This window comes from Pinus tabuliformis, chromosome 9 (assembly GCF_031772625.1).
Source record: "Pinus tabuliformis cultivar Carrire ecotype Pingquan chromosome 9, CPIR1, whole genome shotgun sequence".
Lineage (NCBI taxonomy): Eukaryota > Viridiplantae > Streptophyta > Pinopsida > Pinales > Pinaceae > Pinus > Pinus tabuliformis.
This window is the reverse complement of record NC_142307.1, coordinates 1046498128-1046570216: the sequence shown is the minus strand read 5'-3', so window position 1 is coordinate 1046570216 and position 72089 is coordinate 1046498128. Positions and strand designations below refer to the sequence as shown.

Here is a 72089-nt window from a genome sequence, read left to right as displayed (position 1 = left end):
CGGCCTACCCAAATTGTTATGGAACAAGAGGAAGAAGAATTGTCTGTTACACAGGAATCAGCAGGAAATGGAGAAGGAGACATAGAACCACCCCGGCCTAATCAAATTATCACAAAACAGAAAATTCTTGTTTATGCCTATACACAAATTGAATCTCCCTCTGTCAGCGATGCATGCATAGAGACCGCTAGTTTTCAGGAATTAAAGGGAATATGGTGGAGAGAATATGAGTTGTCACAAGGGAAAGCATTCCAACAGCAAAAGGGAATCTGGTTCAATTATGCATATAAGAATTGGGAAGCACTTGAGCAGTCTAGAGCTCAGTACAAAGAAATTAAGGAACTAAAAGCTAGACTGTCCCATATTTTTGATTTGGTTCAAAGAATACTTGCTACAAGAAAACCTTCTTTCAACTGTGCAGCATTTTTGAGCGAACGACTAACATTCTTACAGATAAAGGTAGTTAGAGATGGTAGACCTCATCAGGTGATTACATCAGAACAATTTATTGAAACCTTTGCAGAAGCACCCAAGAATGATCAGAATTTGTTGTGTGAGCTTTATCTCCACAACGAAGCTATGTCTGAAGACAGAAAAATGAATATACTTCCTCTTGTTGGCGACATACAACTCAGAGATTTCATTTCCTTTCTAGCCAACCAACTCACTTGGAAAAACGCTTTCATCTCAGCACAACACAATGAACAGAACTGCCTCCTTTAGATTAGGGTTGAACCCCAAAATGCAGTGACTTTCATTGCACAGCACCAAAGAATGTTAAGTGAACCTGGAATGACTGATCACATTAGGCAACTACAAGCAGTGGTCTTGCGAGATTGCCAACACTATGTGAAAACAAAGGCACCTTTGGCTATTAAAGCCAACAACCTATTCTAGGAAAACTGTCCCAAGGAAAGACAGGAGTATCATCCCTACAATCCCCCTAATCTACAGGCAGCAATTTCAAGGGTACCTTACTATGTTAGATGTATGGAACAATGTGCTGAAAAATGGATTGGCTACAGATTTAAATTTCCCCTCTTATGGTTATCTAGTCCGCAATACAAGGGTCAGCTTAGATCATCCAAAAAGGAAGAGGTGGCAGCATGGAGGCAACTAGAGAGTGTCTGCGGGTTCATAGATAGGTTTGATAACACTTTCCATAGCTACTGTATTAGTAATTTACACTCTTCATCCCAGTACTCCGACTCAGATTCAGAGTAAGCATTGCATGAGGACATGCAACCCTTTCAGTTGGGGGGGATGTTAGGACTCCAAATTGACCACTTTTGACCTTGTATTTTTGCTATAATATTACCCTCTTCAGTCCATAAGTTGAAAGCCTTGATTATATAATGACCTAATCATTCCAAGGTATGAAGTAAATCTCCCCATTACTATATGTTTAATCATTCATTACATATTCATGTTATCTTTATAATTAATATTTGGAGAAGTTAACCAAGTTGCTAAGTAACTGTTGAACTGTCTAAAGTCTGCAGAAATTATAGTTCGTAGTTGCTGCAACACCAGAAACAGCAACTATGTAGTTACTGCAACACCAGAAATAGCAACTACGCAGTTGCCGCAACACCATCAACAGCAACTATCTAAAGCAGGGAAAATGTTATTTTGCAACAACTGGAACACCGGAAATGACAAGCGGAAACAGCAACTATCAGAAGATCGGCAGAGTTCCATGCTGACACAGCACGATCAACAACTGTCTAGAAAGGGTAAAACACAGTTACAGTTGCTGAAACACCAGGAACAACATGAGTTTACTAAATCAGCAACAATGGTGAAGCGACAAAGGATAGTACGAGGATCCCAAGAAGACGGTTGAGGTTTGTTTACCAGCTGTGTAACAGTGAGAGATCCAAGAAAGAATACACCGTCACAGTGTTGTAACGGCATCCTGTAACAAGGATGGATTTCTTATTTTTGACAAAAAGGTTGAACTGAATGAACTATGACAGTCTATTGTAATAGATGTCTCCTCTATAAAGAGGAGACATCTACATTAGAAGAGGGGGGAAAGAAAACAAGTTGTAAGGGAAATTTTGAAAAACAAAAGCAAGTCTGAATCTTCATTGTAACTGGACATTTTGGCAGATGAATAAAAGGTTGTTCTGAGCATCTAATTTGGCAGCTGTGTTCTAGGGAATCTTGTGAGAGGGACAGGGCCCACCTTCTTCAAAAGATTCACCCATTTATTTTCTGTTTTTGTGTGAGTGTGTTTGAATTATGTAGCATTATCTCTGATAATTTCCTTTTGTTGATACTCTGTTTGGATTTTGTAGAATTACCTCTGATAATTTCCTTTTGCTGATACGTTGTTTTGTTAGTTGCTTGATATTGTAAAAGAGTACTTCACCGGTGATTAGGAATTGCAGTGTGTATTAGCAATTTGGTTACAGGGGCAGGTACTGAACATCCTTACCCTGAGGATAGGGTCCTGATCCTCTGCTAACAGAGCAGCCATTATTTTTCTTTGCAGATTTGTATTCTTAGTTAACTGCTTCCATTTCATCTCTGCAATATATTTTAACTGCTATAACATAGAGTAAGGAGTTTGACAGAAAATAGAATTGTGTATACTACAGCTTTTAATGCTTTTAGAATTAAGTACATACAGTACGAGGTCACCTTTGAAATAAAAGGACTTTCCTAGGTTGACAAATTAATGTGGTACTCGACTGTTTAATCAATAAACAATTCAAGTAGCCAACATATTGTTCGAAGTGAACCTTGATGAAAACACAATGCTTGTGCACTCACCTACTCTAGTAAGTTGTTTTTGGGTTAAACCTTGCCAGTTCATTCAAGTAGAGTAAGGTGAGGGGGAAAACCTTAACAAGCACGTCAGAGGTATAATAAACTACTTCTCTATAGGAACAACCTCTTCTGATCTCAATAAGTTAGGATCCCTCTTCCGCCTTTGAAATGAATAAGTGTTATGCACAGTTACAAAGATGAAAATGAAAAAAATGAAAAAGTGAAAAAAGTTTGAAAAAAATGAAAATGAATAAGGTGAAAGAAGAGAAAGGCTTCTTGTCCAGATAGGTGATGCAAGTAACTCTCCTGGGGTATTGACCAGGCTCACTGGCAGCGAAGCCATTCTTTTGTTCCTATGTGACTCTGTCAGGATACTGTCTAGACTTGCTGGCAGCGGAGCAACAACAAGGATGAAACCAAGACTCTGACGACCATACTACTTGTGCATCAATATACCCATCAACCTCAATTGAAACAACTGTTTTTACTTGCTTGGAATGCGTGTCAATCGACCAAGAGTTTGGCAGATGTTACATCTTACAATAAAGCTAGTGTGAAACCAAGAGGAGCTAAGAACTTAGCAATACTTCTGGAGTTGTTAGACTTTCTTTTCACGAACAAGGTCCATTCAGAGAGTTGGAGCTCTACCAATGTGTCAGCAAGTGTTGTAGCAACTACAACCATCCTCTGAAATTTTTCCTTAGCTTTGTTTTGGAGCCTCCCTTCCAACTTTCACAACAGCTTGTCTTTCTTCATCAGGTTCACAAGTTTTAGTGTTTGTCTTGCCCAAAGGCAGCTTGTCGATCACAGCTTGATGCATTCCACTCACAGGATGTTCACTCAGACTTGGTCCAGCTGTAGGCTAAGCAGCTTCCCCATGAAAATTGTGCATTTCTAGAGGGAAACCAGTCTTCCCTCCAAAAATTGCGCAATCCTCTCTGGAAGTCTACTGGGCTCCAAGATTGCGAAATTCTTCCAGTGAACACTCCTAGCAAAAATTGTACAATTTTCCCCGGCAGGGCTGCTCGGCCCAAAATTTGTGAAAATCTGGGTAGTAGTCAGCTGCTCTACCCAAAAATTGTGCAAATCTCTTGGGTAGCTAGCCCAGCTCCCAACTAAAAAATGCGCATTTTCTCCCAGCATTTGAGTAGTTTGTTGCATGTGCAGCTGAGTTGACCCATTCCCTCTGGGATGGAGCAAAACTAGCTTGCATGCATGGGCTTCTTCTCCCAAGGTAGCATGCAAAGAAATCCCTTGTTTCAGGGATATTTTTCTAGTAGTTGGAGGTTACATGCAAGGATCATTTCAGAAACCTCCCACCAAGTGTTGCTTTTCCTAGATTTGTGGCATGCGTGTCACAACCTCGATGTTATCAAAACTCATCACCTGGACACTGCAGAGCTCATTCCTCACATAACCCTTACAGCTTTGACATCCCACATCACATCTAGGAGTTGTTGGCACATTCATCTCAGCTATTTTGGGTAAGCTCACTTCCCATGCCTTGTGTTGCATTTCTATTGCTTTTTGTGTTTTTGCTTGTGTAAGTATTGTTTTCTTGATTTTAATGAGCGCTTTATATCATTTACATGTATATTATCTGGTCCTAGCACTGTTTTAGTTTTCGTTTCTATCTCACTATTGTCACATGCATGAAACTGTTTTTCACAAATGGTCACCAGTTCGCCGACTCGCCTCACCCACATGCATGTTGTTCCATTTTTAGAATTGGCCATTCGTTGTTTGCATGAATGATCATTCACTTATGCTTACACTTAGTATCACCATGCATTCGCACTGACATTCACTTTCAGTTTCCCATCCACGAGTCTGGGCAACCTTGGCCCAGACTCTGCCTCATCAAGAACCTCACCAAGACAAAATTGCACAATCCTGAGAGGAAAGGCTCTGTCTTCCTCTCAGGAAATGTACATTTCTTCCCAGTGACTGTCCACTAGGACTATTTTGTGCATTCCTGAGGGACAGTGATTGCTGGCCCAGAAAATTGCACAATGCAGTCACTGAGCCTACAACCATTGCTAGCTAAGATTGTGCATTGCGCAATTCCAGCATCTAGACCACACTATGCATTGTGAAGTTCCAGTAGTCAGTTAGTCTCCCAGCAGCCTAGACTGTGCCTTGCACAATCTTGCCAGTTAGTCTCCCAACCTCCCAGTGGAAATTGCCCAACCTTCATTATCAATCACACAGGTTTGTTGCAAGTCAGTTCTCAAGTTCATTTTGGTTTTCAACTGACAGATTGCTTGCCATTAGCGTTTCCATGTCTCCATGTATTGCAAGTTTTCATCTGCCTCTAAGCAGTGTAGGTGCAATGGTTTCCAAGAGGGAAGAGTTGAAGAAACTGCTGAGAGCACACCTGGAGAGGTAGTTGATCAAATGTCTATGAGCTTGTCTACTCATGAATACATCAAGTTGTTCGTAGACAAAAACATCAAGATATCACAGTAAGAAGCATCATGAACAGTAGCTGAAGGCAGCATACCGAAAGCAACGAATGCAACGAACACAATGAATTCAGCGAATGCAATGAATGCAAGAGGAAGGTTGTTTACAACACAAAGGCAGAACTATAAGAGACCTACCCTAGGGTCTGCTAGCAGATCTACTTTCTTCTAAAATTAAATGCGATCAGAGGCGATAACTTACTTACTTACATGGCTTTTAAACAAATACAATTTTATCATTTCATTCTAATCAGCATAAATTAAGGTGAATATTTCATTCTGATAGAATTTTCAAGAGTATTCTATGGAGGAATACTTGTACTGATGGCTGATGGACATACCTTTCTCCTGCTGCTCCTGCTGAATGCTCCTCTTGACAAACCCAGCTGGATTTACCTCCCAGCCAACTAGGAAATAATCCCTAGCCCAGGAAACCTCCACAGGTTCCCTAGCCCTCCGAGCCCAAGTCCAACTAGATGTAGTGTGTGTGTGTGTCCAGGATGAATGATCCAGACCAAGATAACAATACTTCCCTCCTCTCAACAACCCAAGAAACCTCCACAGGTTCCTAAGGTCTCCAAAAACACAACAAGTCCAAACAATCACAACCAACCCCACAATCATAAGCAAAACCCCACCCCCCTTTTCTCATTTCCCCCTTCCCTTTTTATACCCTCCTTCCCTTCTCCATCTCAACCACCTCTCATTAATGTCATTAAATTCTCATCCATCCTTACAATTGACTTCTCTTCTCCTAAGTAAAGTTGGGAGTACATTTGGAAATGTGACATGAATATAAAATTGGGAATTTAATGGGAAAGGACCATGTCTTCTCCCAAGTAAATTTGGAAAGTACATTTGGGAATGTGAGATGATATATATATATATATATATATATATATATATTGATAATTAAATGGAGAGGACTATGTCTTCTCCCACGTAAATGTAAGCGTACATTGGGGAATGTGAGATGTAATTACATGGAGAGGACCATGTCTTCTCACTAGTAAATGTGAGGGTACATTGGGGAATGTGAGGTGAATACATATATTATTTGAAATAATGGAAGGAGACCATATCCTACCTAATATTCAATTTGAGAAGTTATGTGGGGAATTTGAATAATGGAAATCATGAATTTTATATTAGACCAATATTTCTCAATATTTTCAGATAATTTAAGTATTAACAAAATTTGCAGGATAAAATTTAAGTGGGGCATTACATACACCCCTCCTTCAGAAAACTTCATCCCAAAGTTAGAATGAAAATATGCAAGGAGTTTGAAAGCATAGCAAACCAGAGAGAGTTATAGCAATAAAATCTAATAAGTCAGACAATGACATTACTTCCCATCAAGAGTCTCCAACTAATCTATATCCTCCTATCCATCCTAGCCTACGTCGATTCCCACCCTATCCATTCTCTGCTGCTTTATCAGTGGCAACAACCATACTAACCACTGATAAAACCGACATGGTGGAAGCGTCGAATACATCGACCTTACTTCCCCAATAGGCAATTGGAAATATTCATCACATGTCTAGGGGAGCGTGTCCACCACTGCCCTCCCACGATTCCAGGTTTCAGAGGATACATGGTGGGAAATTCCTCCATCCCTCCTGCAAAACTAGGGTCAATACCCTAATACGAACCACACTACAAAGCGGGTTGGACTTCTCATCGAATATTCCAGTCAGGTTTTCCTTTCCACCTGTCGTTTGCATTTTACTCATGTCATAAGAGTGCATATCAAGTAGATACCAAATGCAATAGAACAATGTGCATTATACCTTCCCCATGAGATGTTTCGACCTTCCCTCAATGGAAGAGTAACTCTCAACTATCTTATAGTTCTTCCCCCCTACGGGTTAGCTCTCATTCATGCATTTATATAACAACAAGACATATAATCATCACATTACTAAGTCTAGTATCCATGTGTCAATTTGTAGTTCGCACTAGAAACAATCATAATTTCACTACATCATTCATTAGATAAATCGTATCCACTTAAGCCATACATGAAACAACAATAGCTCTGATAAGTCATGTACTAGATAAATCATCACCAAGTAAGTCATACATCAAATGTCTCCATCATCAAAATCAAACCTAAGTAGTTTCACATGTTCAACCAAATGCATCAATATTACACAGTGTTCATAAATAAATAATATGGAACTACAACATAAAACCTTAACATAGATCGTTGTCTACATCAAAATGGGCATCATAAACGCTCATTGACATCCTTGTGGAACTCCTCGAATCAATTAGAGTTGAAACAGATTCAACTATCTGTCACGGAAAATAGCATTTGAACCTAGATATGCTATAAGGTGGTACCAAAACCAAAATAATGGCAAGCAACGAATTAGTGCACTATTAATTCCACTAGAAGGTGCTAGTATAAGTTTCATGCATATAGTTTCTTTAAAACCTTAGTGAATATAAAAGTCCGACTCTTCCAATTTAATGGTTTTTTTATCTTCCAAACCCATTAGTTAATCTTGAAAATAAAAGACTCAAAACTGTTTCCAGCATGATTTTCATATTTTATTTTTTGTAAATTGAGAGAAATGTCCCCTAAATGTCAAAGGTTCAAATTTATTATATATTTAGTCATTGTTTACTAGTACTAAAACAATTTCATGATATATAATGCAGCTCACAATATGACCAGACAAATGAGAAATAATTAAACGAATGGAATAATTTCCCTTACCCTGATGCTATTAGTATTTCTCTTCTAAATGGCACCTCATCTCTAAAGATGCCTACTCCTTTCACAAGTGGCTAGTGACCACAAAAGTTGCGAAGAAAGTTGAGGGTCCTTTCATCCAAAACTAGAGACACATTATTTTTCATGGCATTTTTATTCAACACTAGAATAAGGGTAAGAGTGTATTCTAATATTTTCACTGGTCTTTTATTGACTAAATAAGCTTCCATTTTAAAATCCCAAACTCTCTATGAATTGATCTTCTCATTTAATTTAAGATCATTAAAAACAACTATCACAGTAAGCCTTACACAAGTCCATGGTATTCAATCTATATTTTTACTAGAAACTTCCACCATCCGTAGAACAATCATTAATGTGACATATAGGATATTTCAACATATCCAAATCTAAATTCCCCTGCTTCATAGTCGTTTACTTCTCAGACTCAAGATTTGTTGTTATGACTTCCTCCATGAAGAATGACAAATATACTATCTGAAAGATAATCCTACTATCCGAATGGAAAATCTACTATATCTTAAATAAGAATAATGATAATCTTCTATCAGCATAATTAAAAGCCACCCTCGTATGTAAAATAGAACTGACTACTTTTTTTTTTATAGATTGGGACACATTTGCAACGAGGAGGAATGGTATGGGACTGGTATATATAAGCTTCCTATAAACTGCTATGATAAAATTTTGTTCTTATCCTATGCCCATAGACGAATGGAACTTGGAGAACAGTTCAAGTAGGTATACCAGAACACAGAGAAGGCACACTTATTTGTCCGGGAGGATCTGATTTGTGAAGATTGATGCAAACCAACACAAGGATGTTGCCACATGTGCTCTCTAGATTGGTCTTCGTCGTCATGGAAGCAAGAAGAGGGCACTTTTCATCAGTGCCTTCAATCCGAATGTCAAAATCCTTGTGTATTGAAGAAACTTACTTTAGCCACTCTCTTGTAGCTTACGCCCAGTGGAAAGGCACATGTTAGGGGCTACTCCTGTAGATCTTTTTCAAGAGATATATGTAACAGTAGAAGAAGAGAATTTTCCTTTGGCACTTTCGGGTAGCTACCAAGAACATTATAAGCAAGAGGTCATTACCTACAGTGAGCCACTTTTCCCACAACTTCTTCATTTTTTTCGCCTTTATACTTTGAAGTCAATGTTGCATTTTCTATCTCATGCATCATCAGGACTTTGCATGACAACATGCAATGTATATATGGTGATGGAGAAGTGGCACCTTTGTCTGATCTATTCTTTGCACATCAAAGGTTCATACAAGCTTGAGTGGAGGTGTGTATACACTCCCAATGCTAGTTAAAGTTGTTTGATGTTTGCAGCAGGTGCATTAGAGAAAGTGATTGACATACATTTGGGTTGTAAACTTAAGTCTTATCTAGTGAAACTTTCAGTTGCATTGCACAGGTGGAGGGCACAGCACCGAATAAATTTATACCTTATCCATTAAACGAAGCATGCATAAGGGAAGTTTAAGTTCTATTTTAAATATTTTTCCAAGTATATTGGTTCTGCTGTAATGTCTCTGTTCTAGTAGCATAAAACCCTCCAGACTGTGAGTTTAAACCTGTAAAGACACTCAACATACAACAATATACTGGGGACAGTTATAGTTAGCGAGGTTAAGAAGCACACAAATTTCAGCTATAGCTATTTTCTCGTCGTAAGAAAGCTACTAATTACAAACATGTTCCTACTACCTGGAATACTCAAAAAAAACTCTTTCTCCTTCAAGAACTCGTAAAATAAATAAAGATGCGTAATATGATGTAGTCCATAATTGGATAAGATTCTCCAATTGCACTATCTGTCCTATGCTACAGATATTCAATAATTTTCTTTTGAAAAACAAGGCTTGCTATAATCATCGATCATTTCCTACAAATCTATCAACTGCGCATGGAGGAAAAGACAAGAAACATATCCTAGTAGCTAAACGAAAGCTCAAGACATATCTTATCTACCTCGATAGCTAAGAGAAAGTATTTTTGGCATAAATTGGTGGGCAAGCAATCTCTAAAATATCTCATAGTTGTTGGGCTTGGGAATGCATCATCCTCCCCAATGCTTTAAAATATGAACCTTGAGACTTTGACTAAATTCACGCACTTACATAATCTCTGTATCCTTTATTCCAACTTGAAAAGGATGAATGTTTGTAACATTGAAAACTTCAAAAGATAGGCATTGTCATTGATTCGACTAAAAACTGGGCAAAGCCTAATCTTTTTAGGTTTTAGCTTGTTATAATTCTTCTGAGGGTACCTTTCCTTTCCAAATTGCACTATAGCTCATTCTTATTTCATGAAACACATTCTCTTTCCTGCTTGTTGTTATCCTCTCAGACAAATCAAGTAGATCTACCTACCCCCTTGGGATTATCTCCATAAATAACTTGGAAAAGAGATGTACCTGTAGATTTGTTAGCACTGGAGTTGTATGCAAATTGAGCTTGTACCAATTTGATCCCATTGCCTCAGCTTTTCAGAAGCTATATTTTGTAACATATTAACCAAGCTTCTATTTACTACCTCTGTTTGACTCTGATACACTGATTTGAACTGTAACTTGCTATCCAATTTCTTCCACAAGGTCCTCCAAAAGTGACTAAGGAATTTAGTATCTTGGTCACAATCTCTTTGAATTTTATTTTTATTTTTTTACCATCACTAGTTTTCTTGTGTAGAAGGAAATGAGCCATTTTAGAAAACTGATCCACAATTACAAAGATAGAGTCATTATCTCTCTGAGTTTGTGGCAGCCCCAAGACAATCTCAATTGAAATATCTGTTTATGGTCTCTCGGGCACAGGTATGGGTGTATATAACCTGATATTTTTCTTCCCTCCTTTAGCAAACGAACAAATTTGACAAGTAGTAACAAATTTACTGGCATTTTAGCTTATTTTTGGCCAAAAAAAAAAAAAATCACTTAATAAAGTATAGGTTGGTATTATCCATTCCAAGTGTACAACTTAACCTCTGGTGTGCAATTTTTGAAATTAGCTCTTACCTTCTAGATCCATTGGGAATGCACAACTGATATCTTTAAATAGGAACTCATCAGCCAATACATAGTCTTCAAATAAGTTATTTCTTGAGGCACTGAGATCCTTATAAACCTTGCTGAAATGTGGATTAGCAGTATATTGACCCTTCATTTCTTCAAACCAACTATCTCTCTCATGGTGACTAAGCTATGATGCCTCTGACTTGATGCATTGGCCACGACATTGTTGTTCCACTTTGATGCTTCACAAAAAATGTATAGGACTGCAAAAAGGAGACCTGTTTGGATTGGAGCTTTGGTTACCTTCCTTTTTAGCCGTTCAAAACTTCTTTTAACTGCTTTGGCCCATGAATACTTTCCTTTTTATACAATATGTTATAGTGCACTAATGCCATTGAAATTTCTAATGAACTTCTTGTAGAGGTTCACAAATTTATGGCAGCTCTTCACTTATGTTATTTTTGGGAGAAGGCCACACAAGAACATCCTTTACCTTTTCCAGATTTATATTCAATCTACTTGTTGAAATTACGTTTTACCCATTTTTTTCCTCTTTCAGATTACAACATAATGTCTTTCAACTTCAAATATGTTTGTTTATTTTAAGCTGAACAAGGCACTTTCTCTTTCGAATCATTCATGGAATGAATCCATAACTGTCATGGGTTGTCACAGGGGAAGGTGAACCACTCACCCTGTACATAGTGCGCCTATAGGGGAAGGTGAACCACTCACCCTACGGTCAGTCATAGCATCAAGAAGTACCCCAGGCCCCCAGGAGCTTCCAAAGCTCAATGTTCAACCGAGACCCTCTTAATAAAGTTTATCCATGTCTTTCAACCTCTTTCTGAAGGAAAAATTGACCTTAAAAATCAGTTTCTTCTTATGTAGGATAGACATCGTAAGTAATTCATCATAACTCCCTCTGAGTATTGGGAAAGTAACTTCACCCAAAGCATAACCATCGAGCTATCTCTAATATGCAGCCTCTATTAAAGTCATCATACTCAGCTGACATGACTTGCTTTCATTGAAAATCATCAGACAGGCAAAGTCATCAGGGATTTTATAGCTCCCTTTGAAGTCTTGTTTTAGATGGTTATTTATACTTCAATCAAGAGTTTCTCATATGAGAGAAACCAGCTTCTAGAAGGCTTCAGGTCCAAGAAAAATTCTTAAGCCTTTCTTCACCTAGGAAGAAGAGATCTTCTTATGGGATTACAATTGCAAGATGACAACCATCAACGTATCAATTTACCCAATGTATCTATACTTAAGGTAACCAAGATGCCAGAATCAGAGTCTTTTGTTCATCATGCTCAAGAGGTCATGCACTTTCTTCAAGGCACCTATGCTGATAGGGATCAATACAAAGAACTGTTTCAAAGTGCCATCCACTTCTTCTCCTAGCTGATCTTTGAGTATGAAAGCTTCAAGTGAGTTGTGCCCCTTTTCATAAAGGTGCTGATAGATTATGATAGCTTCTTCATAATAGATGATTCCCCTTATTCTTTTATTAAAATAGTTTATCCAAAGTTACATCTATCTTTGTTCACAACTTCGTTTGTGAACAAGACTGTAACACTTTCATCAACATATTATCATGGCAATTGAACTTGTAACGATATCATAAATGATGTTGGACTAAAAAAGGAACATAAATGATGCTGAGTTGAATTTGCTAAGATATCATTCATAGGGAAATGCCATACATATAATGACTGATGTTGCATAGGACTAAACATCTTTACAGGGTTCTATCCTTGATAGTTGAAGGACTTTATTCTTTCAGGAAGACCATTCCTTCTTGAGAGTTATAGAATTGAAGCATTTCAACAGGAGGATTGATTCTAGAATCAGATGCTTTCACTTCTTTATGCCTGTAGCTGCTATAAGACAGAAAATCTCCATAAGATGGCTCATCTGATATTGGGCAGATTATGTCAATGGACAGAAACATATATCATCACCATTTTTCCTAGTACAATGTACAGATGTAATAAACCTTTTTGAGCTACTGTCTGAGACTGAAGGACAAGGTGATGAGATCTAACTAATGATCCATTGTCCTAATTATGCTAGAAACATCAGGAGAACTGTGCCTCTTTCTTCATTTGAACGACAAGGATTTTGAAGAGGAGCTGGAAGTTCAATAGAAGGATAGGTAACTTCGATTATAATGACTTTCCAAAATACCATAACAGCTTCTAGACTGCAAGGATGTCATACACATACCAATACATTGTTTGTATGTATGATGCTGATATAAGTCTAAATCCAAACATGATGCTATCCCTACTTCATGCAAAAGTCAAACCTCATGTGACCTGAAGTTCTGATGTAACTAGAAATGTTTGAGGATGACCTCCTTTGATGCTTGATCTGTCATGGTGAAGATGATGTGATTCTTACATTGCTTCATATCTTTTTATATTTTTTTGCTAATGAGTTTTGTCATGTCATTTATCAGAAGCAGAATTCAAAATAAGTACATTGCAGAAGACATGAATGCATTTCTTAATGACTCAACAAGCCAAACATGCAGATATATTTTATCTCTTTTGAAAGTCATAGATCACTGTAGATCGGCATAAAAGTTTGGTATGAAATGTCTCACATTGTTATTAATGCTTGTTTGTAGGCCTCTGAGTATGCCTTCAAATCAAACTCAGAAGTGTACCAGACAGGAGTCTCAGTGAAGGCTGATCTTGTCTTTAAAAGACAAGAGGTTCCAAGTCGAAAGCAAAGGGAAGCTTCTTGCTCAGCCATAAATTAATTAGACAAACTGCACAAAAGCCAGAAATAAAAGTATAGGCGAATTTATCCTATCCCATCCTTTAACTACACATATCTATCTATGGGAAACTTCTCATCGTCAAATATCTCTGTCTTCATCAGAGATTTCAGCCAAAATCCTTCCCTCCATCAATTTCCTTCTTTTTCTACTGGGCTTCTTCTATTCGGGTCGAGTTTCCCATGAATCTCTTCAGGTCCTTGAAATTGGAATTCCTTCTATGCACTTTTGGAAACATTTGATGTGGAAAATACAACATATCTTGAGTAGGGGATTTTGGACTTAAATTGACGAATAAGCAGGAGTAAAGGGATTTGAATCGACATTATCATAGTAGCAGTTTGAATAGGCTCCTATGATTTCCCACAACATATTAATATTTATCTAATAACAATTCGAGATTGAAGTCGAAAACTCTAATGTGTTCAGTTTTACACTTAAACTCGTACGGTCTCTATTTCTCTTATCAAACTTGTAGGTATATATATGTATATATACAGCCTTAGAACAGTGATACTTTGCCACAAGTTCTCATCTTTTATGGCACTATACAAGACTGCAAAATATACCTTAAACAAGTTGAATGTAATTTGATGATGCTCTCGCAAGAGATCTAATGAACTTTTAATTAACTCGGTTTAGGATTTATGAGAACATGACTGGAGTAGGAATCTTAGCTTCTTTTCTTGGAGGCTTTAAGCTTCAAGTCAAGCCTTCTGAAATATGCTTATGCCATGAACTTGAGGGAGTCTCAACTTCTTTTGTAGCTTCATTGAGTCTCCCAACTAGGCCTATAAGTTCTTTTAATCAATCCAAACTCTTTAACAGAAGAGCTACTCCATATTAATGCTATGTGAAACCATAAAATCGATCATCCACTAATGTATATGATGCTTCGGATCTCATAGGTGGTCCAGAATTTGAACCTCTTAAATGCTTGAAAATTTTCTTAAATGATGAGACCCTTCGTTAAATTTGTCAATGCCCTGGAGTTTGGTCACCCATAAATGTGCACAAAATTCTGAGGTTCGGATTGAGGTAGCTTAGAGGATTTGATTCTCTTCAAGGGTAAACACAGACCTCATCTATTGTGCCTAGAACTGCGCTCTCCTTATCTAGATATTCGGTCATATTTTGGCTCTAGAACTAGCCCCTTGGTTTTATAAAACAAGGTTTTATATGATCTTCAAACTTCTTTACTCTTGATCCACAAAACTGCAACCTAATCATTGTTTGTAAAAGTCCCTAGGACTACAAGATTCTTTATCTAGGAGCTTGGTCCAGATTTCTTGATTTCTATTATATTATTTATTCTGTCATGAATTTTACAAGCACATTTAAGTTGAAGCAAAACACTAGCTCTGTCATATCCCTAGGCACTAAGACATTGAACTACTGTTGAAACATTTTGACATTCTAATTTTCTGGCTTTTCAACTATTTAGTAAGAAATTTGATTATGGAACAACTATTTAGTAGGCTTTGGGTCCAGATTTTGAAGTTGGCTCTGATACCATGTGTAAGAGACTTACCCTAGGGTATACTAGCAGATCTACTTTCTTCTCAAATTAAATGCGATCAGAGGTGATAACTTACTTACTTACACGGCTTTTAAACAAATACAATTTTATCTTTTCATTCTAATCAGCATAAATTAAGGTGAATATTTCATTCTGATAAAATTTTCAAGAGTAGTCTATGGAGGAATACATGTACTAGTGGTTGATGGAGATATCTTTGTCTTGTTGCTCCTGCTGAATGCTCCTCTTAACGAACCCAACTGGATTTACCTCCTAGCCAAATAGGAAATAATCCCTAGCCCAGGAAACCTCCACAGATTCCCTAGCCCTCCGAGCCCAAGTCCAACCAGATGTAGTGTGTGTGTGTCTAAGATGAATGATCTAGACCAAGATAACAATACTTCCCTCCTCTCAACAACCCAGGAAACCTCCATAGGTTCCTAAGGTCTCCAAAAACACAACAAGTCCAAACAATCACAACCAACCCCACAATCATAAGCAAGACCCCACCCCCCTTTTCTCCCTTCCCCCTTCCCTTTTTATACCCTCCTTCCCTTCTCCATCTCAACCACCTCTCATTAATGTCATTAACTTCTCATCCATCCTTACAGTTGACTTCTCTTCTCCCAAGTAAAGCTAGGAGTACATTTGGAAATGTGACATGAATATAAAATTGGGAATTTAATGGGAAAGGACCATGTCTTCTCCCAAGTAAATCTAAAAAGTACATTTGGGAATGTGAGATGAATATATATATTGATAATTAAATGGAAAGGACTATGTCTTCTCCCAAGTAAATGTGAGGGTACATTGGGGAATGTGAGATGTAATTACATGGAGAGGACCATGTCTTCACCCTAGTAAATGTGAGGGTACATCAGGGAATGTGAAATGAATATATATATTGATAATGAGTTGGAGAGGACCATGTCTTCTCCCAAGTAAATGTGAGGGTACATTGGGGAATGTGAGATGTAATTACATGGAGAGAACCATGTCTTCTCCTTAGTAAATGTGAGGGTACATTGGGGAATGTGAGATGAATACATATATTATTTGAAATAACGGAAGGAGGCCATATCCTACCTAATATTCAATTTGAAAAGGTAAGTGGGGAATTTGAATAATGGAAATCATGAATTTTATATTTGACCAATATTTCTCAATATTTCAGGTAATGTAGACATTAACAAAATTTGTAGGATAATATTTAAGTGGGGCACTCCCGACCTTCCAGTCGAAATTGCCTAACCTTCATGATCAGTCACACAGGTTTGTTGCAAGTCAGTTCTCAAGTTCATTTTGGTTTTCGACTGACAGATTGCTTGCCATTTCCATGTCTCTAGGTATTGCAGGTATTCATCTGCCTCTAAGAAGTGTAGGTGCAATGGTTTCCAAGAGGGCAAAGTTGAAGAAACCACTGAAAGCACACCTAGAGATGCAGTCGATCAAATTTCTATCAGCTTGTCTACTCATGAAGACATCAAGTTGTTCGTAGACAAAACATCAAGATATCACAGTGAGAAGCATCATGAGTAGTATTTGAAGGTAGCATACTGAATGCAGTGAACATAATGAATTCAGCGAATGCAATGAATGCAAGAGGAAGGTTGTTGACAACACAGAGGCAGAACAAAGTTGCAAGATCAAGCAGATCCACTAATGATGAAAGCAACTTTGGAGACTCAGGCTATGAGGTGACAACGTGACATGAATATCGTGCGAAGACAGAGAATGGAACAAAGAAGGGGTTGCATGTGCTGAAGCAACAACTCAAGGAAGAACATGAAGCTACATAGATATAAAAATGAGAAGCAAAAGAAACGGGAACAACAGTGGGCGCAACATGCACTCACGGATGAAACAACGCCCATACAAGTTAAAGATCCATCCTAGCAGCTGACACAGAGCAGACATGGTGAGCAGTGTTATTAATCGCATGCAAGAGATTCAGCAGTATGCATGCCATTGTGGAAAGGCATGCAATCCAACCCATTCAACACACTCACCAAGGCGAAGACAAGAAGCAAGTCCAACTAGAGCTGAACATGTACTTCAGCAAGTTGATCCACATGACTACCAACACACACTTGAATATCAACATGGAAAATATACATTAGTGTGTTTCCGGCTCAACCACACCCAAGAAGACCATGTGCATGTTAATAGACAAGTTGGATGAAGGAGCCGAACTAATGCACCAGTTGCAACGGAGGCAAGAGTTCGCTTCAATAAGATGTCACCATGAGGTGCATGCATACCATCATGGATGACCAAGCTTGGCATCAGCTCACCACCTTCACCATCACACGAATGCCAAAGAGTTGATCTCATCACAACAGACCAAGTGTTAGTGATGTCTTGCATGGCTTGCTCAAGCCATGTTGTCTCACATGAGTAGATGTACATTGCAATGTAACGTCATGTCAAGTGTAAGTCAAGTGTCAACAGTTGGATGTAGCAGTCATAGAGTAGATGAAGAGTCATGAGGGTAGATGAACTGTCACAAAGGGGAATGTCAAGGGTCACCCCACCCTTTGCTATAAATTGTCCCTCATAACTCATTATATAGGATTTTGGTCAACCAAGCTTCTGATAAGACTATCTTGGAAAAATCTTGGACATTATTGTAACACACCTTGGATTCTCCATTGCACGGATGTGGCTATAACGTTCCAATGTTGGGGCTAGCAAGTATACATGGATGTATTGTATGATTGGGACTTACACTTCTACATATAATAAGAACCAACACATTTTCATGCATATGTTGTTATTTTAGTTGGAATACTCCAATTGCTTTGCAATGTATGTTGTTTAACTTACTCAGTTGTGTATGAACTGCTTCGTATGTGATTATATGAATCTTGTTGCAGATGCATTGTTGGTTTAGCCATCACTTTGGATTGTCAATTGATTTGATTTCCAGCCTGTGATGCATCTTCTCTCATGTGTTCCCTTCTTAGCCGAGTACTTCTACCGGTTTCCAAGGGGTGCATTCATCTCACCCCCTATGTTTCAAACCTCTCATTCACCTTCCTTGACTCATTACAACAATCACACCCTTGCTACTAACAGAGTTATCTTACTTGTCTCTGTGCGACATTACGGTCAAGGCATTACCTTACGAACCACTGTTGGGACTCCTACACCAAACGATCTAAGGTCTAATTGGGACTTCTTACTGGAGAGATCCCCTTGAAATGTTGGTGGGTCCAGCACCATCAACAGGTGTCAACCTTGTAGTTTTTGGAAGAATGGGAGAAACAACACTTCCATCTTTGTAGTTGTGAGTGGTAGACTTCCATGTTGCCATAATTTTTCTTTCAACTTTTCTTGCCACCCTGAATGCCTTGTCCAATGAATCAGGTTCCCAAGGGAAAACCTCATGTTGTATGTTATCATTTAAATTACCTATGAAGACATCAATGTTGTTATCCTCTGGAATATCATTTATTCAATTTTTGGAAGTCATCAATGTGCTCCACCATTGAACCTCTTTTTCTTAGATTTACCAATTGGCTAAAGAAGCTGTTGCTCTTTGTATCCTCATAATGTGCAATAATTTCCTATGTAAAAATTGACCAAGTGACAAGTGGTTTATGAGAACAAGTCCATCAATACCATACAAACTGATTGGGTCCTAAATATAAAGTTGCAATGCACACACTTTGTGTGTGTTGCACATTATGGAAATCAAAATATTGCTCCATCTGTAGTTTCCATGTTACCGAATCCTTTCCATCGAACTTCCTCATATCAATATTTGGAATATGGTGGGTCTTCAATCCAATATTAGATTCTATGAAATCATGATTAACAATTCTTTTATTCTCATTGTGAGTTTCATCTAATATCTTTTCTCCATTAGGAAGCATTTCTTGTAGAAAATTTATCAAACTTTCCTTCAAAAATTCCATGTTTTCTTTTAAACCATCCTTCGAACCTTCCATGTCCGCTTTTAATCCATCCTTAACCTTCCATATATGATTTTAAACCATTCTTAAAACCATCCATATTATCTTCCATTTTATTTTTTGGTTACTCTTTGCGAGAGCAAAATTTGTTGCACTTGGTCTCGTAATTTTGATATATCATGTTGCGTTTCTTCCTCTTCTTCATGCGTCACATTAGAGCTTTCTGGTTGATTGCTAGGTGTTTCCATTTTATTTATTTATGTCATTTTAGAATCAAACAATGATATTTATGCTTCAATATGCCTCTCATATCACTTCAAACTGATTTTTCAAACAAAACTTATGCAAAATTTTAAAAGCTACACACCATTTTATTGCTTTGTAGGAGTTCGATATTGTGTTGAAAATAGCAATAAGAAATGCTAAAAATAGAAGTGCTAAAAATAGCACTGCTATAAATATAATTTTGAGATACATTCCAATTTTAGTTAGTCGCTGAACTAAAATTGAAAATTAAAATTCGAATTTGATCGTAGTAGCTGTTTGTAAAGTAATTAATTCATCTTGAGTTAATTAGTTGTAAGAAATCAAACATAAAGTCTATGTGAGGACATTCAACAGTTTATCCATTGATTGAGGAAGTTTTCTCTTGCTTAAGGAGATCAGGATGAGTTGTACTTTGAGTTGTAATTATTTAGCTTAGTTATCTGAGTTAAGTCAACTTAGATTAGTTCCAATAGTTTGTGGATCTGATTGTGAGTTCAGTTAGTTAATGCATGCATGCATGTAACTAATGCACTTCAGATAACTGAATATTCTCTCATAAATAACTCATGCATGCCAGTTCAGTCAGAGACCCAGTTGATATCAGGTGATGGGACAGTGTACTATCAGTTGCAGGAATATTCCATGGAGGATATCTCTTGCATGCAGAAGGAATTCATTCCTTGGAGATTGCGGAGTTACTTTTGAGTTTGATGGTTGTGTGATGATGCCAATTCACACAGGTGGCAGCATTGTACCCCAAGAGAAATTGCGCAAGTAAATAGGAGGCTTGGAGGGCTGGAGGAAGGCATATGTTGTTTCTATTCAGTCTATGAGATGTATTGTTTGATTGTACTAAGAGTTGGATGACTTGTGCGCTGAAGCTTTGTGTAATCTGAACATATTTCCACTTGTATGATATTACAGAGATCAGGGTTTTAGGCTGACGCTATCCCCAGAGTATTTTTTTGTGTTCATGTGTGATTTCTTTCTCATTCCCAAGCTAGTAGCGGCTAATGCTAAATAATTGGTGGAATGGAAGAAATGTGTGGCTAGAGCAAGGACAATCCTTTTGGAGGGAGTTCGAGACCACATAGTCTCGAGTCTCCATGGGAAAGAGACACCATTTTCAATGTGGAAAACATTGAAAGATCTACCTCAGAGCAATAGTGATTAGATGAAGATAGCGCTGAAAGAAAAGCCTCGGAAAATCAAGTCTAAAAAGGGTGACACGATCTCTACATATCTGAACAAGCTCACCACCTGCAGGGATGAGCTTGGAAGTGTAGGGATGATGACAGTCAATGATGACATGGTGAGTCTAGCTCTCCTCGGTCTTCCTAAGAGTTGGCATAGTGACCAAGACTCAGTAAATGGAAGAGAGAAACTGTCAGATTAGGAACGACTTTGGTCGGATCTGATGTAGGAGGAGATAAGAAGCACCAGAGATGGATCCTCATCAAAGCAAGATGATGAGGAAAATCTAGCCTTAGCGAGTAAGGTGAGGAAAGGGAAAGGGAAGGCGTCCCATTCCAAATACAGTTCTTTCCATGGTGGGAATAAGTTTGACAAATCAAAAGTGTGATGCTTTCATTGTCATGAGGTGGGGCATTATGCTACAAAATATCGACAGAAGGAATCCAAGAAGGGATCCTCAAGGGATCATATGGTCAGGCACTGGCCTCACAGTTTGAGCTGGATTTCTCTCTCATCACATGCATGGTTTCATCCATGGTGGGATGTTTTTGGTACCTAGATAGTGGAGCTTCATTCCACATGTCTGGTGACAATAATATTTCCAGTACCTTGGAGGAGAAGGATCTCTAGATGTGGATTGAGATGGGTGATGATGGAAAGTACCATGTTTCAGGTGAAGGTATGCTTATGTTTCAGGGGGAGCATGGAGCTCCTCTCACCCTGACTGATGTAAAGTATGTACCAGGTCTGAAAAAGAATCTTGTGTCCATTGCTATGCTAGAAGATAAAGGCTATGATGTAGTTCCAAAGCTGAGTTCCAAAGTTGAGTTCCAAAGCTGAGTTGCTGCAGAGCCAAGATGTTGGCGAGTTATGGCATAGAATATTTGGCCACTTGCACCATGGAGCCTTGAAGATCATGCCGCAGATTTCTATCGGACTTCCCAAGGGAAAACTAGAGTAGACGGATACATGCAAAGGTTGTACATTTGGTAAGTATGCAAAATCTTCCTTTCAGGATCGAGACAGTAGAGCTGCAGCAATCCTGGAGCGAGTTCACACAGATGTTTGTGGACCATTCTCTACAGCCTCCACCGCTAAATGAAGGTACTATGTATTTTTATTGATGATTTTTCTCGTAGATGTTGGATCTACTTTATGCAAAAGAAGGATCAGACCTTCTTGAGGTTTTGTGAGTTTAAAGCCTTGGCAGAGAAAGAATCTAGAAAGAAAATAAAGGCCTTACATAGCGACAATGGTAGAGAGTATGTCTCCCAACAGTTTAAGGACTTTTGCGCCACAGAAGGAATTAAATGGGAGTTGACGACACCCCATAACCGACAGCAGAATGGGGTGGCCGAAAGGAAGAATAGATCGATTGTGGGAGCAACTCGAGTGATGTTGCATGACTAAAGCCTACCACTTCATTTGTGGGTTGAGGCATGCAATACAACATTATACTTGCAGAACAAAAGCTCACACCATATACTGGGAATGATGACACCTATGGAGGCCTTTTCTGGGAAGTGACCAGATGTGAGTCATTTCCGGATCTTTGGATCATCAGTTTATTGCCATGTGACCAAACATGCCTAGAATAAGCTAGATCCAACAGCTGAGTTGGGGATACTTGTGGGGTACGCTAATACACCCCACAACTATTGGGTGTTCCTACCTACCAGTCAAAGGACAGTGGTACACAGAGATCTGAAGTTCGATGAGCAGAAATCCATGCGAGTATCACTTGAGAGGGAGCTCAAGTTGGATGCAAAGGAGGAACTTTCAGTTCCTAAGGAGGAGGAACCTCAGATTGATGTGGAGCATCCGCATGCAGAGGATCCGGGAGTGGAGACATGCACTCACGATGAGTGTTCCAGAGATGGGTGGAAATTCTCAAGGGAAGCTGACAGGTTGATGTTGGATGTGTTAGAGTCGGTCTAGTAGCCCTCCATCAGCGATCAAAGCTCTTTGCATTTGCATAAATAGGTGTCTCATCAGTGTCATTCTTTGCATTCCGTTAGGCATGCCATAACCATGATGGAGGAGCTGGTGTCTTTGTCCCCCTCTTGGCACTGCTCGATCAGCTTGTTTCAGTCATTAAACTTTGTCAAGGTTACTTGTCTATTGTCTTGAGATCAAATTTTTAGGTCTAGGGTTTTTGGTCAAGTTTGTCTTCAAGCTCATGTCTCTGAAGGTCAATAAGTACCCAGCAAGCTAGAGGGATGATTTTTAAAGTGTTTTTTCAAAAGATTCTATCTTGTACAGTTAATTTTCACCTTGGATTTAAAAACCCTGTTTTTAAAGCCAAAGTCATTTCTCAAAAATTTTATGAAAATTGTAAAAAATTCAAAATGATTCAAAGGACAGCATATAACCCTGGCTCCCTTGCCAAGATCCCTCAGAGCCTATCCCTGCAAAAATTATCAAAGAAAAGCATCAAATCAATCAGTTTCAGGACAAAAAGAAACCAAAAAGTCAAGTTTATAAAGTGTCATGGAAAAACATTATAAAGTGGGTTATGATATGAAATTAATTCAAACAAGGTTATAAAAGCCCTAATCTCCCTCTATCAAGCCTCATTATGCATCCAAGTGATAGAGCAACTGATTGCAAGAGAGTTTGAGTGAAGTTTGTGAGTTGGGAAGGCGCGCGACCTGTCAGAGGCGCGCGACCTGTTAGAGGTGCGCGACCCATTAGAGGTGCGCGACCTGTTGGGTGAGGCGCGTGACCCATCAGTGCTCTCTCTGCAAAACCGCCAGCAAATTTGCCAAGGAGCCACAAATTGCTAAATTGTGCAAGGTAGGCCCTCCATCATAAAAAATTATTGCTTGTTACAGTTCAAGAAGGTCATGATTATATTTGTAAAGGTCTCCATTTGCAAGTAGAAGTCTCTATTATGCTTTGGCTTGAAGTTGTAAAAATTGCTAGGGTTTATTATGCTGTTTTGAGGTATCCCATTGTTCTCATTTTTTCCACCTCCCATTACATTTTCCTTATCATTTTATGTAAATTTCCCTTCCAAATTTGTTAAAGAGCCCTAAACCCTACCCTTCTTCCCAAGAAATCAAAAGAAAAATTAAACCCTAGCCCTTCCTCCCATATCATTATTGTAAATAAATTTGGAAAATAATGTATATGCAATAATCCTTTCCCTAAACTCCATGTTTCATTATTATTCCCAGTTTCCCTTTAAAATATCCCTTCCCTAACATTCCCCTTGTGCTCCTTGTCCCCTTCAAACAACATTTTAATCAGCAATTTGCAAAGCAGAAACAACAATACATTTCAGCCACTTTGCTCCTAAAACAATGTCAGAAACCGAAACCAATTATGAGCAAAGTGATGACCATGCATCAACTTCAGAGTTTGAGGAATAGAGGAGACCAGGGCGGTCATCATAGGAGAGAGGATCCCACCTCTTTGACTGATTTGCAGGCTTGTCCAATGGCAGTATCATGCTTCTGTTATATGTCTTGCTATGAGTTTTGCGAGAGGATCTCTCGGATTCAGCATCACAGGGAGTTGGCTCGCTTATTTGTTTTGCATTTGCATGATGGACATGTGAACCTTGCCGGGGTGTATTTTACATTGACACCCGAGATGATTGCTCAAGCCACAGGGATACTGAATGTCGGAGAGGTGTGGAACAAGCGCAGGATGTTGGACAGTGTGCAGTTTGAGCCTTTCATTAGACCTGCATTCATGAGACATTTGATGGGTGTATTTCCCTTCAAATTTTTGAGGAGTGAGTATGCTCCCATGATGAGGCTTATCATGCTCTTTTTCACCTCTGAGGGCAGATTTTCATAGATATATTCGTACCATATTCGCCTGATGATGCATTTCACACGGGTACGGATGATGAACATCCCTGTTTTCATGTGCTAGAACATTGAGAGGATGGTGCCCTTGATGCAGAGGAAGAGCCCAACACAACAGTATAGCAGCCTCTATCATTGCGGTTTGATTCAGCTTGTGGTCATACATCAGTTGGCTCAGCAGGGAATCACATGGGAGGAGTTCATCTCTCGTGAGTTCTTTATAGCACCACCACCACATCCGGAGATTGTTCATGAGGAGGGAGGACCATCACAGCAGCATGATATCCCCGAGACTAGCCATGTCAGCTCTTCTCCATTGGTCACTTATCAGAGAGGCCACAGGGCCTTATTTGCAGCAGCTAGGCGAGTATTTTCTCCACACCGGGTGGAAGGGGTCTCGCCTTCTTCATCAGCACCACGAGTGTTATCTCCACACCAAGTGGAAGGGGCCTCGTCTCCGACAGCAGAACAGGTATCAGAGAGGGGCAAACAACCCAGGATTGATGAGGGGCCATCAGGTGTTCTAGATATAGAGCTTGTTGATCTTGATGTCAATTCTCCTAGCCTAGAGTCAAAGGAGATCATTCAGCACCTTAGAGCTGAAAATGATGCATTGCAGAAGATATTAGAAGGGGCACAATGGACAATCTCATATCTAGAACAGCGCAACAAGTAGTTGGAGGATGAGCAAACTCTTGATGAGTTGTGGAGGATTCGTAGTGACCGCAACTTGAATCGGAGAAGACCCGGTGATTTAGTGCCAGTTGAGCGAGAGGCTATGCTTATCCGGCTCAATGCTCATTTAGAGAGGCTATTGGCTAAGGCCAACCAAGATAAGAAATTGCTGAGAAACATGAAGAATCATTATTGGGCACAGATGCATGTGTGCAAGGCAAAGATGAAGGTGCTCCAAAGGCGGTTGGTCAAAGCACAAAAACGGAGAAAAAGGCCCGATCCCCTCCACATCTTGGCGAGGCTTCCTTGAAGGAGCATGGCACTAAATAGCTCAACCCCAGCACAAATTCCAAGAAATTTTGAGCATTTTGGGTGATTTTTGGTTTTTAAGGCAAAAAACAGGTTTTTCCGCTTGACGGGTCTCACCCCCCGCACGACCCTTTCACTTGGCAACTTTATTTTCAAAAAACTCAGCATTTCTGGATTTGGCATGAAAATTTACACATGCTTACCCATTGACAAGAGATTTTATGAAGTTTTGGGCCTCCTGAAAGTCAAAAAACAAGCAAAAAATGACTTTTTTGCCACATTTTTGACACACAGAAAGCAGTCTTGGGAGATTGCAATTTTGGAGGGGCAAATGACAACCAAATTCAGAAATTCCAGTTGGGTTGGAAAGTAGACTCATAGACCTTTCCAACAAGCCTACTCTTGCCTCATTTGGACACCTGAAAGTGCCCCAAAAGTGCTCTCAACGGCGCGCGACCCGTCAAGATTTGGCGCGCGACCCATCAGACAAATTGCTCGGGATTTCAGCCTACAGCTCAGCAAAACGCAGTTTTGACTGTGTTTGACTTTTTGGAGTTGATTTTTATCCTTCTTGTTGTAAATGATGTAAATTTATGACACTTTTACACTTATGTATCTCTTCTAGAAGATTCATTCATGAGATAGGTGAAAATTAAATGAATGAATTGGTTTCCTTGTTTATAGAGGCAACTTGTTTTGACTGCCTAGTTTTCAGTGCTTAGTTTAGAATTGGTTGAAACAGCTCCTAGGATAGTGAGCTAGACCCCTAGAGGCAGGGAAAGATGTTAGATGATCTATATTATGTACTCTCTTGCTCATTTTAATGGTTGGACTCTTGAGGGAGAAGCTCTTATTGTATTACTCACTGTATCTCTGCAATTTAAAGGAAGACCAGGGTTTTGCAGTCCTTTTTGGGATTCTTGTGGTCACATGTATTGATGGTGTGTTTCTCTTTGTACTTGTAAGTGTGTTATGTGAATCATTTCCTTACTTTTCCTTCTGCACATTAGGCAAATGAAGTGTTAAAGTAGAACTCATGACTGTCATGCTCTGCTTTTAAGTTTGCTTAATATCAATGTTTTCGACTGTTTAAAGGGAATTCAAGGTTATTGCTTGCTCTCTTTAACTCCTCACCGGTCATTCTCATCCATACATCTCTATTAAAGGCATCAATATTGTTTCCTACCTCGCCCCAAAGAACCCCCTGCGAAAACTATGTCCAATCCCCGCACCTAAAATTGCCATTTCCCAAATTTTCCACCAAAAACCCTAAAAATCCCAAATCAACACTTTTGATCAGTTTACTAGCCTAAAATCAGTGTTACCCTATTGGTTATCTCACCCATTGAATATCTTTATCGAGATAGACCGGAGAGAGCCTTCTCCTGCCCCGTAGGGCTAGCTACGAGGCTAAGTGGTTTGATGTTGCCTTGAGGTTTACCTTTCTCAGCCTGAGGTGAAATTTCAAGCGCTAACAGGATGCGCAAGAGAATGTGGGAAAACCATCTTCTTAACACATACAGAGGATGTCGCTTGAGCAATACATTGGTTACATGGCCCTGGTTGGGGAGTGTGTAGAGTCCAAGCCTTCTTCATTCGAGGAGGTAGTGTAGCAACCAGACCGGGTTGATGCAATGGTGGAGGAGTATGACTCCATCATTCGAAACTATGTTTGGGATGCTGTCCCAATACCTTAGGATAAGTCAGTGGTGAGTTCCAGATGGCTTTACAAGGTAAAGCAGGTAGCTGATGGCAGTGTTGAGAAACATAAGGCAATGTTTGTTGCCCGTGGTTTCTCACAGGTCGAGAGGATTGACTATGATGAGACTTTTACTCCTATACCAAGGTACTCATCTATCAGATCGATGTTGGCACTATCAGCTCAGATGGGTTGGAAGATCCATCAGATGGACGTGAAGACATCATTCCTCAATGGGAAGATTGAGGAAGAGGTGTACATTGAGAAACTAGAAGGTTTCGAGACCTTCAATCATGAGTCGGATGTGTGCCGACTCAAGAGGGCTTTGTATGGGTTGAAGTAAGTACCCCGTGCTTGGTACACCAGGCTTGACAACTATTTCACTAGGTTTGGCTTCACCAAGAGTGAAGCAGATGCGAACCTTTACCACATCATGGTATAAGGTAAGCTATTGATCATTGTTCTTTATGTCGATGATCTGATTTGTTGATCCAGTCTTGCAAGGAGGACCTTGCAAGAGAGTTTGAGATGAAAGACATGGGTCTTATGCATTACTTTCTAGGCATGGAAGTGTGGTAGAAGGATGGGGAATTTTTTGTGTCTCAAGGCAAGTATGCCAATGAGATACTCAGGTGGTTCTACATGGAGAAGTGCAAGCCCATGCAGACTCCTCTAGCTAGTAACTGGAAGAAGGAGGATGCTACTTCAGGTGAGGTAGTAGCTGCTACAGTTTATCAACAGTTTGTGGGTTCACTTAAGTATCTAGTGAACACCAAGATTTTTTGGAAGGCAGTGAAGCATGTGTTAAGATACCTCAGATGCACATATTAGTATGGATTGTGGTACAGATGGACAAAGGGAGTAAAGCTTTAGGGCTTCACAGATGCAGATTGGGCAGGGAGTCCATCAGACCGGAAGAGCACTTCTGGAGGAATCTTCAACCTTGGTTCAGCTGCAGTTTCCTGGTACAGCAGGTAACAGAGGTCAGTTGCACTTAGCTCAGCAAAGGCTGAATACATGGCTACCAGTCAGGAAGCATGCGGGGCCATTTGGATGCAGAAGATTTTAGTGGGATTGTTTGGTCAGAGGATGGATCCAACTGTGATCTACTACGATAATCAGAGTTGTATCAAACTCTCTCAAAATCCAGTTTTTCATGACAGGTCCAAGCACATTGATATCCTGTACCATCATCTTCGAGACTGTGTGGTGAAGAGGATCATGTTGTTGATGTATGTTTCGACCGAGGAACAAGATGCAGATATTTTGACTAAGGCATTGTCAAAATGCAATTTCGAGTTCCGCAGAGACATGATTGCGGTTACTAGTAATCCCTTTCTTGTTGAGAGGGAGTGTTGAAAATAGCAACAAGAAATGCTAAAATAGAAGTACTAAAAATAGCACTGCTATAAATAGCATTTCGAGATACATTCCAATTTTAGTTAGTCGTTGAACTAAAATTGAGAATTACAATTCAAATTTGATCTTAGCAGCTGTTTGTAAAATAATTAATTAATTCATCTTGAGTTAATTAATTGTAGGAAATTAAACATGAAGTCTATGTGAAGACATGCAATAGTTTGTCCATTGATTGAGGAAGTTATCCCTTGATTAAGGAAATCAAGATGAGTTGTACTTAGATTTGTAATTAGTTAGCTCAGTTATCTGAGCTAAGTCCAGTTAGATTAGTTCCAACAGTTTGTGGCACTGATTGCGAGTTCAATTAGTTAATGCATGCATGCATGTAACTACTGCACTTCAAATAACTAAATATTCTCTCATAAATAACTCATGCATGTCATTTCAGTCAGAGACCCAGTTGAGATTAGGTGATGGGACAATGTACTATCAGTTGCAGGAATATTCCATGGAGGATATCTCTTGCATGGAGAAGGAATTAATTCCTTGGATATTGCACAGTTACTTTTGAGTTTGATGGTTGTGTGATGAGGCCAATTCACACAGGTGGCAACATTGGACCCCAAGAGAAATTTCGCAAGGAAATAGGAGGCTTGGAGGGCTGGAGGAAAGCATATGTTGAGTCTATTCGGACTGTGAGCTGTATTTTTCGATTGTACTAAGAGTTGGATGTCTTGTGAGCTTAAGCTTTGTGTAATCTGAACATATTTCCACTTGTATGATATTACAGAGATCGAGGTTTTATGCTAAGGCTTTCCCCAAAGTATTCTTCTGTGTTCATGTCTGATTGATTTCTTATTCTCAGTTATATGTGTTCTATTTGATCTTTCTCATATTCGATTAAGATTCCACAAGTTTTTTGTAGAAGTAGAACTTGTATTTTTCTTTAGTATATTGCATAATATGTTGATCTATAGTGGGAAATTCTACATATTGAATATCTTGTATCTCTATAAATTCAAATATCAAAGGTATGAAATTTAGTCCTATGGTATCCCTCTAAGTCTTCTTTCCAATGCCACAAGTATGACAAAATTTGGATTCTTCAAGGTAAAGTTATGTCCAATCTCCCATGATGTCCTGATTATGGATTGGTTCAGTATAGCAAGCTTGTACATAGTGCCACATGTCATTGTTTTGACCTTTAGCCTTGAAAATGATATACAAGATACTAAATTTCGTGAAACTTTGGACACTTTTTACAAAATTCAAATTTGATGCTTATAGAGGAAGATGTGATGATTTTGCCAAGGTCAACTATTTGAGATGAAATTTTGGAGCATGCAAAAAGCCTAAATTCTTTGGACCATATCTCTGAATATGTAGTGAAACAAAATCTAATTTTTTTCAAGAATTTCATCAAGATTTTAGCTACTCATGGTAAAAATTTGACTTTGAACATTCATAGAAAAAAATTTATAGCAAAAATTCGACGATGACTTGTTTGCAGTAGGGAAAACCTAGAATCCAAAGCTTTGATACCAAAGGTTATGCAACCAGCTCACAAATAGATAGATCAACGACTTAAAAATTATCCTCTTTGAGGGAGAAAACCTCTTCTACATTACATAAATGAAAAATTCTTGGATGATACAAATGACAAGGCCTTCTTTCTATATATAGGAGTCTAACAGGCCACAATATAATCAGAGTTTACATAACAATACTAAGGTAAGGGCACAACAATAATAATAGTGGATTTATGTGGGGCACAATAATAACAATATGAGGACTACATGGGCACAACAATAAAAATAAGGGGCCTACACTAACAATAACAATAAGGGGATGCATTAGTATTATAGGGACAATAAGGGGCTACACTAGGAGTATAGGGACCTAACATATGTTATTGAGATATTCTATTAACTATGATCATGTGCAATGTTTTGCAATGATCATGTAAGCTTAACTAAACATATTTCAAATTGTTCACTTAAAGGATATTTGACATATTTTATATAATATGAGGCAATTCTTAGATCAATATTGTTTATCTCTATTTGGAGAGCCATTTAAATAAAAAATGAGCAAAACAAATCTTTTTTCCCTGTCTAGATTTCACATCGAGTGGTCATGTAATCTCAACTACTTTGAACTGTAAGAAATGATTTAAATATTTGTATCATAAATATATTGCGGTACGACACTATACTATTCGAGAGTTATATAATTTAGTTGTGCGGGAGTTCTGAAGTGCAGAAGTCCACCCCATACATTGGTTACTTTGGAAGGAGCTTCATAAATGCTCATGGCTAAAAAATTTAATTTAATCTGCAACCAAATTAGGCTCTAGATGTCTTCCTTTGTCAATATTCTATCATTTTTGTTGAGAACATATGAGTAAACAATTCACTAAATGACCAAAAAAATAAGATATCAAATGAATTAAGATTATATTTGTAGCCTTATGGAGTTAAATGAATAACAGAGCCTGTCTGAAGAATAAAATTATTTAAATCTTGTTGGAAGGGTAATTGAAACCACCAATTTACCAATATCAGTTGTGGAATCCATGAAGAGTATGCAGGAATGTGGAGAAGTTTAAATTTTGAACAACAATACCTTAGTGAGTTATAACCCCAGGGCTTCTCAAATCATTTCACATAAGCGAAGCGCACCCATTGAGACGACTACTAACATCATCCCGTCATTGCAAAGACATCACAAGACCATTGTCCATAAAAGTATGGCTCCTAAATGTTCGAACTTATAGTTATAACCTCACAAATTAATAAAAAATAGAGGAAAAAGAGTAAATATGATCAAGAATTTTCTTCTGCTCCCCCGATTTTAGTTGAACAAAATATAGGATATGATGAAGCAACCACATGGTTTTGAAGTCAAATTTTCTTGCAACCACATATAAGGCATTGGTTTTATGCTTAAAATCTGTGAAGAGTATGCAAGAGTAGTGTCAAGAAGTTTAAGTTATGAACAACAATCCCTTAGTGAGCGACATGTTGGAAAATCATAAAAGAAGTAAAGATTTTCTTGATCTTTATAATTACTTGTGATGTTACTTATCATTATGATTCCTTATTTCTTCTTTCTTTAGTTCAGCAAGCAATTACACAAAAGTAGAAACACATAAAACAATGAACACAAGATATAGGCACATGCCAAGGAAAAACCCCCTCGCGGGGAAAACCCAATTAAAGTAATTCTTCCATTCAATAGTATTCCTTGAGAATATTCACCCTAGACCTTAACCAAACCTTCCCTCCACACCAAGTCATCCTCTAGAAGATTGATCTCTTCCCAGCAACCAAATTACTTTAATTTAATCTGCAACCAAATCCAACTTGAGAGCATTCATTCTCCCAATATAGAGCACAATATAGAGAGAGACCACCACCAAAATTTTGAATTTCATTGACTCCTTAGACTCCCCCAGACTCACATTCACTTTGTCTTCTCGAAAAAATACTTTCCCATCATCCTACTTCGTACTTCTGCCTGACAAACATATTTTCGCACTTTTGCGCAGAAGAGAGAGAATGAGAAGTGATACTACAAATTAATTCATAGTCCTTCCTTTTATAGACTTCTTGTGGGGTAGAATAGCTCCTTAGGTCGACTTGATCTTCTCTTAGGCTGACATGGTTTGGAGGTTCCATAATTCATATTTGACTCAATACTAAACCTTTTTACATGATTCAAAAGCCCAAGAAGGGTCTCTTGTTGGGTGTGGAGCATGATTATCATCCTATTTAGAGGTCTTTGTTTCAGCCCGATGTATACACCAGGAAGATTATACACCCCTCCAAATGGGGGGGTGGTCCCCCCCACAGGGGTTTAGGGGGGGGCCATCCCCCCCGGCTGGGGGGTCCGGGGGCTAGCAGTCCCCTAGTGGGGGTTTTGAGGGCAGCGCTCTCGAAGCTAAAAATAGATGTAAAATTGCCTTACAAAAGTATAGTAATTTCTAGTCAATCTAGGTTGTTCATTAGGCGGATGATCTTACGGTAGAATTTATGTTTAGTTTAGGGTTTTTTTGCCCTAGAAGGCAACCTCTTTCTTTATATGAGGGAATTGTATTGAGCATGTTGAATATATGTGTATTCTCAAAGTGAGAAACAGACAAGTGAGACTGTGAGAGAAAATAGAGGATATTACAACGGATTTGTTGCAAGGATGTGTCTCTTCATTTTGCTAGATAATAGAAAGGAAGGACTGGCTGTTCGGGGTGGACATAGCCTAAACTGGGTGAACCACGTATATCTATCTCTCTCTATTTTTATGTTTTTGTGTTTTTCCGCATATTATATGTTTTGCATTTCTATGTCATATATAATATTTTTCTAACATCTCCTTAAATGTACAATCATTCTATAGATCCAGAATAAATCTTAGAAGTCCTCAATGGAGAATTTGACCTAAAACATGGTGACCCAAGCATGAAACCCATGTTTAATAAGTCACAATAATAATAATAATAATAATAAATATTTTGTTTATTCTTTTGACAAGTACATTACATAATGACTCAAGTACATTATTAAAGATCAAACATAGTTACTTTGTCTAACACTCCCTCTTAACTAAGGAGGTATTCATCATGTACATATACAATGGAAGATCTCAAACTATATGAACCATGAAGAACTTTAGGCACCACAATGCCATGGACTAGATTCCTGACCAGGGCAATCTATCCAACTAGTAAATCAACAATTTAGGCACTGCAATTCCATGGACTAGATTCTTAACCAGGACAATCTATCCAAGTGGGACTAAGGTGGACTTAATATCTCAAACCCTCTAGGTACCATCAAGCTTACTTGTTAACCACCAACCCAAAAATCTAGGTGTGTAACAGAGCTCAATAATCAAAACCACCTTTCCAACTTCAGGGACTTAGACATCAACACAAAGTGTCTACCAGATGTCTCCCCAGGCAATTCTTGAATCGCAAAGCCTTAACACCCCTTGATCTAGCATATCAAGAATGTCCAGTCTCTCCGAGTCAAACTGATTAGTAACCAACATGCTTTTCTTTGAGAGATTCACATGTACAATAACAACCCCAATCAATAACATACTTTCATATGTACATAATCAAATACAAACCTTCAGGGTCTTCCACGCAACATATGTTCCTTCTCAATTTGCCATAGTAGGACTATCAACTGAATATTTGACAGAAGATTCCTCATGCATTTTTCTTCCTACTATTCATGCAACAACATATTCTTCAATCGGATCCTACATTCCTTCTTTTAGTAGCACTTCAAAATTCATTCTCCAATTTCCTTTTCCTTCTCATGGCCTTCACTTAGACTTATGACTATCATTCCTAGTCTAGTGCATGACACATGAAGCAAATAACCATATTTGTCACTCCCCCTCAACCAGGAAGCACCTCTTTATCCAGACTCCCTCTTAATCTTAGGGATATCTCTTCTATTCATGCTTCCTCCGGGAGATCAAAATCTTATTTTTTACATCGGAGAATATTTCGTGGCTTCCAACCATTTCATCAGATTTATCACCATCCTCATCATGCTCATCACTTCTTCACTAAGTTGAAGATTATTTACCTACACAACTTGTTTTTCACATTGAGTATCTTCACCAAGCTGAAGATTGTGTACCTGCACAACTTCAATAGAAAGTACAACCAAAACTATAGAAGCATGATGTTAGCCATATTAGAATCACGAAAGCATTTCAACTTTATTCATATCAGATACCTAGACTTAATTATAAATAAGAGGTATATACTCTTTCAACATCTTGCTAGGGACTTTATACACTCTAGACTCCTTCATAAGATAATTAATTCCATCTAAGGTTTCAATATGTCTTGCAAAGGTATGACATAGCTTACTACAACATATAAAAAAATCCTAAAAACCATTCACACAAATATGGATCTACAAATCATCTAACAACCTTCCAAACTACATGTGTTATACTTCTCACTAAGGATTCATACAAATCCTAGATTTCATACAAAAGAATTATTCAAATTCAATCACAACTTAGTCATCAACCTGGCCAACTTCCACTAGGGTTAGTTCCAAGCCCCTAGATTTTCAATAAACCATCAATCAGTCATTAACATGACCAACTACTACTAAGGTTATTTGCAAGCCCTAGATTTCCATTTTCAAAAATTCAACAATCTCTTTCACAAATCTCAAACATTCATCAGATATTTCGACTAAGGTTCAATTTCAAAACCTTAGATTTCCAATCTCAACAATCATTTCATTCATAAAGCTCAGATTGTTATATTTCACACATACTAAACAACTTTTAACTTCACTAGGGTTTAGCTATAACACCCTAGATTTCCAAACATCAACATCCTAGAATCTCAGACAAGGATTTCATTAAATACTAAGACTTATGACCATCAATGACTAGGTCAACACATGTATCTTGGAATTCATAACCATACATAAGCATATTATATGTCCAATAACATTAATACCTATGACCTAGACCAAGATAGGGATTTCATCATCATGAAACATACATTTCATATCATGTGTTAGTCAAACCCAACTTCTCACTAAGGATTCATACAAATCCTAGATTTCATACAAAAGAATTAATCAAAGTCAATCACAGCTTAATCATCAACCTGGCCAACTTCCACTAGGGTTACTTCCAAGCCCCTATATTTTCAGTAAACCATCAATCAGTCATTAACATGACCAACTACTACTAAGGTTACTTGTAAGCCCTAGATTTCCATTTTCAAAAATTCAACAATCTCTTTCACAAATCTCAAATATTCATTAGATATTTCGACTAAGGTTCAATTCCAAAACCTTAGATTTCCAATCTCAACAATCATTTCATTCATAAATCTCAGATTGTTATATTTCACACATACTAAACAACTTTTAACTTCACTAGGGTTTAGCTATAACACCCTAGATTTCCAAAGATCAACATCCTAGAATCTCAGACAAGGATTTCATTAAATACTAAGACTTATGACCATCAATGACTAGGTCAACACATGTATCTAGGAATTCATAACCATACATAAGCATACTATATGTCCAATAACATTAATACCTATGACCTAGACCAAGATAGGGATTTCATCATCATGAAACATACATTTCATATCATGTGTTAGTCAAACCCATCTTCTTAACAATATCAAATAAGATTTAGACACACAATAAAATGATTGTACTAGGGTTTGACTAAACAATACACACATACCAAGTAAATCAATTCTAAGACAATATAAGAGTATTGCTCACACATTCCATCAAACCCTAATTACTTATAGTTCTAATGTAGAATACATATTCCACCAAACCCCAATGAACTAGGGTTCCAATGTAGAAACATAGCAAACCCTATATTACCATAACTTCAAAGGTTTCAGGATTTTATATCTTATCATTCCATCCTAACAATTTAGGAAATCATATGAAAATCCAAAACATAAAATCATCAATAAAGACTAGCATTTCACAATATCCCTAATCAACTTAGGGTTTCAAGCATTCACAATAGCATACCCTTCGGTTAAGGTTTTCCAGAATCTGTCTAGGGTTCTACCAAATCAGATAAGAGTGGTGTAGTTATATTTATCAAGAGATGAATCACCCAAACAAGAATCACTAGGATTTAGTACTTCTAGACATAACAAGGTTAGTAATAGATCATCAAATGAATAATCCTTTCAATCAATGAATTCAAAGCATACCTTTGTTTCTTTGCTAACCTTGTCTTGAGAGATCCTCCTTCTTGTGGATGTTTTTCCCTAATCAAGATAATAGAGGGAGAAAGGTGATTAGTATTCGATATAATCAAAACTGAATGATTACATGAACCCAAAACTGAAAAGACATGAAATACTTATCTTTGAGAGTAGTTGGGAGCTCCATCCAAAGTTTGAGGGAAAACTACAAACTTAAAAAATAAAAAAATGTCTTTTCCAAAATAAGTTAAAACCTATAAATTAAGAAACATATGAAATGTTATGCACCCAGCTCACAAAATAGAAGAAAAGATAGATCAACGCCTTCAAAATCAACTTCTTCAAGGGGGCAACCTCTTTTACATTACACAAATGAACAACTCTTATATGATACAAATGATAAGAGCTCCTTTTTATATATAGGAGTCTAAGGGGCCCTAATGCAATCGGAGCCCACATAAAAATAATGTTGTAGGGGCACAAAAATAACAATAGTGGGCTTCTATGGGGCATAATAATAACAACATGGGGATTATATGGACACAATAATACACTAATGGGGTTGCACTAATAACAATAATGGGTTTACACTAGTAGTATAGGGACCTAACATGCTCCTCTCCTTCAAAAAGTGTTGTCCTCAATGCTTGAGTAGTGTTGGATACTTCTGTATAAAATTCTCATCCTCCATGCGGAAAATTCAGTGGGTAAGTTCTTCCACTTGATGAGATACTCTAAAATTGATGGATTTCGTAGCTGTCAATTTCTTGTTTTTGTGACTACTTCGTTCCAATATGATTTTTCCTTCCTCGTCAAGTTCTAGCAATATTGTTTGAACTAGAATACCCTCCCCTATAACCTTCTTTAAGCATGAAACACTGAAAACTAGGTGCACTCAAGAAGATGCAGGAAGCTCCGATTTGTATGCCATAGTACCAATATTTTGTAACACCTTGTACAAACCATAATACTTTAGTGATAATTTATTATCCTTCTTAGCTTGCTTGAGGGACATTTATTTGTATGGTTGTAGTTGTAGAAATACCCAGTCACCTACATCAAAACTTCTTTGGCTATGATGTTGATCTACCTGTTGTTTCATTCTATTATGCGCAAAAGTGAGGTTATCCTTTAAGAGTTTTAGAACTTGTCGTTGATGCTCGATGTGATCTTCCACTGCTTGAACCTTAGAATTTTCTTTTAAAGATGATGTGATGGACGATGGATGATATCCATAAAGTGCCACAAATGGGGTCATTTTTGCTACAGTATGGAAGGAAGTGTTATACCACCATTTAGTCACAGGCAACCACTTGACCCATTGTATTTGTTTATCAGATACAAAGCAATGAAGATATCATTCCAAACATTTTTTCACTATCTTAGTTTTCCCATCAGAATGAGGATGATAAGACGAGCTATGAGCTAACTAAGTACCCAAATATTCGACCTCTTGTACTCCAAAGAAACATTTGGAGCTTTTTGCATATAATTGTTTCTCATCCTATAGTTTGAGCACCCTATAAACATGTTGAACATGATACTTCCAATACTTGCTATAGATTAGTATATCATCAAAAAATACTAGCACAAATTTTCTAAGGAAGGCTTTGAAAATGGAATTAATCAAACCTTAAAATGTAGAAGGTGCATTGGTAAGGCCAAAAGGCATGACCAAAAATTCATAATGACCCTCATGAGTTCTAAATTCTATTTTTGGAATGTCGTCAGTCTTCATTATGATTTGATGATATCTTGAACAAAGATCCAACTTGGTGAAGTAAAGTACTCCGTGTAATTTATCCAATAATTCATCAATGACAGGAATGGGAAATTTATATTTAATAGTAAGCTTGTTGAGCTCCCTATAATCCTAACACATGCACCATAATCCATCCTTCTTGCATATTAATACCACTGGAGCAGAGAAAGAACTTTGACTTGGTTGAATTATACCAACCTCTAGCATTTCCATAACCATACGTTCAATTTCACTCTTTTGGGCATATGGATATTTGTAAGGCTTGATGTTTGGGGGAATACTTCTAGATGGGAGGCCTTTAGGAGTCTCAAATACCTTGGAATGATTGTCCAAAACATTTTGGAGATTTGGAAAAATAAATGATTTCGATGTGGGAACCTCTAGTGAACATAATTGTGCAATTACACCCTATTGTTCTTTCTTTAGAAGCTTTGTCATTCTGTTAGAGTTGATTATATTTCCTGGTTTCCCTATGATACCCCTTAATTCAACTTCCTTTCCTTCCCAAAAAAAATTGAAGAAAAGTTCTTAAAAATTAAAAGCTATTGTACCCAAAGATTGTATCCATTTGACTCCTAGTACAACATCTGCACCACCCATTGGAATGGAAAGCATTAGACTATTCAATACATATTCTACCATGGATAACATGATATTATGGCACTTTTCAGAGAAATTTATGGTTCCTCCATTTGCAACCATTACTTGACACTCTGGTGTTGGATATGTTAGTGCCTGCTAGTCATGTCAGTCACGAGTGATCAAATATGCTCTTATAAGGTTTGTTAGGGTCTCAAAGTCAAATTTTTATCATTTCATTAGGTTTTCAAAATAAAAATTTGGTCATTGCCTAGTGTGTCTAGGTCTATTGTTTCTCCTTTCAAAATTTTCATGTTCCGGTCATTGCCATCACTGAAAGGTCACCATCATAATCTCAGTCATATCATCATGGTCCTCATTCAACTTAGTGTCACCATTAGGTCATTAGGGTCAAAGTCATCAAAATTTGTCATCTCATTCATAAATCCGACAAATGAAGGAGTAGTAATAGGGAATTTGCTCAAAAAAAATTGTTTCAAAGTTTATTTTATTTCAAAGATGATGTAATAAGTTCTAAAGTTCCAAGGTTGCATTGAATATGCCAAAGCTACATAGTTTTGGAAGCAAAAGTGAAATTCATGTGGTGGGCCACCTCACCACTATGAAGAAATTGACTTCCACAAGCTACAAAGGACCAAAAAACAAATCCATTTGCTCATTCTACCCTCATAAGACATCACTCCACTAGAATAGTGCATTCCAGCCCTCAGAAGATTGAATTATTGCCTCTGGAGTATCTTTCTTTCTCCCTCAGTATGTTTTTGGCATCCTTGTTGCGCTTTTGAAAAGGGAGAAAATTTATTCATTGCAGAGGTTTTATCCATCAATTTACCGGTCCAACACATAATCAACAAGTAAGCGAACTTCATTCACTCCTCCTTCATCCTTCCTTTCATCAGTTTGCTCACAAAGAGCTAGTGAATCACCCTCTCCTAGGGTTTTGCTGCACTTTTGGTCTCCTAATCATTTTACCTCATTTTTGTGGTAAAACCCTAATTTTTTTTGCTCAAACACCCTCACATATACTCCATATATCTCACCTAACCTTTTACCATGCTCATTCCCTTAATTTCTCTCACTTTCCCACAAACCTTAGCCTATTGCTATACTTTTGACACTTTCCTAGGCTAGGGCTATGTTTTGCACTTTACTACCCCTTCCCCTCACTCATTCCTAGGAATTCAAATTCCCTACACTCCCTAACACCTATACCTAAGTCCCAAAATTTCCCTAAGAATTTAGAAATCCCCTAACCCCTTCATTCCCCTCCATCTACAATACTGTCTCAAATTTCCTATTTTCCCAAAACAAAACCCTAATTCTTCCTCCTAGTGAGCTAGGGTTTCAACTTGGAAGTAGAGGCCACACACACTTACAAGAATAAGTACAATAATGGAGGACATGTCTAAAGATTTGAGCCATCTAACATCAAATAGATCAGTTCCTTACAAACTCGTCAAGTGGCCATTTGCCGCACACAGGGACGATTTTGCTTCAAAGTGCGTTTCTGACCAAATGAAGATGAACTTGACAAACGTGGAAGAGGTTTTTGTCAATCATATAACAAGGGACAAAAAACTCCTTCTGTTTTTACATAGGTATCATAGATTGGGATATATGAAACTTTCTTGGAGACCTATGTCAAAAAATAAAAAATAAAATCAAGTTAATTTCTTGTTTTAGTCATGATTTTGTGGCACAGATTCCGAGAAAATGAAAATGAATTTCCAAGAAATGAGAGAGGTTTTCATTCAAAACGTCCTTATCTACCCAAAACTCTGCCCTTTTTCTAATTTTCTATTTTTATTTTTAGAGATATATATATCTCCATCTTTGCGGCCTATTTTTGCAGAAAAACCCATAATTTTGACCCTACCAAGGCGCTGCACTTTCCTCAGTGATCCAAATGCCAAAAAAGTTATATGCCTGGATATATAATTACCCCTACTTATCCGTTATCCACTTTTTCAAGTTTTTTGGTGGACATATTGGGAGAAAAAGCTCAAAAACAAGTCAAACAATCACTTTCTGCCACTATTTTGAAACAGGCACTGCGTTTTTGGAGTGACCTTGGGAAAATCTATTTTTCTGCTAGATGGAGTGCCCAAATCACTTGCTTGAGTAGTCAAATGAAAACTAAACACTCACAAATTTCCAACGAGCCACTAAGTTCTTAATTTGGAGCATCGGAAGGCCTCCAAAATCCTTCTCCAAGATGGCGTTGCGGTTTTGCCTGAGTGCATTGCGCAAATGCCTGAATGCGATGCACTTTTGCCTGTAGCAGTCTTTATCAACATGTCTTCGCCAAAGCTTTGTTTGATGATGTAATTTCAATACAAAAATGGTATATTCTATGCTTAGCAACCCAATAACGATTTCCAATCATTTCCAGTAGCGATCACATTGACAGTAAATGCAGACAGAACATAAAACAAATGCAAAAGACCAGCCAAGACAAGAGGACACCAGATTTAGCAGATGCCAAACCCCAATTTGGGGAAAACCCTTTGATCAAATCTTCTTATTATTATTCAATAGTTCAACAAAGAGAGAGTAAAAAATTCAAATAGACTAGCCCAACACAAAGTCAAATCAACCTGTCAAATTCTGCAGTCAAACTTTAGCCCTAACCAGAAAGTCAACTTTAGTAAAAACAACAATAATTGCTTGATGAAAGATAAATATAACAAAGAAGTAAAAGAAGCCAACATAATTCACTAGTAGTTATCAAGAAAGAGAAATCTAATCGTAACTCTACTAGCATTGATTACTCAACATTTATTTCATAAACTAAAGAACAATATCCATATTGCTGCCATCATGACCTTTGTATCCTTCTATGATAATAATGGAGAAGTTGCTACATGTTCTAAAGGATTTCTACTAATGCAGATTGCTTCTTTGATATTTTAATGACTTCTTTCTTTCTTCGATATGTTCTTAGATTCTTTATCCTTTATCACAGTGATCATGTCTCCATTGGTTTTGAGGTGGTTGAACCTTGTAGTAATGATTATATTCTTGTACTTTCTTCGGACCTTTTCTGTGCCTTCTTGAATCGGGAGATCGGACCTCAAGAGTTAGTGTTTTCCTTTAGTTGTCTTCAATGTATAGGTTAGGGAGTAATTGTATTTCCTTCTTGCCAATAAGGTGATCTTCAACATTCTTCCACCATAGCTCTAATAACATGTTGAGAAACCCAATTGGGTGGCAAGTTAATTGATTTCTCGTATTATGACATTATCTTGTGATGTTTCATTATTAGTTTTTCTTCTTTCAATTTATCTTGCTCTTATCATCAAGACTAATGCCAATAAATAAATAGAAGAGGACACGAGATATAGGCACGCAGCCAGGGCAAAACCCCTGCATAGGGTAAAACCTAATCAAGAACTCTTCCTTCCTTCAGAAAGCAAGTTCTTGTGCAGGGTGTTCCAAAAAATAAATACCTCAATAACATAATAGAAATTTCCTAGTCAATGGGGTAGGCACTTTCTAAAATTAAAATTGGATCTCTGGGACATACACTGCCGGGTATGTCCTCATAGTGGAATGCACAACCTAGGCATGTATGCATGAGTGGATATGGCGGATGAGATGGAGGGTCAAAACCATGTGCTCTAGGTACTTGTGGAAATGGGTCCACATCGAAATCATGATCTCTCCTAAAAATATACGCAAGTGGACCTCCTTTGACCAAGTCAAACCATCAATACTCAATTCAAATGTGTAAGGTGTGAACAAGGTTATGCAAGGAGTATGTCCTCATAGTGGAATCCACCACCTAGGTATGTATGCATGAGTGGATATGGTGGATGAGATGGAGGGTCAAAACCCTAAGGTGCCATCTAGTCAACCTAATGTTCAACAACCTCCTCAAATCTCGTGCCAAAGGATAAGCATAAGCATGGATAAGGTTGGCACATGTGAACAAGGCTAAATTGAAGCTAGGGAGAATTGGTTTTTTTGTTCATTGCCTCAACATGTGTGCCAAAAGGGAAGTGATAAAGTTTTGTATCCCATGTGTATAAGTTGTGTTCTTAGTGAAAGATTAAAAAATAAAACTCAGGGAAATAGCCTCAATGAATCAGAAACCTCATTGTAATAATTCACAACTTACACTCAGCTTAGTTTGAGCTTCTTGTTGATTTTTCAGATTTGGTTATTTTGGCCAAACTTTCACTTGTAATCATTTGTGCTTATTTTTGGAAATCTTTCAGCATATTTATTGTGATTGCAGCTTTCAAATTCCAAAATAAATTGCATATGACAAACAAGAAATTAGAAAGGTTTTCAACATGAAAACATATATGTAAAGCTACTAGGAAACATCTCCTAGATATTTTCAAAATTTTAAAACATAAAGGCCATTGATATAATGTAAAAGTTGTTTTACTTTATTTTTTCAATTATGAGAGCAGGCCAATAGACTTATGAGTTATAACATCCAATCTAAGGAAATAATGAGAGTAGGCCAACAGACTTATGAGTTATAAAATCCAATCTAAGGAAATTATGAGAGCAGGCCAACAGACTTATGAGTTATAAAATCCAATCTAAGGAAATATAACAAGAGTTAAAATAAAATCAGAGATTTGTAAAATATGAATAAATTTTGTATTGTCACGTATCAATCCCAGGCAGACTGAAAATGAACTCTCTTGGCTATGTCAAGCTGTGCCATCGCTCTTCCTCACTTTGGCCTTTTTCTTATTTTTAATTTTTTTCTTTCTCTCAGACATATGTTAAGCATCCTCATGTTCACTTCTAATCCTCTTGACAATCGATTCTGTTAAAACAACCTCTTGACTGCCTTGTTGCATCCCTTCAAGCTGCTTAAATCCATGTTCCTTATATTTTGAATGAGGTCTGTCATTTCCTCTTTCAATCCATGTTGTTCGACCAGATCCTGTTGAGGTTTTTCTTTGCCTCATTTATACTTGGCTTACCATTTTCAACTTCACCCGAATCCTTCACCATTGATTTTTCTGAAGACCCTCCAACTTCACATGGGGTTCTCCACATTTATCTTTTCTGGAACAGTAGGAACATCCTTAACATTAAAATTTTCTGTATTTTCAGCTGAATGAGAACCCGTTTCTACCAATAGTTGATTATTAGATGTACTGTTATCCGTAGGTAGCTTTGATACAACATTGGTGACCTTGAATTCCTGCTTAGAATCATTGTTTTGTTTGGTTTCATCATGAAGTTCAATCTGTGGAAAAGAATTGCCTGAAAAGAGAATCTAATGGATCAGTGGCATCAACAAATCTAAATAGCACAATGGAGAGAAGGAAACTAACAATATTACAAATTACATAGAGATAACTAAGGAGAATGCAAATAATTTGTTTTCTATCTACAGCAACTCACAATCTTGGGTGCGAATTGATCGGATTGCTTCATATGCAGCGTTTCTTGCGGCCTCCTTATTGTTTCCAGGAGCTCCGGTGTACGACTCCCCGTTAATCTCTACAGTTGCCGTAAAAGTTGGGCAGTGTGCGATTCCTTCCTTTGTAAATTGATAAGTAGGAAGTGGAATGTTCTTTTTTACAGCAAGCTCGCACGTTCTTGAGTAGTCTTGTCTCATGCTTGGTCATCAAAAATAAGACAAACAAATTTACAATCCTCCAACATATTCAAACTCATTAGGTTTGGTAACGAATGAACAAACTCTTTTACCAGATTGACAAAGGTCTAGTGTTCGAGGATACATGCGACTTGTTCACCACTTGACCTCTGATCAAATGGAACTCATTACATCTAACTCATTATGACATGTTGTGGACCAACTAGGACCCGGGTGCTTATATATGCATCTAAAGTTTACATTCTATGAGAAGACCACCTCGTACACTCAGAGAGAAAAACAGTATAATATATAACAAGAAGCTATCTCCATGCTTCCACAAAGTGGCATGGCATGTTCAGATATCATTGTGGCACATGCATAAATAAGGATGTTCAAATATCATTTTGGCACATGCTGTACCGAAGGAGTATGAAAAGTATAATATATAACAAGAAGCCATCTCCTTGCTTCCACAAAATGGCAGAGGAAAACGTCTAGATATCATTGCGGCACATGCATAAATAAGGATGTTCAGATATCATTGTGGCTACTGAACAGTATAATATGTAACAAGAAGCCATCTCCATGCTTCCACAAAATGGCAAAGGAAAATGTTCAGATATCATTGCGGCACATGCATAAAATAAGGATGTTCAGATATCATTGTGGCACATGCTGTGCCGAGGAAGTACCGAGCAGTATAATATATAATAAGAAGCCATCTCCATGCTCCCACAGAATGGCAGAGGAAAATGTTCAGTTATCATTGCGGCAAATGCATAAATAAGGATGTTCAGATATCATTATGGTACATACTGTGCCGAAAGAGTACTGAGCAGTATAATATAAAACAAGCCATATCCATACTTCCACAAAATGGCAGAGGAAAATGTTCAGAATTTAATTCATGAAAAAATAAGGATCAGAATTTATAATGATTTTCCTACTAAAACAGAGAATTTTCCAGAGACCCAGAATAGAACAGAACATAAACATTGTTTGGGTTACTGGGTAATGATTTAAGACATATTCGTTAATATACTACACAGCAACAAGCTGGATACAGTCTCAAACTTCTGTTGCAGTGTTTTCGGAGAAAAATAGAAGGAAATCGCATAAATCAGATACAGCATATTCCATGGCCCTAGAAAACATTTTGGGCATTTGGGTGGAAGTCAACCTTACTTTAAAGTGGATATCCAACCCCAGCTTATGCAAATCTTCAACCGCTACCTGAGCGTCGGCGTTCTCTGCTTCCTTCTTATATTTAAATCCTGGAGGCGAATCATCTCCGGTGGCGTTCTCTGCTTCCTTCTTATATTTAAATCTTGGAGGCAAATCATATCGTACGCCGTTCACGGTCACACTGCACTTGGAGTCAGGAAGATGGTCTTGGCCTTCATTTACGGTGGTGTAAACTGGCAAAAGCAAAGAATTCTTCTGGGCGTACTCTAGTAACATGTTTTTGAACATTTCCGCAGCAGGGCAAAGGGATCGAAATGCAGACAAAAAGGAGAAAAGAGTGTGGAACAGAGAAGCTAGGGTTAATGCGGGCTCCCAATATCCTAATATAATTTCTCCCAACCGTGATAAATTTACTGGGGCTTAACAAAACTGAGAGAATTACGGCCCATATGAATTCACGAAATTAGACAAACACATGGACATTAATTTTGGAAAAACTATATTTCTATTATAGACTGCCTCTCTATTCTTTTCCGAAAAATAGGCAACCTGTATTCTTCAATGATACCAGTCGAGCTGAGTGGTCTGTGTAATTTGGTATTTTAAAGTCGCATCCCTTATTAAACACCTTATTATACCTTGCAGCAGCACAGCAGGAAGTGCTATTCTGCTACCCTGACTTTGAGATGTTATCTGCATTTCAACGCGTTTTCTTTGCTGGTTGTACATGAGTGTAGCTCTCATGTCAGCCCCACTGAGACGTACCCTACTAATTATTGAGCCACTGCCCCTAAACTTTCAGTGCAGCTCTCATGTCAGCCCTGCTGAGACGTACCCTACTAATTATTGAGCCACCACCCCTACACTTTCATCACTTTCAGTAACCCCAGTTGAACTGATTTGACAATTTGTTTGCAGAACCGTCCTGCGCATCATCTCAACATCAAAGGGAGTTTAGCATAATTAAAGCACATCCCCGCATAATAAAAGTTGGTAACCTGCATTTCTATATTTGCCAAAATTATCTTGTGACAAAATTGTCTCTTGTATAACTGTGAATTTTAGGGTTAATCTTAGCGACCTGAGAGGAACCCTGTGGCTTTAACCATACTCACTGTAACATAATCATCTAAATTTCTAATATTGCACAGAATGTTGTTAAAGTGACTGTATATTTTTGTTCAAAGATCAAGGATTTGATATGACATTTAAATTTCTAATATTGCACAGAATCAAGGATTTGATATGATATCTAAATTTCTAATATTGCACAGAATGATGTTAACGTGACTGTATATTTTTGTTCAAAGATCAACCATTTGATATGATATCTAAATTTCTAATATTGCACAGAATGCTCTTAACGTGATTGTATTTTTTGTTCAAAGATCAAGGATTTGATATGATATGGATGATGCTAACAAATCAACTAAAATGATTCTAAATCAACATCATACATACTGCTTCGTTACTGCCTTGTCCCTGTCAAGATGCGCCTCTTTCTTTCTTTCAAGGATGTGCCTCTTTCAGCTCTCCTGCTTTTTTTTTCTTTCAAGGATGGTATGTATGAGCATACATAAGCAGGGAGATGGTAGTCCGCATATCGAGGCAGCCAAAACCCATTGTCGCATACATAAGCAGGGAGATGGTAGTCTGCATATCGAGGCGGCCAAAACCCGCTGTCAGGGTACTGTCTCTTGTAGATAAGGCTTGCCAAAGAAAACGCGTTGAAATGTAGAGAACATCTCAAAGTCAGGGTAGCAACAGGGCACTTTGCTGGTTTACATAAGTGCAGCTGTGATGTCAGCCCTGCTGAGACGTACACTACTAATTATGGGGCCACGACTTCTACACCACCATCACTTTCAGTAACCCCAGTTGAACTGATCTGACTATACAATTATATTACATTCTATTTTGACCTGTAATTTGTTTTCAGACCCGCCCTACTCATAATCTCAACATCAAAGGGAGTTTAGCATAATTAAAGCACATCCCCCATAATAAATGTTGGTAGCCTGCATTTCTATATTTGCCAAAATTATCTTGTGACAGAGGTATCTTTTGGATAACTGTGAATTTTAGGGCTAATCTTAGCGACCTGAGTGGAAGCTGGTGGCTTTAACCATACTCACTGTAACAAAATCATCTAAATTTCTAATATTGCACAGAATGCTCTTTATGTGACTGTATATTTTTGTTCAAAGATCAAGGATGTGATATGATAAGGATGATGCTAACAAATCGACTAAGATGATTCAGGCATCGACATCATTATCAACTTGATATATGCACACCATAGCGACGTTAAAAAATTATTCCAAAAGTTTAATAAAAAAAATTAATATCTTTTAAAGTAAAAACATATTAACTTAAGAGTGTTAGGACAGTGGATTGTTTAAAAGAAAGAATTTTGAAAGAGAAACTAATAATAAGTTCTATGAAAGAATTTAGAAAGAGAAACTAATAATAATGAGGTTGAGACTTTGGCCCTATAAATGGGATTAAATCTAATTCATTAGGATTCTAAGCTCATTTATATGGAATTAAATTTATTTCAGTATTATGATATTAAGTTTTTGGAAATTATTTTCAATTTAAAATAATTTTCTTATAAATATATGGAAAATAATGAAAAAATAAGTAACATTTGAGACGATGAAGGGGTAAAGAATAATTTTATTAGAAATGTATAGAAAATAATGAAAAAATAAATAAGATTTGAGACGATAAAAAAGGTAAAGAAGTATGTGGCTGGACCGAATCACATTAAGGTACATCGGTTTTTGAAATAAAATTTTCTTTAAATAGGAATGGTAAGATAGAGGGATTGAGATTGTTTATTATCTTAAAGGAAGGGAAAGAATAATATTTGCATGGGATTTAGGATGAGTAACTAATAATGAGATTGAGGTTTTGGATTTATATATGGGATTAAAATTAATTGGAAATCTCAAATTTATAATTAAAAGTGCTGTAAATAATATTGATAAAATTAGAATAATTTTATTAAAAATATATGAAGAATAAGGAAAGAAAAAAAAATTATATAAGATGAAATACTATCATATCTTAAGAATCTTGGATAGGAAGGCATATTCTACCCCAAAAAGCCTCTGTTTTGAGACACGTTAAAAAACAAGTCTTTGAAACAAAACTCTATCCTCAATTCATATCTAAAGGCTCATTAATACCTTTATACAATCAATTGTCCTTTTCCTTCATCATTGTAGGAGATTTTTCCTTGATACTAGTGTTTGGGCTTCCATAATGTTTGGAGATCTCTATACTTACTTTGAAGGACATTAAATTTGGTTTTATGGAGCTTGTTCTTTGGTTTTTGGTTTTGTTGCGGATTTTTGTTTTTGTTTTGCATGTTTAAATTTTTTTCGCTGGAAGTTTTTCATGTTGGTATTTATAGGACTTAAGAAATTTGCCTTAGTTTGTAATTATAACTTTTCATTCTTTGTTGTTTTAAATTATTATTATTATTATTATTATTAGAATTACTTGAGTTTAGTAATTTACATTAGACTTTAAGTCAGAAGTCAAAGCTTTATGCATGAACTAATAAGACTCCTTTATCAGATAGGTATTGTTTGGGTGTAAGCATGATGACAAATATTTTAAATGTGAAGTTTAAGAGGTTAAAAAATAATTGAAGATTCAAAAGATTGGACTTATACAAAAATGCCATTGTCACTGTGAAAGCCTAGAACTCAAGAAGATACACTAGATAGGGAATCTTCCATAATAATGGAATCACCTTCTCTAAAAGACTATAGATGAGATATAGAGCTTTCAAAGCATGATTCAAAACTAGATGCATTTAATTGCATGGTCAATTGTATAGAGTGATGGTGAATTGGTTCAAACAACTCCAAATTTCAGCCATTGACATAGTCCATTAGAACAATATGGACATAGATATCAAACATGTGTAGCTTTGTTTTTACATGATTTTTCAAAATATCTATATGCTTAGGGACTATGTTAAAATTGATACTTGCAAATATGTAATATTTTTTTTTGAAAGAGAATAGTACTATGTTAAAATTGATACTTATAAATTTGTATTTTTGGAAAAAAAAACCAATTTAACTAATAAAATATCTACTTGAGTGTTCGTTTCACTTGTGTAGAACATATACTTTTTGTTCATATATATATATATATATATATATTTGTGATGTTTATCTTGAGCATATTTATATGTATTAAAACAAATGTAATATTGTGTAAAGATAGAATTCAATAAGAAGATATATATATATTATATATATATATATATATATATATATATATATATATATATATATATATATATATATATATGTATTTGTATAAGAAGTTTGTTTTCGTTGCATTGCTAGCCTTGCCTGTTTATTATTCTCCCACTTTTCTTTCTTCGGTCACACTCATGTGCCTTCATGGTTTTCAGCTCTCCTGCTTTTTCTTTTCTCTGGTCACACTCATATTGCTTTCTTCCCTTCCTTGTCCATATCAAGATGTGCATGTTTCTTTCTTTCTTCTGTCACACTCATGTGCCTTCATGGTTTTCAGCTCTCCTGCTTTTTCTTTTCTTTGGTCACACTCATATTGCTTCCTTCCTTGCTTCCTTCCTTCCTTCGATATTCATTCTACTTTTGCTCTGTTTGCAAGTTTGTTTTTCGTTGCATTGCTAGCCTTCCCTGTTTATTATTCTCCCCCTTTTCTTTCTTCAGTCGCACTCATGTGCCTTCATGGTTTTCAGCTCTCCTACTTTTTATTTTCTTTGGTCACACTCATACTGCTTCCTTCCTTTTATTCTTACTTTTCCTTTTTTTCGTCACATTCTGCCCAAAGAAAATCAAGAGAAATGACCATTACTTGTTTTATATTAATTGGATTCATTGTTGTACCTATTCACCTCGCTTTCCATACATATTATTTTGTCTACAAATATCTACTATTTTTTCATATTGTTTTTTCTTTTTCTCTATTTTCAAAATTTATTTTCCATATTGTTTTTGCTTTTTCTCTCTGCTTGCTTTGTTGTTGCAAAATCCATGGAGGTCGTTTGCATTAGAGCACTAGCCAACATCATAAGCAGCATTGTTAGTGTTGTTATTTCTCCAATAGTCCAAACTATAGATGATGTTATTCACTTGGAAAGAAACACATAGTTTCTGCAAGAAAAACTAAGTAGTGCCTAAGTCTTCTTAGATGACATGGTCAACTAATTTCAACATCAGCAAAGAATTATCCCTCCCCCTCTAAATGATGGGTTGGAAAGGCTCTGAATTTCCCTGCAAGATATGGAGAGCGTCATACAGCACTCCCAACAATGGAAAGGTTGCTTATATTGTCGATTCTGCAAGCCCAGATTTCATGGGAAAATTAGAGAATGCAAATTAAATATCATTGAGTGTCGCAACAATCTTGAAAATGCCATTTCAACCAGAAGTTCTACTCAAGGGATTGTTTCTTCTGAGCCACTGGAAGCAGGGGCATTACTTCAGCCAATACCGGAGTCTAGCTTTGTTGGCTCTAGGATAAAAGAAGTGGAGATGTGGCTGAAAAGAAGGCTTGAAGACGCGGACAATCATCAATTTCAGGTAATAGGCGTCATTGGCATGGGTGGCGTTGGCAAGATGGCATTGCTGAGAATGGTCTTTAACACCCACAAGAAAGGTAATGTGTTTGAAAACGTGATTTGGTTAACTGTTTCAGAAAATTTTAACATTCAGGAGTTGCAGAGTGTTATTGCGAAAGAAATCAGTTTAAACCTGGGGATGGGCAGTTCTAATGCTGAGAGCAGTTTTGTTGTTCTTGACATGCGAAAGAGGGAACTTTCTAATTATCTCAAGGAGAAGAAATTTTTGCTCATTCTGGACGATGTGTGGAATCAAATCCACCTGGAAGAAGAATTGGGAATCCCCTTGGGAAATTATAAAGGTAGTAGAGTGGTAATCTCTACCCGCAGCAAAGAAGTGATTCGAAAAATGGGGGCAAATGATGACTACTCCATACAGATAAAACCCCTATCCATGGAAGAAGGATGGGGATTGTTTGGCAGAGTTGCCTTCAATGCAAGCCATGCTCCTACAAAAATTGTAGAGGATATTGCTAGAGAAATTGCAGAAGAGTGTAAAGGTCTACCGTTGGCGATAAATGTTGTCGCAGCAGCAATGAAGGGTAATACTTCTGCTGATGAGTGGAGTTTTGCTCTAACTCAAATGAAAAATGTAGATCCTGATTTTCTAAAGTTGTACAGTGGCATTGATGAAGATCTCTATGGGTGACTCAAATGGAGTTACGATCGTAACTTACAGAACTATTTTCTATATTGTGGTGCCTTTTCCGAAGATGCAAAGATTGAGGTGGAGCAATTGGTGGAGATGTGGATAAGGGATGGATTAGTTAGTAGCACAGACAAAATCCAATTAATGGTAGTAGGAGGTAGGTATGTAAATATTTTGGTAGAACGTTGCTTGTTTGAGCATGTTAGCAATGATACTGTTATTGGCCAAAAGAAGTGGATAAAATTTCATGACATTCTTCGTCATATGGTGCTCCATATTGGTGAAAAGGAAGAGAAATTTTTAATTAGAACAAGTCAAAAGCTGGACCGATTTCTTGCAGAACAAGTGATGGACAATTACAAGAGAATAGCAATTCGGTATTATAATGATACTACATTTCTGCCCACAGATTTTAGATGTCCAACAACACTTGGAACTTTGATCTTAGCCCAAAATGAGGGTTTAAAAGAAGTTCCAAATGGCTTCTTACTCAATCTCCCCTCTTAAGGGTTTTGGATCTTAGCGACACCAATATAACATCGTTGCTAGAGTCGATGTGGCAACTCAAACAACTTGAGTTTCTAGGGTTGAATGGCACCAAAATCAGTACTCTGCCCGCTGAGGTATGCAATCTTTCTCGATTGCAATTTTTGCATCTTCGAGACTGTCGACGGCTAAAATCGTTGCCATGTACAATAGGAGAGCTGAAAAATCTCAAGCATTTAGATCTAAATGAGTGTGAGAGATTAGCGGGGATTCCACATGGGATCTCTCAACTTACGTCATTGAACAAGCTAGGCTTGTTGACGGGAAAGGTTGTGCTGGGTGTGGACGAAGGTGAGATTGGTATGTGCAGTTTGAAGGATTTTACAAATTTTCCAAATTTGATGGAGCTTTGTATATATGTCAAAGCGGGAAAGACAGTAGATGGAAAAAGGTGGGGAATAAAAGTGGGTCCAATGGGAACTTGGTTGCAGATGAAGCATTTGGTATTGCAATTTGATAGGAATGAGCATTAGGTAATGGAGGATCTCCCCCCAGACATGCAAAACATGAAGAACTTGCAGACATTTGGTCCCTTCAGTTATGAAGGGACAAGTTTGCCCAATTGTATTTGTGACTTTGAACGACTAGAGCAGCTATGTTTGTTCAATTGTGACCATTTGGAAGAGCTTCCACCATTGTAGAGATTGCCAAATTTAAGGGTATTCAGATTAGAGATGTTAAATAAAGTGAGGGAGTTGGGGATTAGGGGAAGCGTTGGTGGATTTCCTATGTTCGAGCGCTTGCAGATGTGGAAAATGCCAGTGTTAGAGAATATATCAAGCTCCTCCTCATCATCAAACGTTGCGTGGACGGAGGAGGGTACAATTCCCAAGCTTCAACTCTTGAATATACAGTGTTGCAGCGCACTCAAGAGATTGTTGGTAGGAATTAAGAAGCTTTCAAATTTAAAAGACATAGAAATTGACGCTGGTGTATGGGAAAGATCCATTCAGGCAAATTATAACATAAAAATCTGCATGGAAGGAAAGCTCAAATTATTGTAATAATAACATTTATAATAAATGTTATTAATAGTTAGAATTAAAGAAAATATGGGAATTTCATACGTAAATGAATAATTAAAGAAAGAATTATTATTATAACTCATTTATTTTTGTCATGGAATATATTCCATTTTCACAATTATCCTTAATGTTATTAAAGAAAAAGGTTGTTAAAAAAAATCACTATTAAGTTTTTCATTTAAATTTTTTAATAAATATTTTAAATATTATATTTAATATTAATTTCTGTTTTTACACTTTGTTTTATATTTTAATAAAATAGTTTAATTACTTTATGCATAAATCATATTACTTCATATTAATTTTTCTATTTTGATTATTATTTTATATTTTTTTTAAATATGTTATCAACTCTGTAAAAATGATTTTATTAATTTTTCTATCTTAATTAATATATTATAACTTTTTTTGTCCACATGGGGTAGCTCAAGCAGCAAGGGCTGTGGAAATGAAGTCTCACCGAACCGGAAGTCTTGGGTTCAAATCTTGGGCTATCCCTCCCCCGTAGAGGGGTACATAATGGACATGTAAATCAGAGAGTCTCGCCCCAGCTTACAAAAAAAAAAAATATATTATAACTTTTTTTAATAGATTATTAACTCCATAAAAATGATTTTATTTATTTATGAACATTTATTTAATCTAAAATGAGAGAGGAATTAATATGCCGAAATAAAATTTAATGTGTATTTAAATTTTTCATATTTAATGTGCATTTAAATTTTTCAGGTTGCATTCAAAATATAAAGAACTTATTTATATTTAGATGTGTTATTTACGTAAGGAATATATTTAATATAGAATGTTAGAATACTTAATATTTGGAAAGGAAATTGGATTCAAATTTTTATATGTAAAAATATAAAAAAACATGTTTATATTTAATAATTTCTTAAATAATAAGAGATAAAAAAAAATTAATTAGATTTGTGATTTTCATCCATTAAAATAATGATAGAAAAAATTTGAATTTTAATAAAGTGAAGTATTGTTTTTTTATTAATATAAATAAATAAATATTTGAAAATGTAATTTTATTTATTTAAATGATTTTATAAATAATAATATATTAATCAATATTTATTTTAAATTATATTTATTTTATATTATAATTTAAAACGTTGATGTTTTTATATCTTTCATTTTATTTAAATAATAGTCAAAGGAATTTAGCTCAAGTGGTATGGTTCATGATTTGTGTTCCATGTAGTGTATTGCATTTGTGGCAATTCTCTTTGACATCTACATGCATTGCTATTGTTTTCTTCGTCGAAGATGAAAGCATTCGAGTGGAGCAATTGGTGGAGACGTGGATAGGGGAGGGATTGGTTAGTAGCACAAACAAAAGCCAATTAATGGTAGTAGGAGGGAGGTATGTAAATCTTTTAGTAGAACGTTGCTTATTTGAGCATGTTAGCAATGATACTATTATTGGCCAAAAGAAGTGGATAAAGTTCATGACATTCTTCGTGATATGGCGCTCCATATTGGTGAAAAGGAAGAGAAAAGTTTATTTAGAACAAGTCAAAAGCTGGACCAGTTTCATGCAGAACAAGTGATGTACAATTGCAAGAGAATAGCAATGCACTATTATAATGATACCCATTTCTGCCTACAGATTTCAGATGCCCAACACTTGGAACTTTGATCTTAGCCCAAAATAAGGGTTTAAGAGAAGTTCCAAATGGCTTCTTACTCAATCTCCCCTCTCTAAGGGTTTTGGATCTTAGCGACACCAATATAACATCATTGCTAGAGTCGATGTGGCAACACAAACAGCTTGAGTTTTTGGGGTTGAATGGCACCAACATCAGTACTCTGCACGCTGAGGTATGAAATCTTTCTCGATTGCAATTTGTGCATCTTCGACACTGTCGAGAGCTAAAATCATTGCCATGTACAATAGGAGAGCTGAAAAATCTCAAGCAGTTAGATCTAGATTATTATGAGAGGTTAGTGGGGATTCCACGTGGGATCTCTCAACTTACGTCATTGACAAGCTAGGCTTTTTCTTGTTAATGGGAAAGGTTGTGCTGGGCATGGATGAAGTTGAGAGTGGTATGTGTAGTTTGAAGGATTTTACAAATTTTCCAAATTTCTTGGAGCTTAGTGTACATGTCAAAGTGGGAAAGATAGTAGACGAAAAAAGGTGGGGAATAAAAGTGGGTCCAATGGGAACTTGGTTGCAGCTGAAGCATTTGGTATTGCAATTTAATAGGAATGAGCTTAAGGTAATGGAGGATCTTCCCCCGAACATGCAAAACATGAAGAACCTGCAAACATTTGGTCTCTTCAGATATCAAGGAATAAGTTTTCCCAATTGTATTTGTGACTTTGAATGACTGGAGCACCTGTGGTTGATCAGTTGTGACCAACTGGAAGAGCTTCCACTGTTGAAGAGATTGCCAAATTTGAGGGTATTGAAATTACAGGTGTTAAATAAAGTGAGGGAGTTAGGGATTAAGGGAAGCGTTGGTGGATTTTCAATGTTGGAGCGCTTGGAGATACAGAACATGCTGGTGTTAGAGAGTATATCAAGCTCCTCCTCATCATCAAATGTTGTGTGGACGGAGGGTACAATGCCCAAGCTTCAATTCTTGTTGATATAGGGTTGCCTGACACTCAAGAGATTGTCGATAGGAATCGAGAAGCTTTCAAATTTAAAAAACATAGAAATTGACGCTAATGTATGGGAAAGATCCATTTAGGAAGATCATAACATAAAATTATGCCTGGAAGAAAAAGTCGAATTATTGTAGAATATAGATAGAATTAAAGAAAATATGAGAATATCGAAAGAATTATTATTACAATCAATTTATTTCTAGTCTGAAATATATTCCATTTTTTCAATGATCCCTAATGTTATTAAAGAAAAAGGTTATTAAAAAAATAACTTTTATTTTTTATTAAATATTCTAAATATTATATATAAATATAGATTACATTTTATTTTATAATTTCATAAAATAGTTTAATTATTTTAATATAAAATAGTTTAATTATTTTTTTTACCATAGTTAATATTTTACAAAATTATTTTCTAACTTTAAATATGTTATTAACTCAATAATTATTTATTTATTTATGAATGAGAATTTATTTAATAGGGAAAGTGAGGAATTTAATTTGACAATGAATTTATATTTTCCACATTGCATCCAAAATATAAAAAATCTAATGTGTTATTTACCTATAAGAGTTTACTTTATATAGAATGTGAGAGTAATAATATTTGGAAAAGAAATTGGATTCAAATTTTTATATGCAAAAATGTAAAAATATGAATAATATAGTAATAATTAATATTTATTTTTAATTATAATTTAAAATGTTAATAATTTTATATTTTTAATTTTATTTAAATAATAGTTAAAAGAATTTAGTTTTAGTGGTATGATTCATGATTTGTGTTCCAAGTAGTGTGTTCAAGTCTCTAGAGACATGCCAACCTTTGTGGCAATTCACATTAAAATCTAGATGTATTGCTAGTACTTTCTTATTTCATTTTCCAATGTATTGCTAGTATTTTCTTATTTCATTTTCCAAGTTTGTGATAGAGATGATAATAAACCAGCTTAGGTTCCCACTACTTATAAGAATATGTCTATAAAGATTCTATATACTTTATTACATAGTTTTAATGATTTATAGGTATGGTATTGTTTTTCTTTTCTCAAACAATTAACATTAAGAAGACTATGATTAGTTATTTTATACAAGCAATTGTATAAAAGAAGAATATTTAAGCATGTAAATGGGACAATCTTTATGGCCTCATTCAAAATACAAAAACTCTTGGGGCATATTTACTATGAAGATGTCAAGATAGTCCATCTTTTCATAAAATATGTAAATAATTTCAATGAATGAAGTGAGGCATTCAAATTGATCACTAAAGAAGTGGCTTTTTGAGAAATTTTAAGCAAAGTCTTTCAAAGGTGAAAATAATGTGCCTTGTGCCTTATTTTTCACTATTTGTATCATGTTATGGCTACATCAGAGTGGTAGGAAACAATTGAAGATAGATTAATTTTACAACACATATTCTAAAAGTTAAAAAATAATTATGAAACTATACTTATTTATCAAAGTCTTTCAAAGGTGAAAATAATGTGCCTTGTGCCTTATTTTTCACTATTTGTATCATGTTATGGCTACATCGGAGTGGTAGGAAACAATTGAAGATAGATTAATTTTACAACACATATTCTAAAAGTTAAAAAATAATTATGAAACTATACTAATTTATAAATATTAAGTTGGATATAAAAACCAAAGCTTCAAATAATTTTTAAGCTCCATTAAATAATGAGATTTACCTACGTTAATGAGATTTACTGACGTCCTTTTTCTCAAAAAAGGAATTTGAAAGTTGTTGGATCAATAGCAGGAACTCTAGTTTGTTAGATATACTTGTAATAATAATGTAAACTGTTCACCAAATTCAATGCAATGACCTACATATTGCCTTATCTTAATTTTTTTCTTTTTTAATTTTTTTGTATAAACCTTGTATATTATTAAGCTGCCTTCAAAGCTACCAACAAAATAACATATTGATTACATTTCAGTTATCTTAGCATACATCTCACGGATGATTAGATAATCATTTATCACAACACCATTTATAATTCACCTCCCATGTTTTCTATTGTTTGTCTTCTAAATTTTCTTTCCTTTATTTATAACAATATTTATTGCCTTAAATTTCTTTTGAATAGAACAATGCACTTTTGGCTAAATGACAAGTGGTAACGAAATGACCAACATTTGACATTTTTAAGCCATCAACTACCAAGTGCTCTTTTTGAGAAACAAGAGGATGATCCACATTGAAATGATATTTTGCATCCAAAAGATGGTATGAATAGCTTGTTATATTACTTTTTTAAATGTTAATACCTTTGAATAATATATAACTATACCAATAGTATAAGTAAATTATAATTGTATTTAAGATAGACAATCCTTGTTCACTGACTTTTCTCATAGTTAACATTTCATTAGGATACTCAAGAACTAATTCCCCCTATTATGAGTAGGATATATAAGTAACCTACAATAACTCTACATGAGGGAATATCAAGGTGGTTTGTTAATGAATTTGAACCAATACTTGAATGCTATTAAGCAATGAGCATAATACATCATATGAGAAGGTAAATATGTAGACATTTCAGATTTTTTACACATCGTAACAAAGCCCTTAGTTCTCTTAAAAGCCACCCTTGTGCCATTGCTAGTTTATCTATTCCCATCCACATTGGCAGTAAATTTAATTGTAATTTTCCATAGAAGAAGATAGTGTATGAATATAGCCTTTTTGAAGGGTACAAACAACATTATTAGGAAGATGGAAGATGATTTGGATTTATGAAAGGGACAAAGTGAAATACAAAATTAAAACATAAACACTTAGATAAATTTAAGGAATGAAATGAAATGTAGATTAAAAATAAACACAGAGAAACTAAACTTCAATTAATAAATAGAAAATGCTAGAAATTGTTTACATGCAGAATGAAAACAAACTAGCTCAGGCAATGGTAGCTTATCTCTGAGAATAGATGTGACGAATACATGTCTTCCAAATTGTGTTACAATGAGGCTCAGTGGAATTTTCATCATGAAGAAACAATGAGAAACCCTAAACATCAAAAAACCTATACCTAGGAGATGAAACACCAAAAGGTAGAGGCCCAGATGGGGTTAGTTGCAACATCAACTTCCTGGGGGTTGTAACTTTGACATACATTCTTTGTTTGGTGTGCATGATATCCAATTACAAATTTCTATCCAAGAAAAACAAATTTTGATTGCAAGCATTGATTGAATGTTCATTTCCCCAAAAAAAGTTGTTTAGGGCCTTAAAATTTCTCTGTAAGTTCAGGACCAGAAAACTATTAAAAATAGAAAACTACGAAAATAGGAAAGTATGCTAAAAAATACGAAATTAATAGAAAATAGTGTTGGGGATCCAAGTAAAATAGGATGGTTGCCACCAATATCCACTTGTACCAGTCCTCCCCCTCAGGAAGCAAAGGTCCCCATTGGATTGAGTGCCTCCATAAGGTGAGGGAAATTCTTTTGAACTTGGTCCCTAGTTAACCACATCCCTTGGTTAAGGAGTTCGCTGGATTTGACGACTCGATACAGTTGAATCCTCTATTAGCGATTGTTCTTAATTTGTGTTTCCATGATCTCATCATTTGTGGTCTTTTCAATGCAATTTGGGTTGAGCTTTGTTGGTGTCAACTGCTCAACAATATCTAATGTGTCCAACAATGGTGGAAACTATGGTCAAAGGAGGTCCACATTGAATATTAGGTGCATGATAAAGAATAGGGGGATACTTAGCTCAAAAGCGTTGTCACCCACAACCTTGGTGATGGTGTAAGGCCCATATTAGAGCGGCCAAAGCATCTGACGGCTTCGAAAAGGTGTTCCTTATGTAAATGTAACCAAGCCTTGTCACCCATTTGAAACTTATGTGGCACTCGATGTTGATCATGACATTTTTCTACTTAGTATTGGCTTCACCTAGAATATCATGAACCTTCTGGTGGATGTGTTAAATGCATTCAATAAACTTGATGGGATTTTTAGATTTGATTTGGACATGTGCAAATTTTTTCTGTGTAGTTGCAAGAGGCATTGCAACATCAATGGGACACAATAGTTGAAATTTCAGGCCCACATGAAAGGGTTGTGTCTAGTTGAGTTATAGAGAGTTTTGTTGTAGCTGTGTTACACATAGGGAAGACTCTCATCCCATGTTCATGGATGCTTAGATTTGTACATGCATAATATGTGCATTATCATCTTGTTGACGACCTCTGCCTGGCCATCAGTTTAGGGGTGGAATGCAGTTGACTTGGTGTGTTTGGTGTCCAACAATGAACATAGGTTCGAACAAAATGTGCTTAGAAACCTGCTATCATGATTTGATATAATGGTCTACGGGATCCCAAAACGTACCCATACTCATTTGAAGTAGAGGTTAGCAATGGCTTTTGTTCCAATATTATTCTACTAAACAACCAATATCGCCATCTTAGAAAATATATCAATGACCACAAACACATGATAGTCATTACCATGCTTGGTAGAAGTAAGACTGTCCATATAGTCCATGGAGGTGGATTACCAAGGCTGGCTAGGAGTAGGCAAATGAGTGTACAAACCTTGCTTCTTAATGGTTGGTTTGGCGATGACACAAGCAGTGCAGGATCTGATATATTTTCCAACATCATGTTTGAATTTTGGCCAAGAAAATACTTCTATAGTACTGCCATAGTCTTCTCCACACTAGAGTGTCCTACGACCCAGTTGTAATGGACCTCCCAAATCATCTTGGCACGCTCACTTGGCACACTCACTTCTGTTGTGATTATTGTTATTGCTTTATAAGAAATACATTAATGTGGGTGATTATTGTTGGAATCATTGTTGCTAATTGGAAATCAATGTTGCCCTTGGAGGGGATGAGACTCATTGCTACTACTGCGAGTGCCAAGCATGAGAAGGAATTGATCATAGGTAAGGTGCCATGGCCGAATCTAGTTTGGTAGGGTTTGGCACATCAACAAATCTTATTCTTAATTATTTTAAACTTTTCAAAATGAAATTGACCTTTGGACTTTGGGAAAGATACAATGAATGTTGGCTTACTTCTTGTCAATATGGGTTTCTCTCATGTTATCATGTGTTTTATCCTAATCTTTCATTGTCAAAGATCGACATATAGGCTTCAATCATCAAGCTATTCATTCTTCATTTCATTAATACAGAGATGCAGTGGAAATAATACTTCATTTCATTAATGTAAAATACTGAAATATGCTTACAAACAGAAATGGAAATAAACTAGCTAGGGCGATGGTAGATTATCTCTGAGAAGAGATGTGTTAGCTACATGCCTTTGAAATGTGTTACAATGAGGCTCAAAGGCCTATTTATTGTTGAGAAACAATGGAAAAACCTAACCCTAGAAGATGAAACACCAAATTGTGGGCCCCGTTTTTTGTAAGTTGGTACATCAACTTCCTAGGGTCGTAACTTTGGCACCCAATCTCCATTTTACGTGTACAATAGCTCGTTAGAAAGAACCATACGAGCATTACAACTTTTGGAAGAGAAGAATTAGGCCATGGACCCATGTTTCTCCCATATTTCCCTAAAAACATCATTTAGGGCCTCAAAACGACTCCGGAAGTTCAGAACCCGAAAAGCTGTTAAAAATAGTAAATTGTGCTACAATTATGGAAACTGAAAAACTGAAAGAGACAGATGTGGGGGTCCAGGTGGGATAGGTGGGTGGCCACCAACATCCACCTGGATCATTCCTCCCCCCTTAGGAAGCAATGGTCCCCATTGTGTTGAGTTCCTCCATCTGTTGAACTTGGTCCCTAGTGAGATGTTCTGTAATCTTTGATGTGTCCAATAATGGTGGGAAGCATGGTTGAGGGAATTCCACATTGAACACTTGGTGCAAGTGAAGGAATGGAGGAATTTTGTTCTCCAAAGCATTGTTTCCCACAACCTCGGTAATGTTGTAAGGACCATGTCGGAATGGTCTGAGCTTCTGATGGGCTCTTGTAAGGCGTTCTTTCTACAAATGCAACTAGACTTTGTTGCCCACTTGAAACTTGTGTGGTACCTGATAGTGCAACGGCATCCCTGTGGGTGAGGAGAAGATGTTCTTGTGTTCTTTCATGACCGTATCCCTTTGCTGTTGTTGCATGAAGGAACCCTTCACGAGGGTCATGGATGTGGCAACGATCTTCCCCTTACTTTGGGAGCGAACCAGACAGAAAATAAATTTCCTAGTCAGTGAGATGAGCTTGTTTCCTTTATTAGAAGTGATCAAAGAGGTGGCAGTAGGTGGGGCTACCTCCGGTATCCTATATAATGAATTACCCAAAGAAATAATAACAGCGTGAGGCCTTGACTCATACATAGCATGTTGCCTCCACAAGTATGGCTAGCCTAATAATACATCACAAACATCTAGAGGTGTAACATCACACATTACCTTGTCTATGAAGGATTTGATGTTGTAGGGAAGGTGGCACTCCCGGCGAACTCAGAGATCTCGTCCTTCGTGAAGCCACCCGATACTATACAACTGCGGGTGTGTAGTTGGTAGGCCCAACCGCTTCACGACCTCTACTGAAATGAGGTTCTTTTGGCTTCCATTATCAACAATGAATTGTAGTGGCGAACCCTTCACCCAGATCTATGAGTGGAAAATACTTTCCCCCTCCTTTGGATATTCAAGCACATTCTTTTGGATCATGGCAGTGGAAACAATGATGCTAGGCTCGGTATCAATGATCTACTTCCATTTTCCATTCCCCTTGTCAGGTTCTGACTCAGGGTTAGAACATGCATATAATTCTAAAGCTTTCAACTCGGCCACCAGTGACTACTTGGTCTGACACTCACTTGTATTGTGAGTGGGGCTCTTGTGGAACTCACACCACTTTCCTGTGTCCATTGATTTTGTGGTGTTGTCCTTTTCTTGTGGCTTCGACAGGTTGCCTTGGGTTGCCTTGTCTTGGCTTTGTCCTTGGTTCTGTGATTTGGGGAAGCCTTTCCCTTGCTTCGAATTCATAGATCCAAAGTATTTCTTCTTTTGTTTGAACTTCTGCTCGATTTTGACAGCGTATCGGTACGTCGTGCCGAGCGAGGAGATGTTCAGGAACTCCATCTCTTCTTGGATGTATCTGTGTAGGTGGCCGCGGTACTTGAGTACCAAATGAATCTCAGAGTCCTTGATACCCAACTGTGTGCGAAGGGTATGAAAATGTTTGTGAACTCTGGCACATCTTGGTCCCTTCCCTGTCGCAGCGTAGTCCACTTTATATATTTGTCCTCATAACTTTTGACAAGGCAATACTGCTCCTTGATGACATCCTAGAATGAATTCCAAGTGGGAGTGACTAAAAATAGTGAGCCTGTACTTTCATCCTTCTGCTCATAGTAGGTTTCCCACCAGTTCTTGATGTGGGGGGCTGCTTTGAGAAGAGCGAAAATAATCTTTTCCTGACTGAAAAAATCATGAACAGAAAAATAACCCTCTAGCAGATTTAACCATTTATCTACGGCATCTGCATCTATTTGACCCTCAAATATGGGTATTTAAAAATAAACTTGTACCTTAAACGGTGTGGCATTTCCAGAGTAGCTGTTGGAAGTCAATGCATTACCCATGGGTAGCCACTGAAGGATCTGGGCAAAACTGTCCATCATCACGTTCCTTTGTCGCTTGAGGGCTTCTTCAAGCAAGATTTTGATAGGATCTCCTGCCCCCTTGTATTGTTTTTCATCAGCCATGGAAGGCTATTGGGATTTGCGAAGCTGGTCTTGCAAAGGTTCAACTAGTTCAAACCCTAACTCCTTATATCCTGACCTCGTTGGGAACATGCAAAGAAAAACAGAGGAAAAGTAGACCGCTTTGATACCACTGATCCAGATTTAAGAAGGGACGCAATAAATTACAGAGATAACCATAAATACAAAGATGCAGTGGAAATAATACTTTATTTCATTAATGTAAAATACTGAAATATGCTTACAAACAGAAATGGAAATAAACTAGTTAGCGCGATGGTAGTTTATCTCTGAGAAGAGATGTGTCGGCTACATGCCTCTAAACTGTGTTACAATGAGGCTCGAAGGCCTATTTATTGTTGATAAACAATGGAAAACCCTAAACATCTAGAAACCTAACCCTAGAAGATGAAACGCCAAAATTGTGGGCCCCATTTTGGGTAAGTTGGTACATCAACTTCTCGGGGTTGTAACTTTGGCACCCGATCTCAGTTTGACGCATATAATAGCTCATTAGATAGATATATTCGAGCATTACAACTTTGGGAAGAGAAACATTACTCAATGGACCCATGTTGCTCCCAGATTTCCCAAAAAAACATCGTTTAGGGCCTCAAAACGGCTCCGGAAGTTCAAGACCCAAAAAACTGCTAAAAATAGTAAATTGTGCTACAATTACAGAAACTGAAAAAATGAAAGAGATGGTTGTGGGGGTCCAAGTGGGATAGGTGGGTGGCCACAAAAATCCACTTGGATCATTCCTCCCCCCTTAGGCAGCAATGGTCCCCATTGCGTTGAGTTCCTCCATCTGCTAAACTTGGTCCCTAGTGGGTTGTTCTGCAATCTCTGATGTGTCCAGTAATGGTGGGAAGCATGGTTGAGGGAATTCCACATTGAAAACTCGGTGCAATTGAAGGAATGGAGGAATGGTATGCTCCAAAGAATTGTTTCCCATAACCTTGGTAATGCTGTAAGGACCATGTCGGAATGGTCTGATCTTCTGATGGGCTCTTGTAAGGCGTTCTTTCTGTATATGCAACCAGACTTTCTTGCCCAAATGAAACTTGCGTGGTACCTTATAGTGAAACGGTGTCCCTGTGGGTGAGGAGAAGAAGTTCCTATGTTCTATCATGACCATATCCCTTTGTTGCTACTACTGCATGGAGGAACCCTTTGCGGGGGTCATGGATGTGGCAACGATCTTCCCCTTACTTTGGGAGAAAACTAGACAAACAATAAATTTCCTAATTTGTGAGATGAGCTTGCTGCTTTTCTTAGCAGCGATCAAATAGGTGGCTTTAGGTGGGGCTACCTCTAGTATCTTGTATAATGAGTTACCCAAAGAAATAATAATAGAGCGAGGCCTTGAATCATACACAGCATGTCTCCTCCACAAGTATGGCTGGCCTAATGATACATCACAAACATCCAGAGGTGTAACATCACACAATACCTCATCTGTGAAGGGTTTGATGCTGTAAGGAAGGTGGCACTGCTGGAAAATTCGAAGATCTCATCCTTCGTGAAGCCACCCGATACTATACGGTTGCGGGTGTGGTGTAGTCGGTAGGCCAAACCACTTCACGACCTCTATTGAAATGAGGTTCTTTTGGCTTCCACTGTCAACAATGAATTGTAGCGGCGAACCCTTCACCCACATCTATGAGTGGAAAAGAAGTTCCCCCTCCTCTGGATCTTCAGACGCATTATTTTGGATCTTGGCGATGGAAATAGTGACGCTGGGCTCCGTATCAATGATCTGCCTCCCTTTTCCATTCCCCTTATCGGGTTCTGACTCAAGGTTGGAACATGCATCTGATTCTGAAGCCTTCAATTTGGCCACTGGAGACTGCTTGGTCCAACACTCACTTTTGTTGTGAGTGGGCCTCTTGCGGAACTCACACCACTTTCCTGTGTCCTTCTTCAACTTCGTGGTGTTGTTCTTTTCTTGCGGCTTCGATGGGTTGTCTTGGGTTGCCCCGTCTTGGCTTTGTCCTTGGTTCTGTGATTTGGGGAAGCCTTTCCCTTGCTTCAGATTTGCAGATCCAAAGTCTCACTTCTTTTGTTTGAACTTCTGCTCAATTTTGACAGTGTATCGGTACGTCGTGCCGAGCGAGGAGATGTTCAGGAACTCCATCTCTTCCTGGATGTATCTATGTAGGCAGCCATGGTACTTGAGTACCAAATGTAGCTCAGAGTCCTTGATACCCAACTGTGTGCAAAGGGTATGAAAAATGTTTGTGAACTCTGGCACATCTTGGTCCCTTCCCTGCCGTAGCGTGGTCCACTTTATGTATTTGTCCTCATAGCTTTTGACAGGGTGGTACTGCTCCTTGACAACATCCTGGAATGAATTCCAAGTGGGTGCAGCTGAAAATAGTGACCCTGTACTTTCATCATTCTGCTCACAGTAGGTTTCCCACCAGTCCTTGACGTGGGGGGCTACTTTGAGAAGAGCGAAAATATTCTTTTACCGACTGGAAAATCATGAACATAAAAATAACCCTCTAGCAGATTTAGCCATTTATCTACGACATCTGCATCTATCTGACCCTCAAATATGGGGATTTCAAATTTAACTTGTACCTTAAATAGTGTGGCATTTCCAGAGTAGCTGTTGGAAGTCGATGCGTCGCCCTTGGGTAGCCACTGAAGGATCTGGGAAAAACTGTCCATCATCGCATTCCTTTGTCACTCGAGGGCTTCTTCGAGCAAGATTTTGATAGGATCTCCTACCCTCTCATCTTTATTTTCATTCGCCATGGGAGGTTGTCGGGATTTCTGAGGCTGGTCTTGCAAAGGTTCGACTAGTTCAAGCCCTAACTCCTTATATCCCGACCTTGTTGGGGACATGCAAAGAAAAATAGAGAAAAAGTAGACCGCTCTGATACCAATGATCTGGATTTAAGCAGGAACGCAATAAATTACAGAGATAACCACAAATACAGAGATACGACGGAAATAATACTTCATTTCATTAATGTAAAACACTGAAATATGCTTACAAACAGAAATGGAAATAAACCAACTAGGGTGATGGTAGCTTATCTTTGAGAAGAGATGTGTTGGATACATGCCTCTAAATTGTGTTACAATGAGGCTCGAAGGCCTATTTATTGTTGAGAAATAATGAAAAACCCTAAACATCCTAAAACCTAACCCTAGAAGATGAAATGCCAAATTGTGGGCCCCATTTTGGGTAAGTTGGTACATCAACTTCCCAGGGTCGTAACTTTCACATCCGATCTCTGTTTGATGCGTACAATAGCTCATTAGAAAGATCTATCCGAGAATTACAACTTTGGGAAGAGCAACATTGGAACAAGGAACCATGTTGCTCCCAGATTTCCCAAAAAACCTCGTTTAGGGCCTCAAAACAACTCCAGAAGTTCAGAACCCGAAAAAATACTAAAAATAGTAAATTGTGCTACAATTACGGAAACTGAAAAACTAAAAGAGACAATTGTGGGGGTCCAAGTGGGATAGGTGGGTGGCCACCAACATCCACCTGGATCAAATCTGCCACTGATGACTGCAAACCATAAGGTACTACCAAATGGACTCTAGATCTCTTTCCCAGAGTAATGAGTTGAAGTCGATGGGAAAAGATCCGCTAGAAGGAAGGCATTAAGGCATCCTTCTTCAATCTAGTGTGAGTGTAACCCGTAGGCCAATAATGTGGAAGGAATCAGACAAACAAAGATGTAGTAACCCAATTGAAGCACGTTTCCTGCATACACAAGATGTGGCTAGCACATGATAGAAACCCTTTGAACCAACCAATAATGAAAGATGACACAGAGGCAAGGAATCCACGAATAGGGTCAAATAACCAAGGCATTGCACGAATCCCAATGTGTGATAATGAAAGCTGATGTCGAACACAAGGGAAACCACTCAGTTAAAGCCCCATGATACTGATTGATGTTGAGCACAAGGTGATCTATCAATAATGAAAATATGTCCAGTGTGCAGCTCTATATCTTCCCTCAGAGCAATTTGTCGTAGTCGATAAGAGCAAGATCCGCCAGCAAGAAGTCAATGGAGACCTTCCCAAACTAGCACGAGCAAAGGACCAATATATCTAATGTGATAACGAACATGACACTGACAACTAGGGATGACTGACTGAAAAATAGGTCAAGAGACACCGCAAAGAGGCCATCTCAGGTTTACTTCCCTTAAACAAAAGCATGACTCAACTGTGACTACGTGGCAGCATATGATAACTTTTTATAAGTTTGTCTTGCAAGAGCATAAGCAAACTCTCCATATGATTGGAAGAGGTAACCAATCAGAGGAGTATTGACTCAATAACAAGGTTAAGGCTCTCCTAAGTCAAAATAAAGCCCATCCTAATGGAGGAAAGAATTACTTTTGAGTGCTTTGTTCAAGGGCGACACAATTGACTCTAGTTGCCATCAAATATGGAAATAATGTCCCATTCCCGCTCTTTTTGGAATAAATATATTTTTTTGTCTTTTTTTTTATATGAAGCTTGAAAAAGAATAAAAGAATGCTATAGTACAATGGAAAGAACTATTGTCGAAAAAACAGGTGCTCTAGTTTTTGGGAGGGGAACATTCCTATGCTTAATGCAAGGTGGTGAAATTGGTCAAGGACACTCAAAGGAATGCTCTTTCCACGAGTAAAAGGGTGCGTCAAGTCACAAAGGCTAAGTGATTGCAAGGTTGATTTTGCAGAAGACATGGTTGAAAAATGGCTTAAACATGAGTCCAAGTGAAGCCAGTTCAAGCCTAAAAGGTGAAAATAGTCAATATGCAATTCAGTAGTATAACTCAACACAAAGGAGCCTCTAGGGTATAAGGCCAAAAAATAGTGCAGAAGAATGATAATGAGTCTTCAACGCATAAGTCATGGTGGGACTAAAGAGGACTCCCAAGCCTACTCAATATAGTAGCATGGGCAACAAATGTCAGCGAGGATCTAACTATGATGCCCATGTAAAGGTTGGCTCTACCATCACATCATGATTTTAAAGTCAGCGAGTGAAAATGGTTTGTGAACCAAGAAATGATGGGGTCGACCCTATGGCAAAAATATCGCAGTATGGAGGCTAGTATGCAAAATGCAACAGAAAGTGTTATTCCCTAAGCTATATGCCAGTAAGAAAATGATACCTGCCATGACGAGTCTGTAGTCATGGGACCAAAAAGCTTTCTCGAAGAAGTCTCCAAAATTTCCTGTAAAGACAACCCATTCCTGACACTCAAAGCCAAAAGGTCAAAAAGTCCATAAGATAAAATTCAACTTTTGGAAAAATAATTTTCATTTTGCAACCTATATAAGGACTTTTGGGCTCACATTTTTGTCATTTGTGTTTTGAGCAAGGAGTTGTGGAGAGAAACTAAAACAACATTCCTCCGTCCAATTCAACCGTTCAAATCGCTCCAAAACTTCCAGGTAACCCTTTTATCATGATTTTAATCATTTGTGATACTTTTTAGATGTTTTTTTGAAAATCTGACCATAGAAAAATATGTTAAAAATTTCAACTCTGTGTACTCGTGAGTTGAATAAAGGTAACCCGCGTATACAAGGGCCCTACACGCGACTATGTAAAAAGGTAACCCGCGTGTGCATGAGTAAAAAAGTTAAAACATATATCTAATGATTTGAAACATATTTTTTGGGCATGATGACAATCACTTGGATAGAAAGGGAGAATAGTGCAATTGATAACCAAGTAATGGAGGATCAAAATGCTTTGGATGCTTTGAGAGATCGTGGCTTGCTAAAATTATTTTAAATGCCAAATATGAAAGCAAAAACACAATTGCTTGGGTTGTTAATTCATTACTGGAGTGCAGAGTATAATGCATTCATGATCGATCATATGCCCCTAAGGATCGAGATCAAAGATATTTTCTTCATTATCGGTCTTTCTCGAAGGGGAGAGATAGTGCATTCTACTGGCAGGACAAGAGGTAGTCTAAGTGTTGAATACTACTTCCACATATACTATCTTGGTCATCTTGAAAATATTGGAAGTCAGATTCCAATCAAGCACGTAGAGAACTTATCCTTGAAGATCCTACTATTTACCATCACCAGGGTAAATAGTTCTATTGCTTTACATTAGGCCTCATGAGTATGCATGAGCCTAGCAGTGGAATTCCTCACTAATGTGTTTGATTGGTATATACCTCTACTGACCAACATGAAGAACCAACTCACTTCCATTCAGAAGGGTCAGACAAAGAATTTTGGATACGACACAATATATGCTCCTTATTCTTTGAGAAATTACCTGGGCTTCAACCCAAGGTAATATCGACCATTAGCAGCCCGAGGGATCCGTAGATGGGTAGATGGGTTGACCTGATGAAATCCCTAGGGGGTGGTGATGTCCACAAGATGACCTTTTACGATGATTTTTTTGCATGGTGGGATCAATAGGTAATTCCAGTCGATGACTACCCCTACGCCAGAATGGATTTCCGAGGAGATCCAGATTTAGTATTACCACTAGATGCAGAATGGGGCACCATAGGTAACAATTTTTTATTTTTTGAATTTATTAAGATTTTTTGGATTTTTAATATAAATGAAAAAGTATTTTTATGAGACAAGACACTTAAATAATATATGATCATGTTTCAAATGTGGGGCCAGCGAGACTTCATGGATTTCCCTGACAGAGGTGTCATGGAAGAGATGCCGAAGGGGCTGCAGCTGAGATGAAGAGAGTTCTCCATGAAGTTCAGAGGAGCTTGGTGAGACTGACTCACCAAGTACCCATGATATCCATATAGGACTTACCCGAGGAGATGCATTGTCGCATGGTGGGAGTACCACAAAACTGGGTGCAACTCTTCTGACATGTGGCCAATGCCATTGTTTATTTTCTAGTTGCTCATCCTGAGCTAACCAGATAGATGATCAGATCTTTTTATGATTAGACATGATGATGGGCATAAGCCCAAATTTTGTAGGGCATTTTGTCTCGATTTTTGTATATTATTTTGGATACGAGCACTCTATCTATATACATGCTATTTTATGATGATCATATATATACATGATACTTCTATTATTTTTTATGTTTTTTAATTTGATGAATGATTTATATGCCAGTCTAATGTTTGATTAGCAATAGAATCAGTTAAGGAATTTTCTGATTGTGAATTGTGAACATATGTGATATAAATAAATTATCGTTGCAACAATCGTACTCTCAGAAATTGGCGATACAAATAGGGATCTCGTACCCGATAAATGTTATTAAGATGAGATACCACTAGTTGTGAGTCTAAATAAACCACTAATGAATCAATATCAAGAGATATCACTTCGGGTAGAAAATTAAGAACGACAGTATATTTGGCAATATTATTCGAAGTAGGATCGATACATACTCCTCTCGAAACCATCAACTGGACAGATGGATAATAAATCACCCAAGCCGTGGAAGCGAGGTTTTTGGTATGCCTACTCACACCATCAACGAATCCTAAATATATTGAATCGTCCATCAATACCTGCCAAAGCAGATCAAAAATATCGACATCACTAAAACCAATAGATAGATATGTAAAAACATACAATATATACAAACAAGTAAGTGCTCGGTCGAAGCCTAAACAAAGTACTTCTTAAGATAGAGTCCATTTCTGGGCTCCGCCAACTTGTTTCCTTCAAAGTCAATTAATTCATAAGCTCCCTTTTTCAAAACTTGCTTGACTATAAAGGGACCATACCACATAGACTTAAACTTTCTTACCCCCAAGGCGTCTTTGTCTTGATCGTAGACTAGGACAAGGTCACCTTCAGAAAAATTTCTAGGACAAACAACTTTATCGTATTGAGTTTTTACCCTCTTTTTATGGGCTTCATTTATTGTGGCGGCATCTCGAAGCTACTCATCAAGATGCTCCAAATGAACGAGGTGCTCCTCGAGACTAGAAGTCTCTGGAAGAAGTTCAACAACTAGTTTAAGGGAAGGAATTTCACATTCAATAGGGAAGATAGATTTTGACCCGTAAACCAGTTGAAAAGGAGTAAAGCCAGTGGCTATCTTAACTAACGTTCAGTATGCCCAAAGTGCCAGGTACAACATGATGTGCCAATTGGATCTAGCTTTGTTAATCATCCTTTGAGGGATGATCTTAAGGGATTTTTTCATGGCTTCAACCTACCCATTGGCCTGAGGATAATACGAAGATGAATGCTCCTGTCGAAAATCCAACTTGAGAGCCAATTCAGACATCAGTTGATTTTGGAAATGACTGCCATGATTAGTGACAATCTCTTTAGGGATACCAAACCAGGAAATAACCTGATTGAAGAAAAACAAGGCCATTGTTTCATTGTCATTCTTAAAAGTAGGCATGGCCTCACTCCACTTTGTAAAGTAGTCTATAGCCACTACGATATACTTGTGATTTCCGGCCGAAGGCGGATTACAAGTAGTAAAATCAATGCCCGACTTCGTGAAAGGACCGACGG

At 37.3% G+C, this 72089-nt stretch overlaps 3 protein-coding genes across 3 annotated transcripts; 1 reads left to right on the top strand and 2 right to left on the bottom strand.

The window, feature by feature from the left end:
* Positions 1-43422: 43422 nt before the first annotated feature.
* Positions 43423-44982, bottom strand: LOC149152289 (double-stranded RNA-binding protein 6-like). Its single transcript, XM_089441777.1, has 2 exons — positions 44044-44982; positions 43423-43902 (listed from the first exon to the last, which is right to left on the bottom strand). Exons 1-2 carry the CDS (start codon positions 44258-44260, stop codon positions 43673-43675), a joined length of 447 nt encoding a protein of 148 aa, XP_089297903.1. The 5' UTR covers positions 44261-44982; the 3' UTR covers positions 43423-43672.
* Positions 44983-45119: 137 nt separating this feature from the next.
* LOC149152288 (double-stranded RNA-binding protein 5-like) lies at positions 45120-45745 on the bottom strand. The gene has a single exon (XM_089441778.1). The coding sequence runs from the start codon at positions 45713-45715 to the stop codon at positions 45311-45313; it is 405 nt and encodes a 134-aa protein (XP_089297904.1). The 5' UTR covers positions 45716-45745; the 3' UTR covers positions 45120-45310.
* A 4979-nt stretch (positions 45746-50724) lies between these two features.
* On the top strand, positions 50725-51711 carry LOC149152287 (disease resistance protein RPS5-like). Its single transcript, XM_089443435.1, has one exon. It carries the CDS (start codon positions 50725-50727, stop codon positions 51709-51711), a length of 987 nt encoding a protein of 328 aa, XP_089299561.1.
* Positions 51712-72089: the final 20378 nt, after the last annotated feature.

What these genes read in the sequence shown, in the direction of transcription:
- LOC149152289 (XM_089441777.1), bottom strand. Translation starts at nt 44,260, where the DNA reads ATGAGACAAGACTACTCAAGAACGTGCGAGCTTGCTGTAAAAAAGAAC. An exon ending in ATCAATTCGCACCCAAGATT is followed by an intron (nt 43,903 to 44,043) that starts GTGAGTTGCTGT and finishes TTCTCTTTTCAG; the next exon opens with GCAATTCTTTTCCACAGATT.
- LOC149152288 (XM_089441778.1), bottom strand. Translation starts at nt 45,715, where the DNA reads ATGTTCAAAAACATGTTACTAGAGTACGCCCAGAAGAATTCTTTGCTT.
- LOC149152287 (XM_089443435.1), top strand. Translation starts at nt 50,725, where the DNA reads ATGGAGAGCGTCATACAGCACTCCCAACAATGGAAAGGTTGCTTATAT.